The sequence below is a fragment of the Triplophysa dalaica genome, chromosome 3 (assembly GCF_015846415.1).
Source record: "Triplophysa dalaica isolate WHDGS20190420 chromosome 3, ASM1584641v1, whole genome shotgun sequence".
Lineage (NCBI taxonomy): Eukaryota > Metazoa > Chordata > Actinopteri > Cypriniformes > Nemacheilidae > Triplophysa > Triplophysa dalaica.
This window is the reverse complement of record NC_079544.1, coordinates 16,677,384-16,749,206: the sequence shown is the minus strand read 5'-3', so window position 1 is coordinate 16,749,206 and position 71,823 is coordinate 16,677,384. Positions and strand designations below refer to the sequence as shown.

At 38.5% G+C, this 71,823-nt stretch overlaps 5 protein-coding genes across 7 annotated transcripts; 2 read left to right on the top strand and 3 right to left on the bottom strand.

The window, feature by feature from the left end:
* Window positions 1-27,479: 27,479 nt before the first annotated feature.
* snap47 (synaptosome associated protein 47) lies at window positions 27,480-33,596 on the bottom strand. 2 transcript variants are annotated; one of them, XM_056743039.1, is made up of 6 exons: window positions 33,353-33,596; window positions 32,547-33,070; window positions 31,737-32,239; window positions 30,440-30,555; window positions 28,763-28,956; window positions 27,480-27,810 (listed from the first exon to the last, which is right to left on the bottom strand). In XM_056743039.1, exons 2-5 carry the CDS (start codon window positions 33,038-33,040, stop codon window positions 28,810-28,812), a joined length of 1,260 nt encoding a protein of 419 aa, XP_056599017.1. In that variant the 5' UTR covers window positions 33,041-33,070; window positions 33,353-33,596; the 3' UTR covers window positions 27,480-27,810; window positions 28,763-28,809. The 2 variants fall into 2 exon arrangements, with proteins under 2 accessions (XP_056599017.1, XP_056599016.1); XM_056743038.1 differs by having other exon boundaries at window positions 33,335-33,595.
* A 163-nt stretch (window positions 33,597-33,759) lies between these two features.
* Window positions 33,760-36,868, top strand: jmjd4 (jumonji domain containing 4). The gene is made up of 6 exons (XM_056743037.1): window positions 33,760-34,407; window positions 34,502-34,667; window positions 34,798-34,923; window positions 35,273-35,540; window positions 36,004-36,150; window positions 36,480-36,868. The coding sequence occupies exons 1-6, from the start codon at window positions 34,155-34,157 to the stop codon at window positions 36,786-36,788; spliced, it is 1,269 nt and encodes a 422-aa protein (XP_056599015.1). The 5' UTR covers window positions 33,760-34,154; the 3' UTR covers window positions 36,789-36,868.
* Window positions 36,869-37,087: 219 nt separating this feature from the next.
* iba57 (iron-sulfur cluster assembly factor IBA57) lies at window positions 37,088-39,087 on the bottom strand. The gene is made up of 3 exons (XM_056743050.1): window positions 38,655-39,087; window positions 37,855-38,207; window positions 37,088-37,666 (listed from the first exon to the last, which is right to left on the bottom strand). Exons 1-3 carry the CDS (start codon window positions 38,990-38,992, stop codon window positions 37,275-37,277), a joined length of 1,083 nt encoding a protein of 360 aa, XP_056599028.1. The 5' UTR covers window positions 38,993-39,087; the 3' UTR covers window positions 37,088-37,274.
* Window positions 39,088-41,067: 1,980 nt separating this feature from the next.
* Window positions 41,068-44,478, top strand: LOC130417483 (uncharacterized). Its single transcript, XM_056743057.1, has 5 exons — window positions 41,068-41,146; window positions 42,569-42,871; window positions 42,952-43,260; window positions 43,885-43,965; window positions 44,148-44,478. Exons 1-5 carry the CDS (start codon window positions 41,089-41,091, stop codon window positions 44,198-44,200), a joined length of 804 nt encoding a protein of 267 aa, XP_056599035.1. The 5' UTR covers window positions 41,068-41,088; the 3' UTR covers window positions 44,201-44,478.
* Window positions 44,479-45,050: 572 nt separating this feature from the next.
* On the bottom strand, window positions 45,051-70,648 carry gjc2 (gap junction protein gamma 2). 2 transcript variants are annotated; one of them, XM_056743041.1, is made up of 3 exons: window positions 70,425-70,648; window positions 50,963-51,199; window positions 45,051-48,148 (listed from the first exon to the last, which is right to left on the bottom strand). In XM_056743041.1, the coding sequence occupies exon 3, from the start codon at window positions 48,117-48,119 to the stop codon at window positions 46,875-46,877; it is 1,245 nt and encodes a 414-aa protein (XP_056599019.1). In that variant the 5' UTR covers window positions 48,120-48,148; window positions 50,963-51,199; window positions 70,425-70,648; the 3' UTR covers window positions 45,051-46,874. The 2 variants fall into 2 exon arrangements, with proteins under 2 accessions (XP_056599019.1, XP_056599018.1); XM_056743040.1 differs by lacking the exon at window positions 50,963-51,199 and having other exon boundaries at window positions 70,425-70,647.
* Window positions 70,649-71,823: the final 1,175 nt, after the last annotated feature.

Genomic DNA, 71,823 nt, shown 5'->3' with positions numbered 1-71,823 from the left:
ATCACATCATAGGGGTGGGAGACAGAACAGATTCACATATGAATTGTGATTCAGTCTTCCAGCGATTCAAATCGATTTAACATGTTATAAGAAAATGTGATAACGTGTTGTCATCAGAACAAAATAGGCAAAAATCAACCACAGTGATACAGCCGAGCATTCACGAGCAGTAGAGGAAGACAAAAACATTCAGCTCGTTGTACTAAACTAAATAACTAAATAACTAAATAACTAAATAAAGCTAAATAATAATAACTAAATGCATTTCAGGATGGTCTTTCTCTGCATCTACTCTGTGCAGTGAGCAGCAGGGAGAAACAGCACGTTCAATAAACCATACTGCAGCTGAATTGTCATACTGTATATAGCATTTCACAAAACCTGTCAGTGTTTAAGGTCTTTGCACATGCTGTCCGAAATTTTCGTATGCGTTTTTTCGTATTTGGGTCTCGTTTGTACGGTGTCTCTGAATTGTTAAAGAGGCCACTCAAAATGCTTGACGAATGCGAAAAACAGAAAAAATCAAACCCATTCCGGAGGCAGTGTGTAAATGTGACAAGATGTGAGGTCGAATTTATTTTTATCGTGCAAAAAATTCAGACACGAATTTCGGACTCAATGTCTAGAGGGCTTTATACTTAAGAACATGATCATACTTCTGTAAATATGTACAGTTTGTTAGCCAGCTCACACATGCTGCACGACTCAAATACTGTAATATTGTCACTTAACATGTGGCAGTAGTAAATCAATAATAGATTCTGAATTGAATCGCGACCCTAGGAATCTATTTTGAATCTAATCAAATAAAGGACCAAACGATTCCCATCACATAATTTCTCAAAGATCTATAAACGGTTCCTTCCAAGCAGTTAGATGATTCAGTTTCTCTAAACCCCTCCCTTCCATGAGCCCCCTGTGCTCAGATTGGTCAGCCACCCCAGTCTGTTGTGATTGGTCTTTCCTTATAGACAGACACACATCTACATTTCAAGCTAACGGGACCCACTGCTAAACAGTAAATACTTACCAAAAACAATATGGGTTTGCCAAATGCTAACGTGGATGCTTATAAACGAAATCTATCAACATCCTTTATCATGAATCAAAGTAATAAAAACGACAGAAACTCTACATTAATTGACACATTTTAGACATAAGTGGGCTCACATCTGATTATTAGAACTATTTCAGTAGGACAGTAATAGCTGCACTGAATGTAAACACAAAAAGAGTGATTTCCAACAGTCAATAGAACATATACACATTTGCTTTGTGCCCAACATTTGGTTGAACGTGTCTTTTCCTGAAGTGACTGAGTTGGGAATAAACTCTGCAGGAAAGTGGATCTTTCAGGCCAGAGTTGAGAACCACTGTGATATACTTAAGCAATAAGCCCCAAGAAGCAATGGCTTACAGTGCATTTTATAACAGGTAGGCGGAGTGCATTAAACCCCCTTAGCTGTTATAAAATGCACTGTAACACACTGCTTCTTGGGGCTTATTGCTTTTATAAAACAGTTATTCTATATGTAGCAGGATTCATAAAATAAAAATAAAGTAAATAAAGTGATATTTAGGCTATGTAATGGAGTTAGCTGTTATAAATCTAGGTATTTTATAACGGCTTAGAACTCGTCTCAGCCAATCAGAATCAAGGACCAGAATTTACTATTTTATATTGATTTACAACCTCTGGAACACAGGGAAGACAAATTTTAGGACATCCATGTAACGTGCACTTAAACACCAAGAATAATAACTGTAAAAGTACTTAAAATGACATCGCGTTCACATCAAATGATGACATTGTTGTTTATTCTTAGATTGCGGACAGAAATCTTCTGAAACTTAGCCCGTTTTTAATCAAATAAAATACTTTTTTAGCTTGTACTACAAATTTGTACTATACCTTTTATAGTTCACTCTTTTAACACATGTAATGTAATATTCAAATTCGATTTGGACCAATACAGTATGTCCAACCTATGGAGTTAAGTGATTATTATACAGAACATTCTAATGTGGAATTCCACAATTGACTAATCAGAATCAAGCTTTTTAGACAGCATGATTTCATCATGCTCGTCCAGAGTTTAATACATCTAGTTATTAACCCCTGGATTTTTTTCTCTTGCAACATCACTAGAAGTTCTCTTCAGCCCACCCCTGAACGTTTCCGCCCGCTTGCTGCCACATTCTCAGCCAGATGTGTCTCAACAGAGAGATTAGAGACGCCATCTGCTTCATTATCTTTATTAATGATGTTCTTTTGCCTCGTCACATCAGCACTTTTCTTCGGCCGGCCCATCCACGCTGCTGTTTCGGACGGTTCTGAAGAGCGCTGCTCCATCTGGTGAAGATCACAGGGGGAGGATGTCAACCATTGCCTTTCAGAAATCTTCACAGGCAACGGTCTCTTTGTGCCACTGGAGTGCTTATATATACATCTCTGGCCAAAAGACAGCAATGTTTACAGGAAGTTATTAATGACTACAATTTTGTATCTCGGCACCCACATGCTAGATAACAGAGCAGCCTGTACTGATGAATCGTGGGTGGGACTTGAGTCATTTATATGACGGCAACAGGGGGTATACGGCTCCTAAAGTTTTACGGATGTAGAAACGTTTCATCTGTTTCATTGAATACATTCATGAGTCATATTTTGAGAAGAATATTATACTATCGTTGTTCTTCCGAAACATTTGATGTCAAAATTTGCTGTTTTTCAGGAAATGGAATAAACAGTGTACCTTTTAAAGGATTAAATACTATTGGAAAGGAGTCATATGGGAGGCAGACACACTCTGTCAGTTTAAATCTAGACTAAAGACGCGTCTTTTTAATCTTGCATACACTATACCTCCATAATATTAGTCCTCAGAGGATCTAGGCTGCATTATTTAGATCAACTGGAACCAGGAACACATCCAACAACAAAATGATGTACTTGTTGCATCAAAGAGTGCAGAACAGTACTCTACTCTCAGCCAGTCTTGTCTTTTTGTTCCAAGGTTACCGCAGGATGCAGTTCATGCCCAGACCTGATGGCAGAGCTGAGAATGGGAAGTGATGACCTGACAAGAGCTGAGATGATAGAGCTGGATAAAGCACGCGGCAATTTGACACGATTTTTCTACAACACTTCAAATGTTATTAGATTCTTAATGATAATCTTAAATCTATAATCTATTTTATTCGTAAATTTATTTATTTTTTATTTAGCCTTGTTGTGCAAGCACTGTTGAGCTTGTGCAGAGGCAGCAGCTTTTGCCAGAGGGGAACTGGAATCCCCTTGTTGGGCCTGGGTTCTCATGAGGTTTTTTTTCTCGATTGGAGTTTTGGGTTCCTCGCCACCGTTTGCATATTGTTTTGCTCTATTTGCCTGGCCGGGGGGGTCTGCTTTAGAATTTAGAAGTTAGACATAATTAATATTGCATATAAGAATTTATAGTCCGTTTAATATTTGACCTGTGGTTCTCTCTCATATGTGTGCTTTCACTGTGTGTGTGCGAGTGTGTTTGCGTGTGTGCGTCTATGTCAATGTGTGTAAGTATGTTTGCATATTGTTTGTGTGGAGCATTTGTATGTCTGTCTTTTGTTGTTTTCACCTTTTTCTTGTTTTTACAGGTATATGACTTTAGTTGTTTTTCTTGTATTCAATGTGTACAGCTGCTTTGTAACAATGAAAATTGTAAAAAGCGCTATATAAATAATGTTGAGTTGAGTTGAGATATGACACGGCTAAAACAAATATTATCATTTGTTTTAGATGCAATGCAATGTGTATGCATGATTTAAGGTTAAAAAACGCTGTATTTTCCACATACTGTGCATGTGTGTATCTCCTCTTTGCTCCGCTTTTCTGAAACGCGCAGATTTTTAACAAAGCTCATCACTCTGAAAAGGGAGGTGTGCTTTGATTGGCCAGTTAACCAATGCGTAGTGATTGGTCGAATACTGCAAGCGTGTTACTGAAATGTAACTCCTCTTACCATATTTGGAACATCATGATCCCAAGCAATTGTACTTACAGGTACGCACACCTTACTTACGTTTACATTTGGGTGGTCTTAGTCAAATCATTCCATGAACTGACGTAGATTTGTGGGGGTGTGGTTACACGAGGCCTTTTCAGGCAGGTCTGGGTAAGCATTCGCTTTTAGAAAGAATGCATCTTTTGTTCCGATACAGATATTCGCGTATTCACGTCAAATGACCCCTTTAAAATCACAAAATATGGAGGTCTCAGAAGAACAGTGACATTATGAAACGTGCCATTTTTGTACTTTTAAGGTGTTTTTTAACCTGTCGAGAAAGGTGGTCAAGAACCTAATGAGTTCAGCGACAATGTTTTCTGATCCCATTTTCATTAAAACAAGAATTGTCTAATTTAAATTTGACTAAACACTACTACCTCCATGAATGGAGAAGCATTATCAGAAGGGCCGTTTATTTTGCTAACATGTAGCGGAGGACATCACTGAGAGGAAAAGAGAGAAAAAATATACTCTAACAAATATTGTCTGATCATTACTGCCCTCAACTGAGACAACAACTGTTCTGTAAACTTGACCTTTCTTTTAACTTTTCTGTTTTTAGCAGAATCTTCTGACCCACTACAGACCAAACACTTGCTGTGCGTTGTTTGTACAGGTAACACTGCACCTTAAAATGAAGATGAAACAGTGCCTGCGACCTATTTTATTCAGATAAAAGAGTCTTTAAAAGGATAGTTCACCCCAAAAGAAAAATTCTGTCTTCATTTACTCACCCTCATGTCATTTTGAACCTGTATGAAGAATGTTGGTAAACAAAACCCTTTGGTCTCCATTCACTTTTATTGGATTGACACAAAACCAATGCAAGTCAATAGGATCAATGGCTTTCTACTACCAACATTTTTCAAAATATCTTCTATTGGGTTCTGTGGAAGAAAGAAAGTAAAACTGGTTTGAGTTTAAGTAAATTAATTTTCATTTTTGGGTGAACTGTCCCCATGAAAAACATTTCAGACACTAAGCTTTTAAACGGTTGAGTACATATTCTAAAAAAGCAGCAGCTTTACAACTGGATCCCATTTGTAAAGCTGAATCAAATGGACAGGATACGTGATCGTGATATTCAATATTCATATGAATCAAATGCAGGATAAATCATTTTAGCATTTGGTCTGTGTTAGGCGCTAAGATAGAGTTTCGCTACTGGACAGCATTTCGCTCATCCATCTTTAAGCAGCACGTGTGTTGTCCTCATCTTAAATACAAGTAAATGCTTCCAGTCCAGCTCATCCACAAATTCAGCCGTCACAGCCATCCATGCACATTTGTTTCTGATTAGCGTAAACAAAAGCAGGATGGAAACGGTGGTTCTGGGGGTTTGACAGAGATTAAGTGTCGCTGACGTTCCTCTCACAGTCACGCACAGTAATTTTACCACTCGCAGGGAATTACGCCCACCTCCGTACAGTTCAGGAATCTTGTGGACGACTGATAGTTCCAACCACCTGACATCGCAGTATGATAGGGGTTGTTTATATTGCATGTGGCGTGAGGGCCTGCTGGTTCAATATTAATGGATAGACGTATTTATTTTTAGTAATGTATAGTAGGCTTTTTAAGCAGACCTGTGTGGTTAATAGAAGTAGAAGTTACACCTCAAATATTATTGTTTAAGAATTTTAATTCCATAATTCCTGGTGAAAAATACTACGTCCTGTGAGTTATATATATATATAACGTGACATTAAATACATCAATTTTTTTGACCTACCAAAACGTTGACTGAGTTACCTCCTGCCTCTTTGTTACTATTTATGTGTGTATAGGTTGGTTTCTATAGAAGCAAGTGATTTATAAATGTCAACAGAAGCCGGTCCAATTCTCAGGATCATTGAAATACAGCCCTTCCTCTATTTTTGCCATATTGTAGGAACTGGCAGTGCTCATCAAGGAAATATGCACTCTAAAACAACATTTCAATGACATTAAAAACCTTAGTGCTGTTTGGACCAACTTGTGCCTCTTCAGCCAAATGTGTGAGACAGAACAGATGTATTTGAGGGGAAAAGTGCACAGTTAACATCATATTTACATCATTACAGAGATGATTTATAAATCGTTATAAATAAAACCTATACAGAACACGGAACTCACACAGACGTTTTTAACGATTTAATTAGGCGATAGATAAAGTTTAGATATAGCTGCCCCACCAGGAATTATTTGTACAACATTTACATCATTTTTAAAGGTGCTTAGTGGCCAATAAGAATTTTACCTTTTTGAATTTTCATTTTTTCCTGCAATATTGTGTTATAGGATTTAAAAAATATGTGATAAAGATAATACGTGCAGTTTTGTTTTCATGTTGATGACCAACATCCTTGGTTTCTCAGCCCAATGCTAGGCAAGTGAATCCAAGACAAGACCTTTTAACAAAAGAGTGATGAGGTCATCGAAGGGTACGAGGGCTTCCCCAGCCATGTCATTCCAGCTGTCTGGATCCCATCCTAGGCACTGAATCAATGAATGACTCCTCCACCTTCTCTTCCATTGACGCTTGCCGGAATGATGTTCCTTTTTCCCTTTCTGCCTTCTCTTCAACATAGGATGCTCTGCTGCCAGCCCCAGACCAGATGTTGTGTGCTTTCTTTGACCTTGGTCTGTCTGGGCCTCTCGCAGAATTCAGGATCACGTACAAGTATGATTTTCTCATTGGATTTGCTCGAACGATCATGGTGTTATTTAGTACGTCATGTTTCCCCAGCTGTCCTTAGACTTAATGTACAAATATGAGATTATAAAAACGACTAATAGGATTTACTTTATATTTTGTGTTATTTGCGCAAGTTTTTAACTTTTTTAGAAATTTTACTTTAAATAAACTGTGCAAAAACTTGTGCAATTTAACACAATATAGTTAATCCTACTTGTTTCAGTGTGTTTTTTACACTTTCGGAGCGAAGGACAATGCCACACACGGAGTAAGGGAGGTGATGATTTAATGCAGGCGTGAACAGATGAACAAACAACAGGTGATAATCCAACAGGTAACAAAATCCAACAGGGAACATGATTATCCAACAGGTAACGAAACATCCAGAGGTAATCCAAAGGTAAATCCAGATCGAACCGACAGGTACATCCACGGGAGAGTCCTTACAAATAACATCCATGGATAGCAAGGTGTCGGAACTAGCAAAAACATAGAGCACGACTCTCCAATTTACAAGTAGACCTCACAAATAACAAGACAAAATATATGGTTTAAATAGTGAGTATCAGGTGAGTATCAGGTGCGTGTGCAATCATGGCGTACAAAGGATTATGGGAAGTGTAGCCTGTGAGTTCACAAGTCAGGTGAAAGGGAACTGCTGGGAGAAGGTGCTGATGGGGGGGATGCATTGGAGACAGGCGTGGCATTTTTACAGTGCTTGCCTTGTGTTATGCTATTAAAGTTGTAGATATTAGAGTTTTGTTTTCAGTTTTATTGTAGTTCTATTGTTATTTAAAATTTCTTTCAATAATTATATTTTCAACTTCTTGGTCAAGTTTGTTGCAGTTTTATGTTTCTTTGATTTGATTTGTTTATTTTAAAATTGCTCAATAAGGTAATTTCATTTAATTTTTATTTCAGTTAATAATTTTAGTGCTTAATCTTAAACATATTTCAGTTTGTTGCTGAAGCTACATTTCTACATTTTCTTTATTTACTTAAAACATTTTTTGAATAATTTCTAGGTCGATAATTTGATTTTAATTATCAGAAATGTTTAATAGTGTGTTTTAATGAACTATAACTAGCTTGTCCTTAACAAACCTAAATACTTAAAAGGGGGGATCTTCTTTGCTTGCAGACACAAATGGTTTTGAGCTAATTGTGTCATATGCTGACAATTCGGACTGTCAGAAAAAACATGTACACAACAGCTGGTGACATTGAGAGTATGTTTTGGTCTGCAAAGCCCACTCTCACAATGCAGGGCACCTTTCTATAATTACTGTGGTGCTCTTATGTTTGCAAATGTGCTAATTTTAGTAAGATCTTATCTACAATAACTGATCCGGGTCTGAGTGCTTGTGATGAGACGGCCTTCTGCTTACATGAGAATCTAAACAGGGTTTCTATAATTCATTCATTAACCTCCACTCATGAGTCACTCAGTGTGTGTGTGTGTGTGTGTGTGTGTGTGTTTGTGAAGTGATGTGAGGCCACCAACCTTGACACGTACCATAACAAAACCACACTTCAGTTTTATCAAGAGCATGAATGATTGTAAATCGAAGAGAAAATAATGCCTGGAAGTGTTTATTTCATGCCAAAATTGGCATAATTTAACTTTAAATGCACTGGGACTTTCTACAGTGTTGACTTTTTCTGGGCACTAAAGCATGATAAGTATGCAGGGCTGGCGGCCTCGTTCTCTCCCAAAGCCAAAATGCCATTTTCTGACTCTTTTCTGAACCTCAGTCCTGGTTTGCTCTTGTATTATTGATATAAATAAGGAACTCCAGTTCCCAAAATGTTCCACCAGGAAACACCATGTCTCTGTTTAATCGTCACCTTTATTCCATTACTTATTCTGTTCAAAGATATAATTTTATTATGTAACACTGTGAGGTGATCGCACGCCTGGGTCATTTCCTTTAAGCTGAAGGAACGACACATGACCTGCCGTCTCCCAGCGCAAGTGCATTTGGTGAATTGTTTCAACATATCCTGTGGGTTATGTTGAAAATATGGCCTGCCAAATACTCACATTTTTTCATCAACCACTGACACTCAGTAAAGGCCTTGCAACAAGGTGGGGCATTTCAGATTGACCTTGCAGATGCCAATTTTGTGGCTTTCTGACGTAAAGTGGCCCCGTTTAGCACGATTTGAACTTTTGTCTTTTTTCCAATCAATGTTTGCAAGTCATTTGAGCACTTAAGCCATCAAACACCTTTTGCAGATGTCATATAAATTATCATGACCTTTATGTGTATTTCCCTTGAATTGGAAACTTAACTTATATCAATTCATACAATTCTAGAAATTGTAGTGGTTTGTATGATCTTCAAATGGCAAGGTCTATTCTGATTGGCTGGTTTATGCCGTTTTAGGGAGTAAGGCAGCATAATGCTTTGCAATCACCTGAGGATGTATCAAAATTATTTTTCTATCAAAAATGTACTCGATCGCATGTCATTCCAAACCTGTATGACTTTCTTCTGCAAAACACAAAAGAACATATGTAAGCTACTGAGACATTTGTCAAAATATCATATTTTGTGTTCCACAGAATAATAAGTCATGCAGGTTTTTAATGAGGGTGACTTATAGTTATAGACAAATAGTTTTTGTGTACAGGTTACAATTAAATCATATGGGAACATGGAACATTCTGTGAGTCAGAGAAAGATCCATTGAGCAGCCTCCGGATGAGATGTGTCTTCACAGAGAATCCTGATGAGGAAATGCGTTCTCCATCCTGATGGATGAGCAAGTACAGCTCTTCTCTGTTCTGGTTTTTTGAGAACAGGGCCACCTTCTGCTTTTCCACCACCAGTGGCGGGTCATAAATAACATCGGGGAGATCTCTTCAGACGGACCTGCCAAGGTAAAGGAGGTGGAAAGTGTCTACTCACTGTTCTTATCCCTCTTAACCTTTTTCCTTTGGATAATATCTTTCAAGAGGTCAAAAAAACTTCAGTTCTCAATGGTATGATTTCTTTTGACATATTCTATCCTGATTAAGCACATGCTGGGTAACATTCGAATAATGAACATCTGATATTGTAATGTGACAGGATATAATTTTGTTGTAAATCTACCTCTGACAGCTTTGGAAAGATCTGCAGATAATGGTTATTGTGGTTCATAAACATCTGTAAAGTTAAACATTAGACAGTGGAGACCTGGAGCCTACAGCAGAAGCTCAAATGAGAAGAAATTTGGTAAAGTACTTCACCGATGTGCTCAGGGATCTTAGGCAGCTGGGAAAATTTGCGAGGGAATAGACCTGCGTTGCCATTTTTCCCATCTGTATTCTAGCTGAAGCACATTATAATTCACTCCGGTGGGAGAGCTCTTGACAATAACAAATTTAATGGTGTTTTATTGGACTGAGATGGTATATGGTCAATTTAATGTGGGCTGGATATTGTTTTGAAATTATTCTTGAGGACTTCAAAAATACCTCAACTGTGAATAAAACGTTGAGGAAATCACACCATTTCACCAGCACTTGATTTTAGGTTTTGACATCCAGGAAAACATCCAGGAGTAGTGAATTATTTCTGTTTTTTAAAAGAAGATAGGAATAATGTAGATCAAAGTGACAGATTTGGCGAATTAGAGCAATTAAAGTTTATTAGCCCAGTATTCAATTACATCGTAGTTTTATAATCCCTAAAGGAGGTAATATCATACATATTCCCTGAGACACACTTATAGTTTTAGTCAAGGTTCATAACGTCCAAATCAGTCATAACTCTTAGCCCTTAGAATTAATCAGGTGCTTGTCTATTGCTTCTTTGATTGAGTGTTCAAATGTATACATTTTTGTAAGAGTTGTATTGGTGTAAAGTATCCCTTCATTGACCACTCCAAAGTGTTCAAATGATACCCAAGTTCAGAAATTGGATTTGGTTTTGGAGGAATTGATTTGTGCAGGTGTGAAGACCTATAGGGCTATTTTACCAGTTCTTAATGAAATTCTGCTGTGTAAACATGCATCGGCCAGTGCACAGCTCCAGATGTTACAGTACAAGTTTTGCATTCACAGTTTTGATTACAATCCAAAGTTGCTACAGTTTTGGACTCCTCAGTGTGCTGTTGATTATAAATTGCATTGTGTTGCATTGTGGTTTTCCCTTATAATTCTTAACATAATAGTCTCTTGACAATGATGAGCATTCCCATATTGATAACATTTCTTTTCCTTTCCATTGCGCAGTACCCTGAGGGTAATCAGTGAGAATATTTGGTGGTTTTGTGACACATTGCCTGTAACTCGTTCGTGTAATCTATATGTTTGTGGACTCAGAGGATACGATTTGCTCTGGAAAAGTCATTGTTCAGACTTAACTTATTGAATCCAAGTTATTGCATTATGAAACCTAAAACCTCTACAAATCCACCGCTGGGACATGTGTGTCAGTGGGTGTGCACTGTAATTCCAGAAAGACATTGTACTGTAGTTCTTCTGGCATTACACGCAATATTAGTCGTATTAAGTCTTACACCTTATTTCCACTGTGGTATCGAAGCGTATTGTAGTGGACCGGACTGCCAAAACTCTGTTTTCATTCTCGAAGGTAGCAGATCTTTCCCATGAGCAATGGTTCCAGGAACCTCCTCAGTCTCCTGAGGTGATACCAGCTGGACCAGACGAAAGACAAACGAGAGCTGTACCATTTTAGCTTGAACCACACATATGTTTCTGCACGCTTTGCTGCGTATTGAAAATATTACAAGCAACCATGTAAACAGAATTCTGTCATGTTGGATTGTGTAAACTGACAGGTTTGCTCTTTCAATTGCTCCGAAAATATTTGAACATAGATTTACCTGTTTTTCTAATAGAGCATTTAACTGCACTTTTTACCAAAGTCAAAATGACTGCTTTTTCTAAATGATTGTTTGCTTCAGTGTTGTGAATAGTTCTTTGCACATTGTGTTTGTTAATTTGTTGCTAGGTGGCTACATACATTGGTCCATGTCACATTGGCCAACCCCTAAGTCTGCATGATTTTCGTTATTTAGATATGCCTCAGGTTCCTCCTTCACACACTTGCCAGGATACAGTCAGAACACAGATTTGAAGCAGACTACCATTTGTCTGTATCACACATGTTTTACATGGACCCACGCGGTGTCCAATACGAGAGGCCTTCAGTGAATTACCTCATCACAGGGCCTCTGGAAGAATTTAAATTTTCAGATGTAGACTTGTAATTTAAAGTATGTACTCTAATGTATTAAAAGGAAGACTCCTATATGCAAAATTCCCAAGCTGAATTTTGTTCCTACAATTTCAATAAATGTTAACGCTTGCTGTCCATCAAAAGCTCTGCATGAAAAGGTTTGGGAAAATAAGTTACTGACAAATATGTTGGAACAATTGATTTTGTTTCTGCTTCTAATCAGCCTTTTATAACCTCTTAAATCTACATTGTGTCTACACAGTGTGCTGAGAGATGAAGCTGAATCTTCAGGAAAGGAGGAAGTGCATCATTAAAATTTTAGTGGCCCAGGACAACTTCATAATATATACATTTTTTAAGAGACGCGCACATAACAGTTCTTGACTGCATATTGTCATGCCATATCCTCAATTTCAAGAGGATCTGTTTCCCCCAGATACTTGATAGGAGCCTATTGCTTGGCGAGTCTTACTGCAAAAGACTTTTAACACAAACCTCTGTTTCCTTTAGCTGTGCTCAGGCACCGTTTTGGCATGTATTTGCAGTTCAATTTGGGACTAGTTTTTGGTAGGGCTGTTAGATTTTGGAGTCGATTCTGATTCCAATTCCTGGTTTGGGAATCGAAAGAATCGATTCCTAGCTGCTGTTTTCGATTCCTGCTCAATTCACTGTTTTACTAAAGATTTGAAATTGCTATTAAAAAATGTGTACATTTTTTATGCAATACAATTTTCTTAGCTGTCGTTTTTTAGATTTTTTGTTTCTATAACAAAAACCTTCACCAAATATGTCGATCTCATCCTGTTTTTCCAATGTATCATTGATAATATAATTTATAATCTTTCTCAGTTTTTATAAACTAGCTTTTTTCAAAATAAAGCACAGGTCAAATTACTATGAACTATTTTTAAAGTTATTCAGTGTACATAAAAATACTTGGGGAATATAGATAGAAAAATTGATAATCAGTAAATATGAGACTGTGCTTTATATACACGTAATTCTCTTCACGCACACACTGAACGGTAGGGAAGACGGTCCGTTTACAGTCCGTCTGAAAAACCAAATGTACTTATGATTTGTTAAATGTCTGGATACATGTAATTATTTCTGTAGGGTGTGTGTGCAAACAAAGCTTTTGCTTTGTTTGTATAATTCACATAATAGCAAATTAATACACATTAGTCAACTCGTAAAATGTGACCCTGGACCACAAAACCAGTCATAAGGGTAAACTGAGATTTATACATCATCTGGATGCTGCATAAATAAGCTTTATGGTTAGGACATGTTAGGATAGGACAACATTTGGCCAAGAAACAACTGTTTGAAACTAGATACTAAACTTGAGTGGGTAACTCCCAAAGAGCGGGCAGCAGCGAGAGATATTTCTAGACATGTTCCTGAAATTTTTTATATGTGATTTTGCTGCATTCACTCACAAAATATTTTTATATATTGAAGGTTAGTAATTTATAAAATATCTTCATGAAACATGATCTTCACTTAATATTCTAATGATTTTTGTGATAAAAGAAAAATAAATCATTTTGACCCATTTAATGTATCGCTGGTTATTGCTACAAATATACCCCTGCTACTTTTGATTGGTTTTGTGGTCCAGGGCAGTGTTGGGTGTAACTAGTTACTAAGTAATTAGTTACTGTAATTTAATTACTTCTCCCTTGAAAAAGTAAAGTAAGGGATTACTCATATGTTTTCTGTAATTTAATTACAGTTACTTTTGATGTAATGAAACTAAATACTTTGTGAAATATATGCGTGTGCAATAGTGTAATTGACATCAAAATTCAAAATTCTGTGCTTTAATGTATAATTCTCACATTTGTAATACTTTGGTCAGTTAATAATATTATTTATTTGAATGAATTAAATAAGCCATTACATGTATATCCTTGAATCACTTAACTAATTAAGATTGATGTAGGATATAGAAAGTAATTTGTAATGAGTAACTAAATACTTTTTGGACAGAGTAATTTGTACAGTAATCTAATTACACTATTGAATATGTAATGAGTAACTAGTAATTAACAACTTTTTCAGAGTAACTTACCCAACACTGGTCCAGGGTCACAAATAGTTACGAATTCCCGTGAGATCAGGTTGTCCAAAAGTTCAGATTTTCTAGGGCAATTAAAAGATTTTACAGACAACATTTTTTGTTGACACAGGAAATTATGAGAGCGTTATGTTCAGATTTTATTAGAGCCTGGTTTGTGTATATAATGTTGTTTTAACACTACATATATCAATTATTAGGGGATCATGTAGTTTGACCTCCCAATATGGAAGGGGACACTAAATGTAGCTCTTACACATATACTTGCACATTTGTTTTACATTACTCACATATACTGTATATAACAGCGAGCAAAAGTGTTGCAATGGTTTCTTGATGAATAACTATATGAAAATGTGTCAACATGAAATTAAAATCGAGTCTTTTACTTTCTTTATACATGTTCCTGGTCATTGGTGCACATTATTCCACAAAAGTCATTCATTAAAAGTTGTTCCAGGTTTTTCAGCTTTGGCAATGCATCTTGTACTCTCTCTTCTATTAACTCTCTACTTATGCTTGCGATACAGTAAAGAGACCACTTTTCACAGCTGAATCCCAATTAATGCAATCAAGTCCTGCCCTGCATTGTTTTTGTCTTGCTGTCTTGTAAATACGTCCAATTGTGGACTTTGAATGCATTTTTTTTAAAATCACCATTTTGACTTCAGAGATCAATAGACATAAGTTTGGAAACTAGCACATTACACATTTAAAATGCAGAACCTCACAGAGATGCGTATTATTTATGTTCCTTTGCTACCACATGAGTTAAACGAAAGTCCAATAATCACCAGAAACACTCAGAGGGCAAACTGCTGTCATAAAACATAAAAGTGTGCAACTGTGCCAGTCTCATGGCTGAGTCTACCACAGGTTCTCTTTAAGTACAAGCTCCGTGTTTCACAGGAAAAGGTCAAGAGGGCAAATAAACAATGGTGTTCCAGCGTTCCACTCCTAGAGCTGAGTGACTCCCACAAGTCTTTTTCTCTCTTCCTTTCCTCTTCTGACAGTTTTCCATCCTGTTTGCAGATGTGTGGAATATTTGCTCGATTTCCATCTCTAATTTGGAGATTAGATGCCACCACAAACCCTCAAACTGGAATAGAGATTTCCCTGGGTCAAAAACCACAAAGCTAAAGAGGAGGGACCGTCACTGACGCAAATCAAGTTTTTATTTAGATGAAGATATTTGTCCTTGTTACCTTTGGTTGGAAAGAATCAATTTTAACTTTCGAAATGTCCCCCAATAAAAATGTAAATATAAACAGAGAAGGAAACAAAATATAAACAGAAGAAAACAAAAACAACTGTTTTGGCAATTTCAGCATAGAGGAGTTTTACAGTTTATGGGAAAGGGAAGATGAATGAGGTGGGAAGGGTTGGCAAAATTGAGATTTGACATCTTTTGAGTTCATAAGATGGAATTGAATATAAAGTGGCCATGCTGAATTTGAAAAATTGATTGAATTTCGATCAACACGGCAGATACATTTTCTAAAATAGTTTTAAAAAACATTTTGTTTGGATATTTTTTTTGTTATTTAGCTAACTACAGTAGTAGTCTGTCATAATCATTACCACAGCCATCTTAAAGTGATATTTCACCCCAAAATAATTTCATGTTGTTTCAAACCTGTGTGACTTTCTTTCTTCCACAGAACACAAAATAACATATTTAGAAGAATGTTGTTAACTGGCACCTATTCACTTGAATTGGTTTTGTGTCCAAACAATAGAAGTAAATGGGTGCCAGCGCTGTTCGGTTACCAGCTTTCTTTAAAATGTCTTCTTTTGTGTTCTTTGGAAGATAGAAAGTCATTCAGGTTTAAAATGAAAATGTGATGACAGAATTTTCGTTTTTGGGTGAATTATCACTTTAAATTATTTTAATTTAATCTGTTGTTTTTTATTATAAGATCATTATTGGTAAATTATACTGTAATAATTAATTAGTAAAACTACACAAACGTAATGAAAGTCTAACCAAATGTAACCAAATCATTTTGGTTAAAATACGGGCTGAAAGATTAACTCATGAGCTATAGACATTTTATCATTCAACAGAAACATTTACCAAGCCCTAAAAATGTATCCTTCTATATATCTCCGTGACCTTAAATGCTTCATTCTTGCACCAGTGTTGAGATGTTGTCCCACTAACAGCAGCTGAAACGATTTAACAGTCTATTATGTTGCTGAATGCTAATGAGGAAGGAAATTTGAAAAGCAAACAAACCAGCAGCTTTGGATAACAAAGTTTGGCTTTTATGGTTTGTTTGCCTTCATCCTCTTCCATCATTAGGCTTTTGAACTAAGTGAACCATAGACCAAATTAAACTGTAGATTACATACTCAAAGTAATCTCAAAATTATCAAATATAAGCTCCATTCAAATCAAATGTTCTGTGAGCCGAGGTCCCATAAAACGCATAGCAGAACAAAAGGAAAACACCTCACGCGTGACTTTTCTTCAGCACGCCTGAAGGGTTTTATAAAGCTCTCATGGGGCACGTCCAAACTTATCCGAGTTGGAGGGACACACAAATATTCGACTTCTAAGTCTTTCAAAACATCGGTTTACCACGGGTGCAAGTTTTCCATACCAATTAGTGAGGGCTCCACCCACAAATTTCGGTCCAACTAAACAGGGCGCGGAAGAGGAAAAGCGGAAAAAGGCGCATAAAAAAAGGAGTAATTAACTTTGATATTCTATGCTATAATTGAAACCAGTCTGCGGGATTACGGCACGCTGTTTTGACTGCGCCGTGCTTTCCCTTCTGTGCAGGGGATTCCTGGGCGATATCATGAGGAACGCTTACGTTTCTCTCGCCAGGAAAATGGAGCCGCACGGACGTCATTGTTTTCATTAGCCACACCGTCAACAGTCGACTAGTAATCCTTGGGTTTTCACCTGTTATGAGTCGTGGGTCCACGCTCTCTTCCAATCTCTGGCACCTTTGACGTTTAAAACGGAGATCTGTATCTGCATAACACATGCCGGAGCGTGCTACACACCACATCTGGTAGTCTTTGACTGCTCCTTGATGGCTCAGTAGACCTTGGTCTCTGTTCTCAGTGGAGCACTGTCATCTCTAGTTTCAAAACTACAGGCTGCTCCTACGCTGCCTTACGTGGACAAATGATCTGGACGGCAGCAAGATTTTCCACCAAAATAGGTGTTGTCCATGAATTCCATGCAGTTAGATAAATAAACCCACAGAGTATGTCTGTGACTCTCATCCTTTCATTGTGCATGTACCATGTGATGCTACGATTGCTTCTCGGAAAATGGACGTCTGAAATGGAACTCATTATCAAAGCATGACGTGGGAATTTTCCTTTATTATTCATATTTTACAAATGGCTCTGTCTGAACGTTCCTTCTCACAAAGTGATGCCTGGTGTTACCCTTTTTTCTTTGACCTCATTTTGTGTTACCTTAAATCACCTCACAATTGTTAACGTTTGAACATGACACATTTATATTGATGCTAGTTGCCGCAAAATAATATAGCGTCTTTAAGAAAACTTTGAATATTGTGAAAAATGTATTTTGCTACTTATCGCATGTTTTGTGTTAAAAGAAGGCCGTCCGAATTCAGTGAGAACTTTAAATTGAGTAAAAGCTGACAGAAAGTATCCATTGTTTTTAATATTTCTAATATTCCTGATGTTTACCTCCTTTTTGCTCACTTCATATCAGGGGCAGACTGACCGGTAGGACACTGTGTCAAAGTCCAGAACAGCCATCCCACCGACGACCTACGGCCGTGACCAGGGTCGGACTGGCCATCTGGAGTACCGGAACTTTTTCCGGTGGGACGCTAACGTTTGATGCCGGAATGGATGCTAGGGTCGCACAGACGGACATATTATAAACTCGCATGCATCGTGGCTTTAGCAAGTCGAACACTTTTGAATGTAAAGCAATGACACGTTACATACAACACCCCCCCGAGAACCACATCTGCCCCGTTGACAGAAACGGTGGAGGGCTGATGCCATCAATCAGTCCCTCCTCCCCCGTCGACAGAAATGGTCGAGGGTCGATGTGGGCAGAATAATCAAGGGCCAATTTTGCTTCCCAGTCCGACCCAGCTTCACATGAGTTCAGTGTGGTATATATTTTTTAGAAAAACGTCTTTATATCTTTAATTGAAGAAATCCTCTTGAATTCTCATTAAATAATAAAGCCTCACTGACACTCATCTAGATTTTGGCACAGCAAACTTCATTCATCACTGCGCTGTGGAAGCACCACAGATGACCTCTCGCTCATGTTGAGGAGATCTCCTTCCAAGCCGCAGTCTTTTGCCTCTCTGGCTCGTCTAGCTGTGTTCTGTCCTGTGCTGATGGTGTGTGAACCCTGTACCCTTGCTGCCAGGACTGGAGTTCACCCGCTCGTCTGCTCCACATTAACTTCATTATAGTCCCAGGTGGGTGTGCTGTTCTGGATCCAGTCTCTTTGGAGCGTCTAATCGTGCATCTGGACAATGACTTCACATCTTTGCCCAGTGAAAGCTCTGCTTACCATGCTGGCGCCGTGCCAGGGGCCTCGGTCGGTCGGAGAGGATTTTCCCAAGTCCCACCCAATCGCTGCATGCGCTGTCATCTTGCTGATATGTAAACTCTGATGGTGTTTGCAGCTTGTGAACATTTAAGAGAGCACCTCTGCACTCTGTAGCACAAAATGTTAGAGACAACACTGTTGAGACATGTAGCCAAGAATGTGTTAAGTAAATACAGATCTGCAGATGATACACTTTTGCTAATTTTGGGGAATTTAGAAAGTTAAACAAGTAACACAATCTAATTGCAATTCATTACTATTTTATTAGGTGGCTAATTTAAATTAATTTGTAATTTTGTAGAATTTAAATGATATGAATTTATATGAATTAACCACCTTGTAACGAATTTGTATATTGCGTATGCACTGATTTGATCGTAAAGCATGCATACACAAAAACCCACAGCAAAGTTCATATTCATAAAAACGGTCATTGAAATGGAAAAGTGTTAGCGCCACGTCAGGAGACGACGCAATTTTGCTCGTCGGAGTGTTGCAGGTTTTTGGAAATATAAGTCATTCCTGCTGCTTTTATAGGATTTGGACGTTGTCAGGCACTTTTTCGTACATCAATAACATAAATAAGACATCATCTGAGATCTGAAACTGTTCAGCTGTGAGCGATTTCACAATCATTTGCCATGTATAGATTTAACTTCTGATGGAAAGGGGTACACATACATGTTTTCTGTGCGTACGTTCGTTCTATGAATCACACATATGCACTTTGAGAAATGATCGTAAAATCAAATTTAGGACTGTTTCTACACAACATTTTATAAAGGAGGCCCCGGCTTGATTGAGCCATGAAAAAATAAAAATTTCAACGTAAAACTATGAAATTACAGGTAAAAACTTTGGTTTACTGACATGAGATTGAAGACAATTTTACAAAAGTTTTTCATCATTTTTTGTAGTTGTTTATCGAAAGAAGTGCAGTTCAAATGCATATTTCTGCTACAATTATATTATCAACTAGATGTAGGTCAAAAGTATATGGGCATACTATATAAACATATTTTTTACATTTTTTTTAAATAACTCAGCTTTTAACTTCCGTTTTAAGTTAAATCAAATTATCTTTATGAGTCAATTAAATTATATTTAACTGACTTTAAAATCTAGTTGTAAAAAAGTCACTTCAACATATTTAAGTTCAATTGAGCTAAATTCATTTAACTTAAATATTTAAGGTAGAATTTTTGTATTAAAGGCAGGAAATTGGTGACATGTTTGTACAGTGAAGTAATTTGAAAAGATCCATGAGGGTTTGTTTGGTTCATCATTCTCAGACTTTTTCTTTGATAATGGAGATTTTTGGAACTCTTTTGAAGAATACATTCTCCACCCTCGGAGATGAAGATCTGGCGTGAAACCTTATCTCCACCCTGCTGCTGATAACTGTGCAGCCCCCTCCCAGGCTGAATGCTCCTTAATGACTCACCCTGTGGCCCGGCAGAGGTGGTGGGGCCCGTGTGCAGTATGGCATCACTAAGGCTGAGTAATTTATTGTGGGAGCTAAGTGTTTCCATTTGCAGCCAGGGCCACTAAAAACAAGCAGGACCTGGGTTTCTGGGGGGCCCTCTCGTAAAAATACTGATGCGGTGGGGACTGGCTGCTTGCCTAACAACCTGTTTGGGGAGCCATATAGATTGGATTTTAATGAATACATAATCCAGTGATCATACCTACGGACAGAGAAGAAAATATGACCTCTTGCAAACTCATTTGAGCATTATGAATCTAAAATGTGATTTCAGAATAGCGACTGTCTATGCAAAACTCAAAGGCTAGAGCATTGTGGATGGTAGTCAAGCGGTTGCTAAGGTTTTTTTAGTGTGGTCCCATCTTCAGTGGTAGGGTCTAGTGGTGTATGAACAATAGTAATAAACATTCTTGCCAAGGTGGCCGCAAATCTTTGTATAATTTTGTTGTTGATTGTTTGCTTTGATGCAAATTTATAAAGTGAGAGGAGCTCTTACAGCTATAAAGAAATATCTTATCGAATTTCAAGTAATTTTCTTATTGAGTGAAGAGTGTATTTTAGGCAACTGGGACTTCCACTGTTAAAAATACAGCAGACAGCAATGATCATATATCACCGCAAAAAAGGACTGTATAATGAGTTTAGGATATTTTTGTTAAAGGAGTAATCAGAAGAAAATCAAAAAATGTCTTTGTTTAAGTGCTATAATCTGGTCCCCGGTGCACGTGAAAAACAAGATCCCAGTACGTTTGTTTTGATGAGCCTTTCCCTGCAAGCATGTGAGAAATCGAGCCGATTTCTCTTTGTAAAAGCAGGATCTTATTATATTATTACAGCCCCTTAATCTACACAATTCCACCCACGGTGCTGCCACCATTGTTGTATTCACAAGCGACAGCGGTGTACGTGACGCCCAAGTTCGTGGACAACATTGATCATGAAATGTAGTTGTTGTACAGAGTCATAACCTCGAAAGAGACAGGAGTTTATTTATTTTATATGGAAATCCCTCAGAAACCATGATTAAAAACCTGCTTTATCAACCTGGGACAGTACAAGCAGGATTAGCTTTAAAGTTGTTCTTCAAGAGGGATTGAGACCAACTGAACGAGATAAAGCTGCCGATGTAAGTCATATTTATCAACAGTCGAAATTTACATATATGTACCGTATATATAGGAGGATAACGTTAGCATATGATAGCGAAGGGAGCGAAGTCAGTCACTTGCTAAATAGGACATTCAAAGTCAGTGTTAAACTTACTCTATATTTATATGCTATTTGGCAAATGGCCACTTGGAGATTATCTGTATGTATGTTAATATGTGCGTTAATATGTTCAGCTGCGGCAAGCTGTGTTTTTTACTAATGAACATGTGGTTACACTGCGGTTAATTTCGTTTTAAACCTCTCAAATCATTCGTCCTTAGGCTGAAAAATTTGTCACAGCATACTAGTTATGCTCTCATGTTGTGTGTGTAACGTTATAACTCATCAACAACAAACACAGAAATCCACCTTATTCCACTGAGATCTGCAGGTGCGCATCATGTGGATCTTAGGCAAGCATACACGCACAACGTGAGTGCAATAGGATGCACTGTTTGGTGTGACGGATTTATTTTTCTCCGGACGAATGATTTGAGACGCTTAAATCGAAACTAACCGCAGAGGAGTTCAGGAAACATAATTTAGCTAAACCATTGCCATTGCAGTACTACACGTGTGTTGTGTTGACACGCCGGACGGAAGGGGATTGGGGTGCGCTGTAACTCATTATCATTTAAAGAGAAATGCACCAAAATGGTTTGCTGTGAGCAGAGCTGTTTTTTGACGAGGCAAAAAGGCTTTTGTTTACACAACCATTGAGAGTTTTCAAGCAAAGTATGTTCCAGACATTTCATGAAGATCCAAATAAATCATAACATGTTGAAAGTGCTCATTCGATGAGTCCTTTAAGATAGCAGCCTATATGTACTTTATTATAGAGCAGTGAATGGGTATGAGAAGAAACACTGCTGAAAGCTCATGCAGAATCACAACTCTTGTATGTGTGAAGTATTTGCTCTTAAAGTAATTGAACTGAATATGGACTGTGCTGCCACCTTCAGAAGGGTGGAAGACTGCTTAAGGATCAGGTAAGCTTCATTATTGTCTGAAGCGGGTGTGATCATCTGATTTCATTTATTGTACAGGTTTGTTTGTCCTTGATTTAATGACGTATGCAAATATAATAAAGACAGAATAACTGTATTATTTATAACTAATTATGTCACTATTAACTGTGTGTAAATCACTTGGCAATCTTGTGTATTTGAAATTGTTTACTGTATTGAACTTTTTGTGATGAGCAACTGCTTTAAAGCTGTTTGCTTAAAGATGAACACTGTTTGTTAGTTTTGGCTTGCACATCCATCACCTAAGCAAATGTGAAACAAGTACATATGAAAAAATGAGTCAAGACCCATTCTGAACCAAAGAAAGGATAACAATAATATTTGTAGACGGCTGATGATATCAAGTTCATCTCTGCATGGACCTTCAGTGTTTAGGAATGTACATTACAGTCGTATTGAGGACATTCATGCTGAGACACAGATCTTCGTAAGCTATTATTTCACACCATGATATACATTTAGCCTGATCGCTGCTCTCAGATTCAACTGATCAGATTTTGATTGATAGGATCTGATGTATCATATGATGTATTTTTGCAATGGCACATGATGAACTATTCAGATTTATAAAACACAAGTCGCTGTAAGCTGCTTTAGAAACACACCTGTGACATTACATCACTGTTCCCGCATCATAGCGACTTCATTGCTGTGACTGTGGAACAATTCTACTGTTCTAGAAGACTGCATTGCTTGGTTCAGATTGTTTTTTCTATAAATATTATAATATTGTTGTTGTTGTGTGTATATTTTGTAAAGTCACAAGAAACTGTGATAAAATTGAGGTTATCACATTTATAAATATATACTTTTCCTAAAAACATGTACATATAACTGTTTTCCTGCTTAAAAGTAAATATGAAATTGTGAGTTTTTTTGTTACAATATTTGAGGACTGAAAAAATAGAGCATATTGTCTTTTCTTTTTACCTGTTTTTTGAGTTTTCATTTTCTTCAAATTAAAATATGCAAATAGAAGCTATATTTTTATTTGAAATTTGAAATATTTTTTTATTTATATCTTTTCAAATAAAATATTTGTATACTTTCAATTTACATCTTTGTACATTATAGAAGACATGGTGGGCCAGTTTAGTCCCAAGTAATATTAAAATGATGAACTTTCAAATATACTAATGGCACATTGATATAAGTAGCCTATACTTACCCCTCATTATTCAGAGATAAACCTAATGTTTTGCCAAAGGGGAAAGAGTGACTCCAAATTGATTCTACATAAAAAAGTTTTTTTCATAAAAAGGATTAAAAATGGCAATCAGCATAATAGTTTGAAAAATATATTGCACTACAAAGATCCTAATATAATTTTACAATCATTTTCAAAAGAGGTTCTTCTCCACATAATTCAACCGCCTGTATCAACAAGTACTTTCTAACTTATTGAAGTGCTCATTCATTTACAATATTTTTGGTAGATGTTTACCAGAGCAGCACATATGTTTAAGGCCTTTGAAGATATGTAATCCAATTTAGCAGACAGTTTTCTGTCAAATGCAAATACAGGCACAGTCCGCCTGCATATACTGTACGTAGGGATAGGTTTACATCCGTAAAGCTGTTATAGGGCTAAATGGAGTGTTGAAAAAGAAAAAAATACCAAAGGATCTATGGTGACTTTCAAATTTGAGGTTGAATCAGGTGAAACTTAATATTAGTAATTGACTGGTACAGTTTACATCATACTCATATTATTGCTTATTTGCCGTTTGATTCGAACCATATTCTCCAATGTGGAAATATCCAAAATTACACCAAAAGTCTCATCATGAGGAGTTGCCATGCTATTGACATGGAGTTGCCATGACCTGTTTATAAGCAAACACATGTCTCAGAGTAGCCTTATCTCTTTCCCGGAATGCACTACTTCACAAATAGCAACTTCCACATGTTTTATTCCCTTTTTTGCTCTCTTCACTGAGGTCTAACATTAAGCAACAAGACTTATTTCCTGTAACTCAAACCTCCCATAGCAAACCAGAGAGAGAGGAAGCAACACCTGCAGCAAGCCTGGAGCAGCCAACACATGAGTCAGGCTCCACATTCAGACATGTTCTAATTGGGCTGCTCTCATGTGCAAGCTGTATATTACTTTTGCCCGAATTAGCACCACAGACAAAAATAAAAGTCTCAGACGGTGCAGATCAGTTTTCTGATGTGATTGCTTGCATGTGCAACCCACTGCCACAATGCTCAGATTTTTAAGCATTTTTAAAACGTGATGCAATATAGTCATTGGGTGGTTTCTTATCGGCCCACAAACCAACCTCTAAGAGTCATGATATTCTGTTCTTCCTCCTTAAGAGCAAGTTTATGGAGTTTTTCCACCCAATTTATTGTCCACCAAACAAAGCTTGTAAGTCTGATCACTCAGAAAAGTAATAGCAGACCTCTCCTCAATAAGCCAGATGATTTATTACAAACCCCCAAAGCCTGGGGCACGCTTTGTTTTGCGGACTGTGCGTGTGAACTCACATTCTTGAAACTGTGTGAACGCGTGCCTGTCGTCTGCGGATGCAATTACAGTTGACTTACACAAAGCAGTTGTACTGCACATGCATCAAACATGCAGTATGGACTTATGGTCAAAGGGGTATACTTTAAAGTCTTAAGAACTTGAAAGTGAGACATAGTGTACATAGCAGAAGAAAAAAACTAGGGTTGTCAAATGATTAATCGCGATTAATCACATCCAGAATAAAGGTTTGGTTTACATAATATGAAAAATTAAGAGACTTTTTCTATAATATGAGAAATTAAGAGAAAAATTTTCAGAGACAATTTTTGTTATTTTAAAATTGACTATTTATAGCTATGTGTTCATTGAAATTATCATTTTTGATTCATTCTGTGATCTATTAACAGCATTTCTCCCAAATTTAAAATAAAAATATTGTTTCTTTTTGCATTAATTTGATTAATTATCTAAGAAAAATATAAAAATGTATAAATATATATGTTTTAAATTATTTGTAAATATTAATAAATACATGTAAATATTCCCCAAATATGTATACATGTATGTGTTTATAAATACAAAATGAAAGCAACACTTTTTAGTTTTAATGACCTTACAATAATGTCTCTAAAATTATTTCAGTGGTAGAACAACTCTGAACTGGACGAATTCTACTCATGCTGCTACCTGAGCAGCCTCATAGCGGCTACAACTACACTCTGTAAGTTCTGTGTTTGGGCCAGTACAAGCAACCCTGCCCATCCACTGCCTCGGAAGAGTGCGATATGGTTACCAAACGACATTTCTGCATTCGCCGGGTCCTTCATCTTAGTCAACAAATTCATGTGTTTAAGCTTATAAAACAACATTATTTACGACACTGTTAACAGACAATTGTGCTTATCAATCACATGGGGGAGCCGTCTGCAAAAGTTCTATAGTGTTGCTTTAATATGCACAGTTTGGAGACATATATTGAGTAAACACAAACTTATATTCATGGTGTGATAAATCACGATTAATCGTTTGACAGCCATAGAGGATCTCAAGGATCTGCCGGGTCTAGCTGCTTGTAATTTCAACAAATAATTGCGTGTTTTTCTTCCCGTTACTTTCATTCTCCTGTAGAGGGTGTGGACGTGTCGTCACTTTACCACGCGAACCCCACGTGAGCATCCCGTGGGTGGGAAAACAGTCAGCAAAATGACTGCTTAAAATATCAGGATACTCAATTCTGTGGAACATTTCATTGTCCAGGAACACCTGATTCCTTTGTAAGTCATAGGGAAGTCATAATGAACACTGTCCAGTCCAGTGGCTTGTAATTTCAGCAAATAAAAGAAACACCTGTTTAAGTCCCTGTTTCTTTGATTGTCCTATTCTCCTCAGCCATTTTGCTGGGTGTTTTGCCACCGAGGGGAGCATCATCAACATCAATGCATACCCTCAATAATAATGTCATTGAATGTCATATATGGGTGTTCCAACAAACACGATTGACATGGATGATATTAGAAAAAACAAGCATCTTAGGATATTTAAATGTAGAATCATGCAATTACTAGAAAGAACTCAAAAGCACCCAATTTCATAGTCCTCCAGTCAACTAAAGCAAATATCCAGTGCCAAAGCTCATGCACTCACAAACCTTTTCCCATGACAGAGTCTAAAGTTGATTGATATACCATCAATACAGACACCCTTCCTCCCACCACAAGTCCATCATGTAAACAGACCAGTAAGTCAAGGCCAGTAAAAATCACTAGTGTCTCCGCACCATCCGCTGCAAGGCAGAGCCGGATCTCATGTACAGCGACTGTGGTTGGGCCAGACCGCCGCCACTTCCTCACATTGCATGGCTGCTTCTAACCACATCACTATGCGTTCATTCCCTCCACGTCTTTAGGCATCCCCATCCAAATAGCTGAAAGGTCTGTGTTGAGAGTTTACTCTGAAAATCCCAACAGAGCATTCTGTTTATCACGCAACGGAGAAGAACGCAGTGAACCAGCAAATCTTGCGTATTGCAGAATAAACAGAAGCTGAACGCTTTAGATAAGTCAGTGAGCCCTGCATTGTCCGCAACAGAGAAATGAGCAATCAAATGTTTGTGTTAAACTACTGTTGTGATACTTGGAGAATGTGCGGTTGTGTCTTGAGGAACCAAATCCTGACCAGGGATTACATGGGTACTAGCATTCAAACCGCAGGAGAAACTCCCTGGTCAAACATTGTCTGGCTGGGCTGAGGAAAATCCCTCCAAAGCAATAGAGCTAATAACTATTTAGCGATGCCTCATTGATTGTTTCCAGCAACAAGTACACACTATTCAACGACTAGATTAGAACGCAACACTTCACTCATCACCGATTCAAGCAGGTCTTCCTCCAGCAGTCCAGACTCCAAGGGGCCCACTGCCCTTGCCAAATGAAACCGATCTGCGCCTTTAGCACACGGTGGTCTTTCTGGTTCTCGTGAAAACTGCACGACAGGGTGGTGAGCAGATGCTTGACTTCTTTTGCCAACAGGATGCTGTAATAACAGGGTCCCCCCCAAGTGTGTCAAACTGTTTACAAAGCCTTCACTTTGCGCTATCAAGCGCTGTTATTGTAAAAAGCTTCCGACTACAGCTGGGAAATGTTTTGACGTGAGAAATCAAGACTGGGTGGGGCTTGGGTTTGCCCTGCTTTGTGGTTTTGTTTAAGCTGGACTCAAAGTTTGTTATCAAAAAATCAATACCACCGGTCTCACAGAAGAGTGACAACAAAAAAATGAACGTTTAGGTTTATTTTAAAGTTGACTTGATCACGAAGAATACGCTAAATAAATACAGTGTAATGGTTTTACATTTATCAACGGTGTCATTGAAACTCATCACACATGTAATCGTCATGTCAATGAAATAGAGTCACGCTGGGGATAAAGTGCATTCCTATTAGGGATTGACAGTGCACAGAATCATGAAACATTGAGATGTTACTTTATAACAACATATCACTCAATGTTGGGGTGGATGCAAAGCCATGCAACATGTGATGCTGAAAACAAGTGTCGTTTGTAGCAGTGTGGTCAGATTTAGGTTGCAGGGGTCAAAGTAGACCTGAGGAAAGAAAAAACATTGTTATCCTCAACAGAGAAGTAACAAGGCCAAAGAAAAGCTACTCAAATTGATTTCAAGGCTAAGCAATAATCTATAAAGAAGATCATGAGGCTTTTAGTTGATGTCCATCTGAAACCTTGTATCTTCGTCTTTTCGTCTTTTTGTGTGTGCCATAAATCATTATTATTAGTACCTTTTTATGTTTGTCACCGGGTTTTGCAAATATCTAACCAATAAAAAGTATTTAAAAGTGCTTGTCAACTTTGACAGCACAGTATTTAATCATTAAAAGAGTGCAGTGTTTTTCCATTTCCTAAAAACCAGTTAGACATCCGAGTTTTCGCAGGACAGTGACAATATGCTTCTTAAACAAAAATCTGGTTATCACCTGCTATTATAAAGTGTGCATATTACATCGATATAAACAAATATAGCAAGAATGGAATGCAACAGTACCATGTTTTGAACACATTAAAAGATTGCATCTGAAAAGGGGCTGTTGAAAGGTATGCTAACAAAAATTTGTAATACGTTAAGGTTTAGCCTAAGGGCCTACTTAAATTAGGACATTTACAATAAGTAGTTTTTACAAACAAAGGTAACTGGTGTCCATCTTGAGACAAAACAATGGCACCAATATTTTGAAGATACTGTATGCCAGTGCAAGATGTTTTCAGTTAACACAGCTTTAACGGTTACTTTAGTCTGTCCAGGAAACCGCCCCTTAGAGTACACATCACTCTTGAGATGAATGTGGTTATCTTGCATCTAAAACGCATCACTGCTTTCCAGCATACAGTATACTGTTTATTATTGCTATCAGCGACTGTGCACTTACGATCTGAAGTATTCTCAATAGCCACACCTTACTCATAAAGATGAAACGAATACAATTAATTTTCTCAAGTGGAACCTTTGCTCTTGTGAAACATTTGCCTTCTTATGTGTGTACCTGTGCATATATCTTAGGGTTCATCGTGTGACCGAAAGTTCAGTCGATCACATCAGTTTCCTCATACGACGAGTGTGTCTATTGATGTTCATGGTGGTGTGGTCAGTAGAAGAGCCGAGTACATCGAGAGCCTCGTCCTGTCGCTCCAGCTCCGTCTCAGCCTCAAGGGCAAGACTCTTCAGCTGTTGCAGCATCTGCACACAAACAGCACAGAAATTTAACAGGTGGGAATCATTTTGAGTAATGGCAGAAATATTATTTGTATTTAAACCAGACCCATTTAATCTGAACGATTTTGCACTGTTGGAAACAATAGTTAATTTTTTTTCTAACAGCACAATCTACATATTTTCTTTATATTCTTGTTAGATACAACAGATGCTATCATTTGCATTTGCAAACCATCGTGTGAAAATACATCACAATTTCGTCCCGATTGGCATGGGTTGAACAAACTGTAGGAAATGACTGATATCAGAAGCAAACAATGATATGTGCGGTACCTGCTTTTTATCTACAAAGTGTTTGATATACTATAAGTGAGTGCACTTACAGGAAATAAGGGATCCCAAAAAAATTACAAAAGGCTTTTCATGTTTCTTTCAATAAGGTCCAGTAGATTTAAAGGTTTAGGGTGTGGAGCATAAAAATAACTCTACAACCAAGTACTAGTTATGATTGATTTTATGATAATTCACATAATATTTTATATAATTAAATGACCAAATATATATTTTATTTTTTTAAGTTGTAACTTAGATAAAACTACTGGACATGTAGATAATGAGATGCTAAAAGAACATTCGAACCCTCAAATGATAAAACCTGGTGCAACATTTACTGAACTGAATAAATTCTAGAATGTTTCTGATTCTGTTGAAAGTGCAAGGTTACATCACTTTTCACGTTGATATAAACAATCTGCGCATTACAAGGACTCTATAAGGCAAGCTGGCCTGCCAAAGACAAGACCTCATCCCTCTAAAAAATGTCTTTCCCATCTCCTCATGGCATTTAACATGTTTGTTTTTAGTGTTTCTCAACCCCAAAACCATCTTGAAAAGTGATATCTGTGATGGTTTGACCAACCGTTAATTATCTTCGGTCAAAGCAATAATATTGTGTTTTGAAATGGTTCAACACGAAGAGAGTTGTTCCGCACAACCCCATAATAATGTACTCAATGAAAAATAGCTCAGGGATTTTGCGTCAGTGTTTATGTCTGGTTGCTGCGTACCATGCATCACCTCAGCTGAGTGCTCGCAGGATTTTACTACAGCTGGCACCGCAGTCATCTCGAGATGAGACAACTGTATCTATGTGCGGTGGGGGAATGCCTAGAGCTTACGGTCCACGCCTGTGCCTTTAAACATTAACCTACGGGCCAGAGGATGTGCAATGTGTTCATGCTATTTGGAAGTACGAGAGCGGGGAAAGATTTGCCGTTTTTGCACTCTACACAGTGATTTTTTAAGTATGTAAACCAAAATGGTCTTAAATTTAAGGATGTCTGCTATCAAGGTCATCTCAAGGGGTACACTGAATCTTATGGAATAAATAAATAATGTATATTTCAAATGAACAAATGCTAAGAATTTAGGAAAATAATTTCACACTCTCATGCTCCCCAGGTCTTTTTCTGCACATTATCTTCAGAAAATTAAGTTTACAGTAGACCTGTTTGAGCTCCTGTGCTTCTGCTTCAGTCACTGTGGGCTGCAGCACCTGTAGCTGCAGTTGAGTCAGTTCACCAGCAGGCACCTCCACTGGCACATCTGTGTCCTGCCCATGACCTGCAGACAGACGACATGATAACAAAGACATCTTAATAAAAAACAACTATAACTGTTCAAATAATACAATTTAGAATTTTGCAATGGAAGATGCCTCTCACTGGAAATACATGACTTAGGATCATGTGTCCAAAAATGATTTGATGTATGATGTTATAAAGTTACTTATATATGTGCATACACATTTTGTGTTCCTTTTAACTTGTTGTCATGTTCATTTATGAAACAAAAACACAACATTAAAGTTTTGAAAAACTACACATTTTGTGTTTCTTTTAACTCAACTTGTATTGTCTCATTTATTTAATACAAAATATGCACCTGGCAGAAGCTTTTATCCAAAGCGACTTACATTGCATTATCCTATACATGTATACACAGGTATGTGCAATCCCCAGGGATCGAACCCACAACCATGCTCTTACCACTGAGCTACAGGAAATGTTAAACATTTATGTTGATAGAAATGTAGAAACGTTCAAAAATGCCTTTTTTTCAGGGGTTTTCAAACCCTGTCAGATGTTAGAGCATGACTGCCACCCAGTGGTAAGTAAATGTTCTTTTGTAAATGTTAGGGAATTTTTTTTAACAGTTTAAAGTAATGTGTAACATATTATGTTTAGTACTTGTAACGTGATAATAAAAGTCCAGTCGTCATTTACCCACCCTCTACTCATTTCAAACCTTTATAATTTACGTCCTTACGCAGAACAGAAAAGAAGATATTGTGAACAAAGTTGGGAACCGAACAGCTCCGGTTCCCATTCACTTTTAGTGTATGGACACAAAACCAATGCAAGTGAATGGGTGCCAGTTAACAACACTCCTCCAATTCACTTTTTAGTCTTCTGCTGCTGCAGAAGAAAGAAAGTCACACAGGTTTCAAAGGACTAGACTAGAAAGTGAGTAAATGATGACAGAATAAAAAAATTGGGTGAACTATAACTTTAAGGCTACCACCCCAGCGAAGGTAAATGGTACAATTTTGTGCTTTTTCTGACGGTGTATATGTCATATAGGGACATATGCTGTTATAGGGATGCACTTCACATTTGTGAGATAGAAACTCATCTGATTGGTTTATAATTAACCTGATGCAGCATTGTGACTGAAAGAAAAGACTGAAAGACGTTAAGACGTTAAAAATTTTGTATTTATGCATATCCCAACTCCAGCTGTACCTGCGCTCCAGATGTTCAATGCACCTTCTGGGCTACCCGGTGTCGTTGTTGGGGTCATCTGAAATACAGCGTAGTCACGAGTAAACTCGATTTTCTTCTTGTACTGCATCTCCAGTACGGACAAAGCTTCCACCATTTTGGCAGACAGAACTCGAAAACAGATGTCTGGCCTGCCGATGAAACGCTGTCGAACGCTAATCTCGTAGGGGTTGTGCACACGGATATCGTCCACTTCTTCCCTCTCATAGAGATGAAGAAGCTGTCCGTTTGCATCTCGAATCTCCAGGGAGGAAACCAACACCGTCAAACTGCCCGGTTTCATGTCCCCTGTGCTTCCAACCTGGGAGATAATGGCAGGAATGCTGGTTATGACTTTCTGGCCCTTGCCTGCTCCTCTGGTGTAGGATGATTTGGCAGCTGCCTCAGATTTGGCCTCCTGATGGCTCTTCCATGGTAGTTTGCCAAAAGGCCACCAAGACGGGCACTCAAGTTCAGAGAGCAGTCTGCGTAGAAAAGAAAACCAGGGAATCGGTAATTGTATTCACGGCGTGATAAATACCTTACTTTAAGTGAAAAATAAAAACAAGTTACACATAACCCCAGAATGACGTGCTGTTGAATTATATGCATAATAGATATATTACCGATAGTTATGCCACTAATCTCTTGTGTACTTTGAACTCTTTACAGTCCAAAGAGTGCTTGTCACACAAGCAATTGTACAACTAAAAGGGTTGTCACAATAAGACTGTATCACTGCACGACACAAAAAGACAAAAGAGACAGAACCTGAACCAGAAAGAAACTTACTTATCAGCCACATTTAGATCCGATTCGATCTTTTCCAGGCCTTGAGCCATGTTGTCAAACTGCTCTCCCTGGTGTTGCAGAACTTTCCCAGTGTCCTCAAGCCTCCGCTGAGCTCCGGATATCAGGCTGATCAGCTCCTGGCCTTTACTGAGAGGAGCTTCGGCACCATGGGGTTCTGTGGGCGACAGCAGCCGTTCCCTCCAGAAGTGCTCCAGCACATGGTAAACAGCTGCCCGGCAGGGTTTAAGGGAGCCGAACCAGTGCTTGATGTTTCCCTGCTCCAACACAGTGAGAGTGCTGAAGATGAAGCTCGAGGACTCCATCTTGATCTCCATGATGCGTGAAAGCCGCAGGCTGGCCAGACTCTCCTGGTTCTGCTCGGAGGTGAAGAGCAGGGTAGTGCGGGTTAAAGAAAGGGTCCCGCTGACCCAGCGTTTCTCACTTTTGATGTAATAAGAGCCAGACCAGCTATGGATTGACACATGCTGGCTCATCTTGATGGGGTGATGTGGCTCACCTGCCACCTGTAAATAATGTAGTACATAACAGAATATGAACTTTAGTCAGTAGTTTATAATTACTGATTTCCGAGTTGTATCATGTTTAAAACGAGACGCAATATTTAAAAAGATGTTTTACTGAAATATTATCCGTTTAGCATAACAAACATTATATAAAGACAGACAGAGTTATTATTATTTGGAGAAAACAGCTGAATAGGAGATTTTGTATTATTTCCTGTATGATGTTGTTTAATTAAAGCCATAAAAACAACATTTGCGTAATACCTTTCTGATGAAATTCACCTTTAGATGACAGCTACAACAGGGTGTGAATTATATATGACGCACTAACGTAAACAACCTCCATTTATATCGTAAAATGCCGTCATATGTTTCACGATGAGAGCCATCTCAGGCGTACGCGAGACATTTATTGTTTGACTTCGGTTTCTCGCAATAGTTTATTTTAAAGATTTAATGAAGAATTGGTGCTCCAATCCCCGTTGTGTGTATGCGATGTAAACACAGCTGAACGCTGCAGTGGTTGTTTGGTTCGCTCATGTTTACTGTCCGATGTAGGAAAATAACTTAATTAAAGGTTCCGCGAAGCATACATTTTTTCTTAGATAAAGACCACGGATTGTATTTTTTCTCATTCATTGTTTTGATATTTAAAAGGACTTATGTATTATATTACTCGCTTTCATAGTGAAAAACATGATTAAATCTAAGTACAAAGACTGGTACGCACACGAATTTCTTCCGGCGAGCACCTGGCTAGCCGTGACACAAGGCTGTGGCGCAGAAAATCATTTATTGTGGAATTATTTGAAATATGACATAGAATAATCGATTCGTGTTGATATTTTAATGCCAATTTGTTGTGCAGTTTAATCGTCGGGCTATTTGTTGCTTTTCTTTAGGTCAAACTTTACACCGCAAACCTGTCAAATGGCAAACATGAGGCTTCGGAAATCTGTGCAAGTGGTTTCCTACATATTGTCCATCGCATCGGCATGATTTTTAAACGTTTTTAGTATGTATTATTTATTGTTCTTATGTTACTATAGTCAGTAAGCGGTGCTGAGTTACGTCTTGGCATGTCATGGATAGGGAAACCTTTCACAACTGCTGTAGTTTGGTAAAAATGCCCAGACAGATCAAGCAGCAACACTGCTCATCTCATTTCATTGAGTACATAGAGAAAGAAATACCCTACACCAAATTCTTCAAGAACTATTTGATCCCAAATCATCCCTGCATGTTCTCCAAAAGATTCACTGAAGATTGGAACTGCAGGAAAAATTGGGTTACAGATGAGGGAAAACCCAATTTTCAGAGACTTCTGCATGAATTTGGTGAGCAACCCATCTTTATGCAATTTTCTAAATGATCTTTGCACATATATGCCATGCATTATAAGCTGCACATTTAAAAAAGATCTCTTTCCAGATGATACTCCTGTTCCAGTTGCAAATTGCAATGCAAAAGAATACAACTCAAATCCTAAGCAAATCATGCCTTTTAAGGAGTTTATCCAGTACTGGAGAGAGTATATACAGAATGGACATTCTTCACCCAAAGGCTGTTTATACCTGAAGGACTGGCATATGCACAGGTACTGCTTATATTATTTAAATGTATGTCTTTTATGTTTCTTTAAAATCATATAGTTATTTTACATGTCATGTAAACAATTAATGTAAATGTGAAGACACTCATTTAATGTGTCTCATTGTTCATTCTAGGAACTTTACTGACCACAATAATTACAAGACCCCAATTTATTTCTCATCTGATTGGCTGAATGAATATTGGGACACGATTGAAGTGGATGATTATCGTTTTGTCTACATGGGACCTAAGGGGTCATGGTATGGATCAGCAGCCTTAATGTAGTTGTATGTGAGAGTCTGCAGTAAAATGTTGAGTACACTGTCACAGTTTTTTTTGTTGGTTTTCTAGATTTTCCTTATATTATATATGAATACAATATGAGACATCAAAGATAGTGACCACTAACAATATTGAATCAATTGGCAGCGTGCCCCAAATTTAGCACGTGTTGACTTTACAAATCCCTTTGGGAATTAAGAAACTTGACTTGTTGTCTTGATCAGACAAATTTTATTTTACTGTTTTCTTCTCATTTTTAACTGTAGATGTCAAGACTTTTTTTACCCATTAAAATCATGGTAAATTATTTTCTGTGTTTGTTTTAAGGACACCTTTCCATGCGGACGTGTTTCGCTCGTACAGTTGGTCCGCCAACATCTGTGGACGTAAGAAATGGCTCCTGTACCCTCCAGGTCAAGAGGAGTTCTTCCGGGATTGTCATGGAAACTTAGCATATGATGTAACGGCACCTGTCCTTCAGGACAAAGGTCTATATGCACAGTTTGAAGAGGCCTGTCAGCCCTTAGAGATTATTCAAGAAGCTGGGGAGATCATCTTTGTTCCAAGTGGTTGGCATCACCAAGTTTACAATTTGGTAAATTATAGTGATTTTATTAAGTTAGAATTTACTCGCCTTCATGCCATATGACTTTCTTCTGCTGATTAAGTTTTTTGAACAATGTCTATGCAGTTATTTTCTCACACAATAACGTTAGGTGAAAAACAGACCTAATTCCTGGAGCGAAGTCGATATTTACTAAAAATCACTACCTGCCCTAAACGCTCTGAATAAGTATTCAGGAATGTTTTTAAGAGAGGATCTTTCAAACAGTATTTCCTTGTGCTTGAACCAGATGTGTTTGTATATATTTGTTTTCCAAGTATGAGCAAGTGTAAATAGGCTTCTTTTTTATGTAGAATGAATGAAGATTTTTTTAGGAAATAAGTACATCAGTTTGATCTGTCATACCTTGTTAACCAACCAAATTAAACTTTATTTGAGTCTGAAAGGAAGTTTTTATAAAATTATTTTCCTATTAATTGTCTCTTAATTATAGGAGGACACCATCTCCATTAATCACAACTGGCTGAATGGCTGTAATTTGGACATCATGTGGGAGTTTCTGCAAAACGAACTTTCTTCTGTTCAGAGAGAGATTGAAGAATGGCGTGATACTATGGACACATGGCATCAGCATTGTCAGGTAACAGTGTTCATGTCTGGTACTGTATGATGTTAAGGCTTAAAGTGTTGATTTCATGTTTTTTGTATCTGTTGCTGTATTCAAATACAATTATTTTGGAGTCACTGTAGTTGATATTTGGTATTTGACAAATATTCTCTATATATTTCCTACGGTACGACAGCAAAAGTTGAGAAAACCTAACTAACAATGAGGATAAATCTTGCTTTTGCAATTTTATATTATGAATTTAGTATTAATAACATAAAATGGTTTATAATTAACAGTTTGTATTCTAAATTTGTTGTTTTCTGGTTTTGACTAATGCATAGTGATTCTCTGTGTTTTAGGTGATAATGAAGTCATGTACAGGAATTGATTATGGGGAGTTTGCATCGTTTCTTAAGACCATTGCAAATAATCGAATATCCTACCTAAATTCATGCCCCAGAAATGCAGATCATTATCAAGGTCACCTTGCTGAAAGCCTGTTAGCATTGGGTCCTCACCATGCAGCTTTTGATCTGCAGAGAGTATTGTATATATTTGAAAGCATGCTGAATAATGAAGACTTTAAGAGATTGGACCTTACAGACCTGAGCTTTAAACCTGAGGAGTTACTTCAGGTGATCAGAGATGCTATTCGTATTATTGTATAAGACATGGTATTGTGTGTGCCATCATAGTGTTAGTTGAGTAAAGGGAAAATATGTTAATAAATCCTTTAAACAATGGTTCATTTTTGGTCATCTTTTCATGACTTAAAGGCAGCATAATATCAAACTTTACAAACATGTCAAGTTACCTGTATGTCATATGTTGCATATATTTACATTGAAATGAAATACGTTGTTAAAAATTTAACAAGTAATCGTTTTCTAATCATCGGCACAATTCATATGCATTAAATCTAAACAGATTGAGTTACAGTCTGACTTCAGAAAAAAATACAACAGAATAGATTAAATAATTTTATTTGCATATCTATAAATAAGGATTGAACTTTATTTTGATTTAGATTAAACTAGCTTTTACATCAAGTATAAATAAATATGTTTAGCAGTGCAATGACAGTACTCTGGCAGGCATTTAAAAACAATATATGTAACAGAAGTGCTAATAAAACTGGGCCTTCCATCACCAAATCATTTATCTTTAGCGTTTTTTGGCCACCAGTAAGGCACCGTAGCCTGTGATGTCACAGTCGTATTATCAGAAGATTTAAGTATCAGTTGCTCTTTGGCATGAGCCATGCGTACAAGGCTCAAGCCCAGCAGGCCAATTCCTGCTCTGTGCTTTCCAGCTGGTTTGCCTCCTTCAGTCTCTAGAACAGCCCCCTGGTCCACGTTTTCCACCGGTGCAGACATGGTAACAGGCATTAGACGTTTCCGTATTACACCAGTGTGGTGAGTTCTGGCAGTTAATTCCTGTCCAATGTAGCAGCCCTTTATGAAGCTGATTCCCTGCATATAGACCAGATTAGACTCCAGAGGGAGGGCCTCGCCTGGTGGAAGGTCTTTGACACCTTCAGGTAGTCCTGATTTAAGAAATCAAACAAGAATTTGTCAATGAGCATAAATCACTTTTGTTTTGCGACTCTTGAATTATATTATTTTCTTCCAGTACAATGTTGTTTAAATACTGGATGAAGTATATCATGTCAGACTGCAGGAGAGAATCAATCAATTACCCAGAACTGAAATTGTAATGAAAAATAATTAATACCAATTTCATATCGATGCTGGTGGTATTCTTCTGTGTTACCCTGGTGACAGGCAGAAATGATCTCCGCTGGATTGACCTCATGACTGGTGATCAGTCTCCATCCCATAAACTCAGTTCTTGGGTCTATCTCCAAAACAAACCCTTTTTCTGGAGCTGTCACATTTGGATTGGTTTTCTTCAGCACATCATCTTTGTTTTGAGGTAACAAAGCCCACAGTGAGAGATTGGTACACACGCTGATGTTTACCTTGCGACGTATCCTGTACATTTTCAGATGTTTAATAATGGACTCCTGCACAGAGCAGTCACACTCCAGAAGAACACCTTTAAATCCACTCAGATTTTCCTTTAAACTAAACAACACAGATAAACATAGATTTAATGAACAACAGGTATACAGATATACACAATGACAAAAATTCGTAAATTAAGCATATATTTTTTGTTTGTTACTTTAGTTTAATGCCAGTGTATACTATAACGTTACACCCTATTTTTAACAACACAAACAATATATTAATATTCTGTAAAAACTAACAATATATTTGTTTAAGATATTGTTATATTATTCCTATTGAGCCTAAGTTCATGCAGTTTCTATGAACTCTCAAAATCACAATATGGGAGGAAGTTACATTTTGTTGTTTTTCAATGTTTAACAGTTTGCACACAGCCCAACGTGTGACTGTAAGATAAATGTTGACGTCACGCCCACATTTTATGATGCATTTCCGGCTTCAACCTCGCATTTAACTTACAATTCAAACTATTTAAATAGAAAAAAATATGCTATATATTACCTGTAAATGATTATGTCATACAATGTCCTGCCTTGTACATTCAACATGTGCGCATACATAGCTTTGGTCCCATCCTCTTCCAGAAGACCCGTATCGTTAGTGATTATTCCTTGAAGAAAAGAATTCGTGTCGTGTCCAGAAACATTGATGAGAGTCCTGTGCTCTAGTCTGTAACAGTTAAAGTGTCCTGTGCTGTTCTTGACTTGATCTTGAGTGTATGTTCTCCTCTGAGTCTGATGTCTCATGAGGCAAAAACCAAGTAAATTGTGCGCATGAAGTCCGCTCGATCCAACACATACCGCTCGAGCAGCACTGCCAAACAAAGCCAGCTTGTGCATTGTGTTGTTTGCCACTATACGAAACCTAAAAGTTTAAAGTACCTCTAAACGAGGTGAGTTGACGTTAAGTTGTCCTTTCTGCCTCCATTTTCCTTCCCGTGTTGCATTGCGTTTTCGGAGACCGTTCCATCCAATCGTACTATGGCGAAGGATGAGGTCATGAATATTAGTTAGATAATTGCGTAATTCTTTTTTTGACATTGAGTTTAACCTTTTTGACTAATTATTACGATGATTTATTTACAGATAGGACTTACATTTATTTTAGTGATATATATATTATTATATATATTATATTATAAAGAATTATATTCATTATTCTTATTATTATGTTGTATTATATTGACAGTTTTATATTTTATGTATGTAAACCTCGGTTAATATATGATTTTATAGTAATCATGTTATTATTTACAATTTGTAAAGTTATGAAGATGTTTTCCCTGATAGTATTCGGAATGCATGAAAATATGTTCTGCATTAAAAAAAGAAAGAAAAAAAAAACAGAAGTGGAGGATAAATATAAAATATTTTTCTATTAAAAAAAGGTTTCTCCTATGGTCAAGTACTTATTTATTTGATTGTCCAAGATGTCACATTCAATTCTTTAAATAATAAAATTTGGGGAAAAAATTCAACAACCTATTGGACCCTGTCCTGATTTGTCGAGGTTAAAAGTGGCTATCAAGCAACTTTTTTTATTTTCAATGAAAGTAAACCGATCTTGTCTGGTTTGGGGGACCTGCTCTGCACGAGATGCCTAATTTAGGTTCTGTAGACCAGAAGTCTGAAATTTAGGGGTACTGGTGGAAAAATGACTCACAGTTTGGAAAAACAAATAAATTCAGTTGTGAGGTCAGCATTTTTTCATCTGAGATTAATGGCTAAAGTAAATAATTTCTATCTCCATCAGATGTGGAGAAGTTGATCCATGCTTTTGTGTTCTCCCGACTTGACTACTGTAATGAACAGGTTGCAGTTAGTTCAAAATGCTGCAGCTAGACTTTTAGCAGGGACCCGCAAATAGATGATTTAAATGTGACATAGCTCTTTGAGTACAACACATATAATTTTTGTTACAAAGCCTATTTCAGTTAAAAATAGATCTATAACACAACTCTCATAGTGCAACTGTAATGTTGAGAGCAGGGAGGAAACTATGGGTAACGCATGAAAGTCATTAATTCACTTTAATACCAACATTTTTTCCTAACACATCCAGACTACAAAATAATGATTTCCAGAGTTCATGGAATGTACAACATAATGTGATACAAAGTTATGATGTTGTGAATGGTATTTTCTTCATGATGCACGTGAACTATCATGCATCTTCTCCCTCGGTTGTCACTGCAATGATCAATGTCGCCGCTTGCATGCTCTGAAAGAAGCCCACCTTCAGATACAATAACATCATACAAAAGGTAAATTATTCTAATATGAGCACTGCTCAGCTGCAATTCATATTTACCATACTGTAGCAGACAATCTGAAGCAACAGTTTTCTTCTCTTGATAAAGTTAGTCAGTTACAATTGTATGGTATTCTATAAAGCAGAGGTAGGCTGTGTCTTCTAAAAGTGTAAGTTGAAATGAGGTGGAAATTGTAGTTCAAATTATTTGCCTGTTTTGCTTCCTAATGCTGCTTTTTGTGCACATGACATTTTTTTATTACATTTTCAATTGTTATCTCCAATTTTCTTTTCTCAAAAGCATTCAGATTTATCATACATAACATCTGAATTCATTGACATGCAGAAGTGAAAATTGATGGCAAGGAAGTCAGAATTTTAATGCAATGGTCTAAACTTGGAGGAGCTGTCTGATGTTCTAGCATACAAACTGCATTATACATTAAAATACACAGTTAGCTCTTTGGATGAAATGCAGCGGCCATCTGAAAGAAAGATCCATTATCTAGTATTGTTGTGGCCACCGCCCGTTGAAATTCCTATTGTTGTACAATTTGTCAGTGTCACTAAGCAGCAACAGTTTCAGAAATAAACACTGGTCAGATCACAGGAAGTAAATGACCAAAAAAGCGCATGTTAAGAGCTGCAGCCATACTAAGAAGAACCAAAGAAGAACACACAAAAAATGACTGACACGTCTAAAATGCTTCTGCTGCGGCTGATATTTCTATTCCTTCTGAGTGGTAAGATTTATATTTCCTACGTAACATAACTGTAAATGAAGAGTTTGTTTCCAAAAAGAGATAACTTTAAAAAAAAATCCAAAATCATGTTTTTCTTATGTTTTCATGTTTTTATTGTATTAGTTAGCTGTTTTGAGTTATTATGGTTTAAATCAAGACAAAACAAATGTGGTTTGATTGATATTAATTGGAATGCACATACAAAAACCTGATTTTAGATATTATTTTTAAACGGAGTTTCTCTTTTTGGTAACAAAAATGCAATTCGAATGCAATTCTTCTAAATAGGCTTTATTTAATGGATCCCACTACAATTCACAGCTTTAAGATCATTTAGTGAATCTTGTTTTTTGCCATGTTTTAAAATAATAGTAAAGTCCTGCTCACCATTATTGGCACCCTTGGAAAATATAGTAGCAAAGAAGGCTGTAAAAATAAATCTGCATTGTTTCTCCTTTTATCTTTTATTTAAAAATTATATAATATTCCACCATTTCATTGAAGGAAAACAATTTGAAGTGGGGGGGATTATCACATTGAGAAAAATATATTTCATATATAATTATCATTTTTATTTTTATATTTCATATAAAAATAATTATTCCATATATGTTGGCCACAATTATTGGCCCCCTTGTATTTAGTTATTTATAAGAAAATCAGCTCTGAGTGTTTTCTTTTCAGTCTGATGAGGTTTGAGATTACATGAGAGTCATTTAATTCATTTCTCCATAAAGAATTTCTCCAGATCCTTCAAATGTTGGTGCTCCCTCTTCTTCAGTTCATATCACCCATTTTCTATAAGGTCCGGTTCAGGGAACTGGTATTTGATATAAAACATGATGACATATATCTGAACAAAATGTCCAGAACCTCTGGTATCAAAATAGGTTCACAACAATGAAGATCTGGTGACATATTTAACTGTGGACATGGGACATTCTTTTATCCCTGTGTGCACCAAACCTATCTTGTGTTATTTCTGCCCAAAAAAACTATTTTTCATTCCATATGGCCATAGACCCTAGCCCTGGTTGAAGTTCCAGTATGGCAGATTAATATGGTGCTGTTTATTTTTGCATAAAAGCGCCCGGAAAGCAGTTGGGCGGAACGGTGCCTTCCTCAAGGGTCTCACCTCAGCCGTGGTATTGAAGGGGGAGGAGAGCGCTGATCATTCACTCCCCCACCTACAATCGATGTTGGTACTGAGGCTCGAACCGGCCACGTTTGGATTACAAATTCAGAGTCTCTAACCATTATCCCACGACTGCCCAGAAAGCATATGCATGTTTATATTGCAGACATTGCAAGCCTAATCAGTGTAAACATTAACAAATTACTCAAAATGAAATGAAGAAACTACCTGTTGTGATCTTCGGTTAATACATTGTACTAAATGTTTTACAACATCTGTCGTGTCAGGTACTAGTGGAATGAAAGATACGCATGTGTTTGGAGTATGTGGAGAAGATGTCATTCTACCATATAATGGAACTCTTTCTGACTGCAACGCAACTGAATGGTATTATAACAGACATGGAGGTCAATCGTCATTTACACAGTTACGTAAAGGAAACATGGATAACGGTGTAGGGAGAGGGAGTCTGACATCTGACTGCTCTTTGAACATCAATAAGATCACAGAAGAAGATTATGGAATTTACACCAGCTTAATCAGAAACAAAAACAAAGCTTATGCTTATGTTTTCCTGCACGTTCTTTGTGGTCAGTATTTTTATTCCTTCATTACGTATATGATCAACTTAAATCCTACATTTACGTTTCATTTCTGTTTTCTGTTTCAGTTTCACCATTATCCACACATACTGAGATCAGACCATCGAGCTCGCTGACTCTCATCTGTCATTTATATACATATGATAACTTTTGTTGCGACAAATTTGTTGAAATGGAAAAAATAGAACTGATTTGGGTAAATCGAGCTGGTATTCTTCTTAAAACAGACTCTAGATATCAGATCAAATCTTTAGGTCAATTTAGCAGCATTTTGACTACAACACTTCTGAATGAAGATAATAACACAGAATGGACATGTCACGTTATTAAAGGAAATGCAGTTAAGGCATCAGCCAGCTTTACTATCAAGTACATAGGTGAGAAACCTAAATATATGTATTTTTAATAGGATTAGAAATTTTCTGTTATTTTATTTGAAGTTCTGTACATGCATATCAATGTTGCCAGTATCTGGTCAATTTTGAAAACAATTGACTTATGAACAATGACTTAATGTTTTTTTCATATTCCACAATGAAGATGATTATTTAAGGATTTATCACTACATTGTAGAAATCCCCATGTTGTCAGTACAGATGAGTCACACATTTTGTAGATCATTTCCTATGTCCACATACACCCACAGTTATGTAACTTGAAATGTGTATGTTTTTCTTTTGCGGAACAAAATTTTTGTTTCTTACAAAATCTTTAAGGTATCCACATGTGGATTAAAAGAGGATAAATATATAGTTCCAGTGTGGGACATGGTACGTTTAACTGTATGGTGCTCCAGAACTAACATAAATATTTTACAGCTCCAGACAGATCATCTATTTCTATCTCAAACTCTGAAATATGCTCATCTCCTGAAATATCATTAACTTTAACAAGAGGTAGCTTAAATACAAGAGCACTACTTATTCCTTATCTGCTTACATTTAACCCCCAAGTGATAAGGCGATGAAATTTAATTCTGAGAATCTGTTTTATTCCTGTAGTGATTATAATTCTGGGTGAGATTGCAGCATTCACCGCTCCTACTGTAATACTTCTACAGATCTTCTGTGAAAGAAGAGCTGGTGAGTTTTAAAATGAGAAGAACCAGGAACAGCATCACATTAAAGAGTTACAACAAAACATCCCATTCATATAGAAAAATATGTTCTATCTGAACATTTGAAAAGCTTTCATAAATATATATTTATATTTTAAATAATCTTTTACCTTACATGATATTTAGTGTTTGTATTTTTAATTTCAGATAACAGAAGAAAGGCTAAAACACCCAGAAAATACAATGATACCAATACTTAACACCTATGGTACTAGTTTGTTTTAACAAATTGGCTTTAGTTCAACCTTTTTTTTACTATTTGACAGCTAACCATATTTGACAGCTCAACTTAATTACCGAACTTTTTTAGATTAGTATTTAGCATGCAAGTTGTTACAGTATTTGCAAAAAAAACTCTAAACGCTGCATAACTGTAAATGCCATGCGTGTTTAGATTAAATGGAAAATTGTGGCACACCAGAGTGATATTTTTAACTTTTTAGAGAACTTTGTAAAGATTCTTATAGAGGATGTGAAACTGTTAACGAACTAACGCAGAAATAAAATTAAGGTAAAGTAAAATATTTCAGGAATTATCTCAGGAAGCCAAGGCTTCTCAACTTCTGAAGGGACTTTTCACTGAAATTAGACTTGGTCTAGACTTATTTTTTTATAAGCATTATATTTACAGAACATATAAAAGTACCTATTATTAAACAACCATATTTTTGTTATCATACAACAAGTTCCAGCATTCTCTTCATTTTAGAATTGGTTCAGTTATTGAGACTCTAGCTTGCATGGGGCCTTCTCAACCTTGTCTTATATTATTTTGTAAATTGAGGACTAACTGCCCATGACGCCTGTCTGAATAAGACAGGTCTTTGCCCGAGAATATGCTTTATATTTGTTTAACTGCAGTCTCCAAACCCCTCATCCCTTCAAAAAATATGTTGCAACCACTGCCAACTTTACAATAATGTTAAAATAAAGTTCACCCAAAAGTTCAGGTCACCCTCAAGCCAAATGACAAGTGCATGAGGACAAATGAAAATTGGTGAAAGAAATGAGCTTTAATGTAAACTGTGTCACTACATATAATCCTACACTGACTGCCACTGCGATCTGAGGTCAACTTGCATTGCACTCTTTTAAATAAAATTGTTATGCTGTATCTTTAAACAAATATAGATGGACACAAAAAGAGAACTCAACAGATGCAACGTGAGTCATCTCTGCAAAGACTGGTTAGCATATGACATCAAAATACAGTTAAAGTGATTTGAGAGCATTATATCATCATACACATTTTTTGCCAATTAGTCTGCACAGCTCTTCATGACGTTGGAGACACTTGTGCATTGTGCGAATGTGCATTTTTGTCATATGTGTAACACATACCATCTCCCCCTCTTCATAAATGCTTCAAATAAATATTGCAGAGCTTTAAGTATCTTGAGAAGTTCAACTGTGGTCAAAATTAAACATGATTTTGATTAGTATTGACATTGCACTAAACATTAATGTCCCGCAGCTGCAACAGCATGATATCATGTATCCTTATATAACCAGTAACAATATAAACACAACAGCTCAAAGAAATATGGTTTGCATAATAGTTTTAGAAATCAGTACAAAATAAAAAAAATTAACAGACATTAAAAGGTAATGTTTATAGTTATTTAAAAGTAAAAATTATTTTTCATTTTTGATGATTGATATGGAGGGACAAAAAAGGTTGATTTCACTAAACATTTTGGCACTATCAAAACACCAACCATCCCAACATGGCAACATTGGCTCAACCAATGGCATGATTTTGGGGCAGGACCAGGGTCTGATTTGGGGATGGTGGATTCTCTGTCAATAGGTGTCTCTGCTTTCTAAAAGCATGAACACTTTCACTTATGGGCTGTGTTACAAAACTTTGTGCATTTTTTATTTGCAACTGACTGGAACAGCGAGCAAATGTAAAAATGTGCCCATGTTAAATATTCTAAATGGGTGCACAGCAAACTAGAGTTTGCAACAGAGTATTATTATGGAATTATGGGCGACTTTAGCAATCATCTTTTAACACAGCCCGAGCCAAGTTTAATTTTAAATCACCTAGGAAAACCTTACACAAGATGTACTGAGAGCCACTAAGAGCAGCTGTCACTTTTGAAACAATGCAGGAACAGTAAATAGACCAGTTGTCAAGAGTAACAGCATGTCAGTTGTTTAATACGTTGAGATTTGGTTTAAGTCTGGAAAGCTTCTTTCATTTCCATTCAAAGGAGTTGAATTAAATCTGCTGGTAGTTAAGTTGTTTACAGAGCTAAGCTAGTCGTGCCACAGCTGAGAAACAGAAATGAACATATCATAAAGACATATTCATAAACACAGAATGAGGTTGATAAAGACCACTGCAACAAACACAAGAAATGTACGGTCATGAATTGCCCCTCGACACTAAATATAATCACTAACAAGAGCTGAATGTCAAACAGTGGTTATTAGGATTTGAATGATGGTTAGAAGAAAGGCAGGGATAATGTCATTTGTCAATAGATTTTATTTTCTCTAGAAAAAGAGTCAAGGTAGCGTCTCACTTTCACCTTGAGTGGAGAATATGAATGAAGTGAATTAAAATTGATGATCCATTAAAGTGAAAATTGGTGTTGTTTTCCAATACGGTCAATAGAAATACATGCATTGTACAGTAATTTAAAGGAACATAACACTTAATATAAGTAGAAGCACAATAAGAATTGCTCAGAGGATGGGAGAGCACAGCTAAAGCAATAAATACAAAGAAATTAACCCCATCCCTCTACTTGAGAACATAGGAGAAATGGAGCCTAACTATAGTAGTTTAGCAAGAAATAATGCTTCATGTGTTCCAAATAGGATGGTCCACAAATGAGTAGTCAAGAGTTTCCAATTGTGGATTTAAATCCACACGGATGTCTTTCCATTTTTTCCTATAGTCCCAACCCTTTCAGTGCTGGCTTTAGGTCGTGGCCCTTGTTTCTCTTGGGCTGTATTGACCCGGTTCTGCTCTGTCATTGTGCCACCCGACACAGGGCTGCTGGTTCTGGAAGTATGAGCATTTTTTGTGTTGTATGTCTGAAAAGCCATGTCTAGTTGCTCCTGGGCTACTCGTAAATGGTGATGTAAGCTAGCCAGGTCAGATGGAATATTCTCATCAGGGCTTGTGCAATGTTGCTCTGGAACCACACTGTTCTGGTCGTGTGCAAGGATGCTGTTGGGAATCCGACCTGGCTTGTCGGATTTGATTACTAGGTTGTAACCTGGCGGAGATGCGGGAATGTTTCTGGAGTATGAGAAGCCGTATGAAGTTCGCCGGCCCTGGTTTCGACGGTTACGGAGTGTATCACGGAAGGCACCGATCCCCAAATGGAACATCTCACAGACATTGAGTAGGAGACAAAGACAGCTCACGACGTACATGATGAGCAAAAAGATGGTCTTCTCTGTGGGTCGTGAAACGAAGCAGTCTACCCGATGTGGACACGGGATCTTGTTGCAGACGTACGAGGGGTTCACGCGGAAGCCGTAGAGGAGATACTGACCCGTGAGGAATCCCACCTCAAAGATGGCACGGGATAACAGCTGAAGCACGTACATCCTCATCAGGCCTTCCTGCATGATCCGGCGGCGACCATCGTGCTTCACAGGGTCTTGACTTTGGGTTTTATCCATCTCTGGTTTGACATCTTGTGCATCCAAATTGTCTTCTTCATAAATCATCGGCTCTGCGTCATCATCCTCCTCTTCTAAAACCTCCTCTAGGTGGTGTCCGTCTCTCCAACGGCTGTGGCGGCTCCTCCTCTGGTGTCTCTGATATTTGCGTCCCTCCTCCTCCGTGGAACGGGCGATCTTGTGAATGGCGTAACCGAGGTACATGACCGAGGGGGTGGATATCATGATGATCTGAAAAACCCAGAACCGTACGTGCGAGAGCGGGGCGAAGGAATCGTAGCATACGTTGTCGCAGCCGGGCTGTTTAGTGTTGCAGGTGAACTTTGTCTGTTCGTCTGAGTAGATCGACTCACCGCCAACGGCCGTCAGAACGATGCGGAAGATAATTAGCACGGTCAGCCACACTTTCCCCACAAACGTGGAGTGGTTGTGGATTTCCTCCAGAAGACGAGTGAGAAAGCTCCAACTCATGTTGGTGATATAAACTTTTCACCTATGATCTGTAGGCACAAGAAAAGAGGAAATGTTAACAGTGTACACACTACACAGATACAATAACAGTTGACATATCACAGGTTTCCTTCTGAAACCTTGTATCTCCATAGTTTGTGATTTTTTTGTTGTTGCCATAAATCATTATTTTTTGTCATCATTTATGTTTGTCTCTCAATTAGCAGATATCTAACCAATACAAAGTATTAAAAAGTGCTTGTCCACTTTCAAAACACATTTTATATATTTTTTAAAGTACAGTCTTTTTCCATTTCCCCAAAAACAGAAAATTTGGACATCCAGGAGTTTCGTACAGGCTAGTGACAATACCTTTTAGTGAAGTGTTCCAAATGGCCGCAGTATGTTTTTTCAATATTAAAATGTGGCAATTTGTACATTTTTCATCATCAAAGACTTTTGTTGACCTCTTGATAAGGATAAAATGTCTTTACACGACCACGACAGGATAACGCACTTGGGGTACAACTGGGTGTACCTCTCCCTCACACACATTGCCCACATTTCATTTCATTCCTGAATTGAGGTTTATTTCAGGTCGCAGTTGAATTTGTTCTTCCAAATATGACCCTGAGGACAGAACTAGGCCACAAAGTCACTCAACAGTCGAGTTTGATGCAACATTCAGATCTGGAAATTGTAACTGTACATGTTCAACTGAAACCCAATGAAAAAGTGATGTGACATATCATACATTTACAAAATAGGATATAAAGATAATTTTTTGAGATGAAATAACAATCGTTCTTTCTGTTTCACATAAACCCAAATCCGGCTCTTACCTTGTTATGTTGGACAGTATATCAGATAACTCTTTTCATTAGAAAATATTTAAAGGTACAGTTCACCCAAAAATCGAAATTCTGACCTCATGTGCTCACATTCGAGTTATTTTTGATCTATATCAATTTCTTCGTTTTGATGAACACAGAGAAAGATATTTGATTTGGCCACCATAGACTACCAAAGCAGGAAAAATTACAATGGTATAGTGAAAAGTGCCCCAGAACTGTTTGCTTTCCTACATTCTTCAAAACAACTTATTTTTTGTTTAACAGAATAAATACATTTATAAAGCCATTCTTCCAATTGAATTCAGACAGAATTTCCATTTTTGGGTGAACTGTTCCTTTAACTCATCCTTATTTGAATAGTTTTAAATCAAATGTATTGCTGTTTTTAAATCTGATTTAATGTGGTTACTGTGACACTTACAATAGTGTCACAGGTCCCGAAGAGGATACAGGCAGTATTTCTCCTTTTCCAAATATTTACATTAAAAGTTGAGAAGTGCATGTAGTGTCATTTTTCATTCCTCAATGAATATGTGTTACATTATTTGATAAAAAAAGTTTTTGCAATTGTAGACTATGTTAATTTACTATATTAAGCTGACCATGGGGTCAACTTAAACAAAGTTTTATGTTTTTAATAACCTGTAAAGGTTTGCAAAACCACTGCTCTTCTCTATAGTATACAATTGGCTTGTGTTCCCGTTTCCAGCATTACATCTCCAGATGTGGGACTAGCCATCTCTTGTGCCATCTTAACAGACAAGAGCGGCTGCCACAGGCTGTCTGTGTGTATCATGGAGGAAAGCAAAGGCAACTAGAAACAGATGGCACGCACTATTCGAGGAACCTCATAGCCTGAGAGACCTCAGGGACAATAGATGTTTGCCTGAGTGGATCCTTTTCAAGGAAAGTGTAAAAACGTGGGTAACCTTTTGATAAATAGGCTAAAATAAATAGTTCATGATGGAATAGTCTGAAATGAAGAATAAAGCCACAGTATCTTAAACTAATCTTAAACCAGGGTGAAGTGTTTTATCGGGTTATGCCAGTTCATTTTATCCAGTTCACTGAATGTCATAAAGGTATTGCCAGATTTTGTTCTTTTTTACTTTAAAAAACTGTGCTTTGGATTTCTCCACAATATTGAACATTGTTCAATGTGTTGTTTTTTATTTTATTTGAGCAATCAATGATTTATAATGAGTAAAAATGATGCACAGCATTTCAAAATGTAGATATTAACACAAGCAATGTATATTGAGTTCCAAGAAATCAATCTCACAAATGGGATGTGGAAAATTTGGTTTGGTAGTTTTATTGTAAATATTTACATATTTCTTTGCTGATGTGCACATCAAAGTTCATCTCAGGCAGCTATATTTCTTGAAGCATGTGTTTGCATGTTATCTGTTCAAGAAATATTAGAAAACCTTTTTATATATAGATATGAAAAATTCAGCTGGGTGTAACAACATGCACTTGCTTTTGACCAACTCAACGGAAAGCCATGGCATGCATGTTTATTGCCATTTTTTGTGATTTATTGTTTTTTACATATACAAAAAATATCATGTTAAACAATATGTGAATAAAACCTTCATACCTTTAATACTGACTGAGTAAGGCCATGTGAAAGAATTATAGTTAATTAAACTATGACTCATCATTAAATGATCAGACTTTAGAATAGTTCAATTTGACTGATTCTGCTTAATTTAACTTTGCATGTGCTATATTTATCAAAAGCTTAGAAAAAAATGTAGTTACTACAATAACTTGAATTAATATTAATTGAAGTATATTTACGTGAATAATAAAAAAAATGATTGCATTTACAGAGATTTAAACTTATAAAAAATTATCAAACTTAAGACAAAACATCACCATTTATACAACAGAACAGGAAAAAAATATTTATATTGAGAAAAACCTGTCCAGACACCTCACTAACATTCGTTTCTTCATGACAGTTATGACATCGCAAACTGCGAGGTAAGCGCGCACACAGACCTTAAGAAGTTGCAGCTGGGAAACTCCTCCAAAAGACGCGCGCTCCATCCGGCCATAACTTCCCCGCGAAACTGCGGCGGCCTCTTCACAGTCAAATGAAATGATGAGGCATGATCCTCTAAGAGCTGTAACAGCGGCAGACTGAGCTGCACACAAAGAGCTTCACATCCCACATTCTCCCCAGCGCAAGAGCGGGCGTCTGTCTCACGCATTGAGTCTGGACTGTTTTACACCTCCCTACAGCCAGCAGAGGAAATAAAAAGAGAAAAAAAATGTGGGAGAAAGTTCTTCTGGCGAATGACCCCCATGACAAGGGTTCAAACTGGGAGGTTGACCGCTGCTGTGCACCAGCACTCAAATGGTTATTGAAAGGTCACACTATTACATACAGTGCTCAATACTGGACATGTGTCAATAATATTCTAAATATGTTTGACAAAATCTGTCATAATAATAAATGGAATTCCTTTTTAAATTCACTATTAAAAGAAATATTTTAACATTCCACTTTTTCATTGGCTAATTGTTTCCTTATGTATTTTACTTATTATTTTAAGTTATTCATTGAAAATATGATCTGTCTGCTGTTGCTGTTGTTCTTGTTTTCTTTTCTTTACAGAAGAAGTTGCTATGAAGCCATCCAAGCAAGATGCGGCACAATACAGAAATAGAGCGCATTGCCACAGTGTAGAATGTCTCCGCCAGGTATGCTCGGTCATTTCTTGTGTCATAATATTTAGATGTTCTGCCCAGGCAAAGAGCCAGAGATGGGACGAAGACACAGGACAAGTGTAGCACTGCGGCGTGTCTTCTCCAGCATAGTACTTGGACGTTTACACTGGGGATTCTCTCCCCAGGGATTCTGTAGGGTGCAGGCCCAGGTTCTCACACTGCCTTTGGTTGGTGTTAAATTGGGCTTGTTTGTGGAGATTCTGTTTATATAGTTTTTTATACATTTAAAATAGATCTCACATTTTTCCATCAGTAATTACCACAAAATGTGTTTAGTTCTGTGTCATGATGAGGTTTATGTATAGTCATCTTCATTTGCTGTATGTTGAGACATGGCAGTTACACTTAACAGCAGTGGACGGCATGTTTGGGTCATATTAGGGGACGCCAGTCTTATATAATTTAATATGACAGCACCAGAATGTATTAACAGATTAAGTGGCTTGTATAGTTTAGTTTTTCTATTTTTTATGTGAACGTTTTCTTTTTGGCACTATTCCTTTAAAAAAGAAAAAATATTATTAAACTAATAGAAAAACGATTTTCAACATTCAAAGCTGTCTTAAAAAGAAATAAGTAAATGTAACCTTAGAGCATGATGTTGCCAGTGCCACCAAGCCTGAGGTAGGGTGTTTTTTTAGGTCAACATTGTCGGGCTACTATGCTTTCTTCCCAAATTTTTTAGGAAATGTCACGTGGGTCCTAGTAAACTCAAGGCGTGACCTAACCTTTCTCAAAAGTTACATCCTTCCAGCCACTTTCCCAAAGACACGGAGTGCTTAGAAAGTTGTTGATGTCTGGACAGTTTCTTCCATTTAAGCTGAAGCTCTGGAGCTCTGTCAGTGATGTATCTGGTTTTGTGCTCTCTTTAACAACTTCCCTTCTTGGTGGGTAGGAAGGCCGGATTATTTCTTTAATGTTGATCACATTTTCTTTCTTTACTCTTTGGTGTTATTTTAAAGCACAATGTCTTATGTAATTTGTTCCTCTCTGCACTGATCTGCAGAAAATAGGCAGTTGTCTAGAGGGATTGCCATAAGAGGGCATTGTATGTTCACTGGGCAGAAAACTAGAAGTGTACTTCTGCAGATGTGCTCAATCTTTTTCTGCTGTCCACCCACTCAGCTGGGCTGCTGGTGTCCATCTTCCAGAGGCCATGTCAGTGTGGCCACTTATATGACAGAAGCTGTTTTGTGATTCTCGCAATGATCCTCTCTGCTAGACTTTCATTTGGTATCCAGCTACCCTTCCAAGTGTCCTCTTTCAGGGATGCAGCAGAATCATTAGAGCGCATATGCCATTTCTGCAATGTTTTAACGTGAGATTAACTTCTTTACAGAGTCTCAATGACGTCATGCTAAGAGGATGTGTTTGGTAGATGCATGATAATGATTCCGTTATAAACCCTGGTGCAGTGAGCATTTTTCTTTCCTTCTAATGTTATCTCTCAAGTTTCTCCCAAAATCTTAAGTTAATAGAATTGGTCTGGGGTCACAGATGTCCGGGTTTATGTAATAGATCAAAACCAGCTATGTGACTGAGCAGTACCCGCAGAGAAGCAGAGACTGCACCGATCTAAACAACACATAAAGAACTCCAAAGACATTCTGAAGAATCACTTCTATACGGTCTCTCTTTCAGTCATAGACAAATACACACATACTCAGACACTGTGGCTCGACCCGTCAGCTAGCGCAGCAGCCAACCTATAGGCAGTTTGTGGAGCGTCAGTCTCATTTGTTTACATCTGCTCTTTGAGCCGGGCTCAGCCTGCCTTTGGGTCAATGCCCCTTGCACGGAGTTTGATGAAAACATGAGTCTACGGAGGTGACTTGGAACAAGTGCCCAGAGGTTCATGCCAACATTGCCAGAGAAACTTCTCTCAGCGAGGCTGAAGTCCCTTGTTCGGCTTGCACTTTAATCAAGAACGGAAGGACATCACTGGACCATCATAAAACTCTCAGCAATACACATCAAGCTCTAAAGCATCATGCTACCAAGTGACTGTGAAGTGTTGCGTGGTCACTGACTTCATTTCAAAGATCTGTGGCCTTAATGTTTAAATGGTTGCAAAAAATTCCTACTGTATTTAATATGTATTGAATTCGAACACAAGAGCTGTTAAATTCATGGCAAAAAGTCAACATGTATTGTTATTCCATACTGCTATGTATTTCAGAGTAAATATTTAATGAAGGCAGATTTTCCCCATGTGGAATTGACTGAATCATGTGCACTTTCCCTTCTGCAATGTCTGTTTTTGAGTGCCATTTTAGTCATGGAGCAATGTTTGATCAGAGGTCATTTTTATAAGAATAATATGCCGTGCTTGAAGATTTATTAGACCACCTGTCATAAAGAGAAAAAAATTGGGGGAATTTATAAAAAGCCTACTAAAACATAACAAGTTTTTGACACAGTATACCCAAATGTGTGCCGGCACATTTGACTTCTATCTGAACTCAGATATGAATCAAGTATAACATTCAACCCCTAAAGGACCATTGTGTAATTTTTAGTGGCATCTAGCGGCTGTGGATGCAAATTGCAACCAACCGCTCACTCCACCCCTCCCTTTCGAAGCACTACGGAGGCTGAGAGAGGATTAAGATGTCATCACGTTTTCAATTTGTGTGAATTCATTTATATAGTGAATTTCACAATGTGCATTGTTCCAAAGCAGCTTTACAAGAGCAAATCAGAAAAACACAGAAAGGTAAAACACCAGTTTGTTGTTGGATGCGAGACATAAATCTTCCTTTACTCCCGACATCTGAGCCTCTGTGGATTAGTTTTATTTCTCAAGGGAATGTGCAGAAGACATCAGGTGAAGTCACTTTATACCGGGATACTTCACAAATTAAATTAATTAGCAAAATGCTGAATTTATAATGGGCCATGTTTTAGTTTTTTATAGATATTATATATATTTGTCCCGTATTGTCACTTAAAAAAAAACTAAGACATGTTTCTGCATTAACTCATAGAGAGCATGTATTAGTTTTTATAGATATGATGCATTTGACCCATGTATTTTCCTATGTAAATACAATGAGCACATTGTAATGTTACCCCCATCTTTCACTTTCATCAGCGCTCTGCTCAACTAATGTCCATCTGTGCACTGTGCTGTCAGGTCTCTGGTCTAGCGTCTGTGAGATTGTTACACTTATTCCTGGTTGGGGTTGTCGAGCACGTGGGATTTTGTTATTCCTAGTCTTTCAGTTTATTTAGTGTCTGCATTTCATCCACTCACCTCGTTACCTTGTTTACTTCCTCATTATTAGTTAAGACTCTGCACCTGGGTTTCCTGATTTTTCCCAGCTGTTCCTTGTTTCCTTCTAGCCCAATTGTCCTTATATTCCCCTTGTCTTCTCTTGTCCGTTGTCAGTCCGTTTTTGGGCATTACCGAAGGTTGTCCTGTCCTGTCCTGTCCTGTCCTGTCCTGTCCTGTCCTGTCCTGTCCTGTCCTGTCCTGTCCTGTCCTGTCCTGTCCTGTCCTGTCCTGTCCTGTCCTGTCCTGTCCTGTCCTGTCCTGTCTTGTCCTGTTGTGCCCTGGCTGATTTTCAAATCAATAACCGTTTGTCTTGTCTAGGCTCCTGAGCTGAGTTACTGCACCAAGTTCCTACCTCTGTCTTGCTCACTGTCAACACTCCTAAACACCAGGATCTCATCTCTAGCTGCAAGGGAACTTACTTCATCCTCCTAGGGAATCGATCTGTGCTCCCGGGACTTCGGCAGAGTCACTGTGGGTGACTTTCTCTCCTCTCAAGGAACACCATTACAGTGGAGGATTCTGGCCACGTCGACGGACTTACGTTTGCTATTTTTCCTGCCTTCAGCGGGTGGATTTTCCCTTGGCCCTCGTGGGCGGAATTAAGTCCCTTTACCTGCCATCAGCAGGAGGATTTTTGTTGGCCCTCGTTGGGTGGATTTATCTTCATTTTTACGGATTACCTTGACTGAACTCCCTTGCTGTTCCTCACTTCAAGGAGTAATTCCCTGTTTTGTTTTCGACCGAGCGCTCGAACCTTTTTGTGACTTTGCCAAGTTCCCATTGTTGTCAGATTCCTTGTCAGATCTACTGTTGTTCCCTGCCGGGAAAATTATTAAATATTCAGCTACCTGCACTTGACCCGTGAGTCGTTCTTAACACTGTGCAACTTACTGCTGATGGTAACAAGGTTTTTTTGGTACTCGGCCCGACTTTGTCCAAACAAGCGTAATTCGGAAATCGGACACCCAGCCTTTAGGAGTACTGCTTATAAATTCTGTATATTAGATTCTTAAAGCAATTCATGTAAACACCTTAATTGTGATATTAGCATACTCTAATAAGGCAAATAATTTGATTACTGATGTCCATGTAAACATGGTCAATGTGTTTGTGTTTTAAAGACAGTGGTTCTTATTTGCTTGATGACCATTCTCCTCATTTTCGTTGTACAATCAATTGGCAGTGAAAAAATGCAAGCCACGCCCACTCAAATGTCTTTTCACTTGGAAATGTGTCAGAATACGGAAGTTAAAATGATATCAACTTCCGGTTCACAGGGACTTTAAAGAGAGACACAGTAAAACGTCTTGGTTACATATGTATTCTCAGTTCCCTGATGGAGGGAACGAGACGATGTGTCGAGAACGACAGATGGGGTTAGTCCTTGAGAACCAATCAACTCTGACTACTATAGAACAGGCCTGGGAACCTCCGAAAGACCCAGGTTAGGGTCCAAGAGGGTCTGGAGCGGAGATGAGGCGGATTCCGCCCTCTCGTGCTCCTTAGGAACCTGGTGACCAGGTCGTGTTGCCCTAGAAACTTTCCATCAACTGAGTTGTGATGAGTGGCGATAGCGACTACATACACTTTCAATGTGGAGGGGACATGTTAGTCTCCAGTCTCGTAAGAAGGACAACACAATCCTGATCGAGCACCTCAGTGGGTCTTTCTCACTGAGAGAGACACCAGGACGAGAAGAGGCACCGTCTAGAGGCGTGTAACCGCCTAGTAGATGGGGCCCTAGCCTGGGTGATGGTCTCTGCCGTAGAGGGAGAGTAGCCATCTCAGGATATTCTCGTCCCGTCTAGAGACCAGACATGGGTGTTCCAGAGGTCTGATCTGGGATGCCAGAACGTGTCCTTCCCCTGAGAGAGCAGGTCCTCTGTCAGGGGAATGGTTCAGGGGGAGTCGCTGTCCAGAGCATCAACTCTGAAGCCAAGTGTGGTTAAACCAGTGAGGTGTAACCAATAACACTGTACCAAAGCAGACAATGGGTGGTGTCGCTGGAGGCAAAGAGGTCTATGTGTGTCTGTCCGAACAGCACCCAAATAAGCTGGACCGGGGATGGAGTCGCCACTCTCCGCAAGGCGTATACTGACGAGAGAGCGCATCGGCTGTCTGGTTCAGTTTGCCTGGGATGTGTGTGGCCCGCAGGGAGCGGATCACCTGCTAACTCCACAGGAGGAGGCGTCGGGCAAGTTGTGTTAGCTGCCGTGAGCGTACGCCACCCTGGCGATGTACGGTACGGCTGTCATGCAGTCCCGGAGGACCAACACGTGCTGGCCCTGCACTAGAGGCCGGAGCCTTCTCAGCGCAAGCCGCACAGCCCACAACTCTAGGCAATTGCATCCCAGTGCAGACGGGGGCCTGTCTACTGCGTGCCCGTTGCACACTGCACCCCACCCCTGCAGCGAGGCGTCCGTCGTTACCACGACGTGCCTCGTAACCTGCCCGAGGGGAACCCCGCCCGGAGGAAGGTCATGGAAGACCAAGGGGTTAGGGTGCGTCGGCAGCAGGGCGACATCACCATGCGTCTGCTGACAGTGTGCTACGCTATCCTCGGAACTCGACTCTGTAGCCAGTGTTGAAACGGTGTCATGTGCATCCACCTGAGGAGTATTATCCCCGCGGAGAATGCCATGTATCCCAGGAGCCTCCAGTTCAACACTGACTAAGCACGTGCTGCGGACAGCTGCGCCGTCATGGTGCAGAGTTTAGTTCCATACCGAGAAAGAGGATGCTCTGCAATGGGGAGAGTTTGCTCTTTTCTCGGTTGACCTGAAATCCCAATCGATCTAGATGCCGGAGCACCAGGTCCCTGTGTATACACAACAGATCTCGCGAGTGTGCCAAGATAAGCCAGTCGTCGAGATAGTTTAGTACCCGCAGGGACAGACCGAAAGGGAGGACACTGTCCTGATATGCCCGCCCCTCGAACGCGAACCGTAGGAATGGCCGGTGTCGAGGGGGATCGAGACATAAAAGTAAGCGTCCTTCAGGTTGATTGCCTAGAACCAATCCTGACACCTGATAGATGTCAGGATGCGCCTCTGCGTGAGCACCCTGAACGGCAGCTTGTGAAGGTGCTTTGTTCAGGGTACGCAGACCTCTGGGGCGCAACCCGCCGTCTTTCTTGAGAACGATGAAGTGTGGGTCGTGACCCACAGAACATCTTGGTTTTGAGGGACAAACTTGATACCTATTTTGCCAGAAGGGTGGTGACATCTACCCGAAGTACGGAGGCGTCCTTGCCTCTGACAGAGGGAGAGATGATGCCCCGAAACTGGATTGAGTAACCAAGACGGACCGCCCGAATTGGTCAGTTAGACAGTGTGGGCAGCTCTCGAGCTCACAGGGACTATGACAGGGTGACAGAGAACGGAAAAAACTCTGCGAGTAAGTGGGCGCCAGGCCCTGAAAAGGGCCCGGCTTTGGTGACGAGTCAGGAGTCGTCCCGTACCGACCGATCAGAGCCGTGGCTGTGGAGGTTCGGGTCCGATGTTGTTCTCCCTGGGGTCGTCCCGTCAGTGTCCCTTCTTGCTAGAAGGTTGCTGACGGGGTGGAGGTTCTCCCCCTCGACCTCTGCTACCGGGTGCCGCCTGTGGGGGCACAGGAACCGGAGCCGATGTCGAAGGGGTCCTGAATTGCAGGGAACCAGACGTCACGCGGGATCTCGGAGGCCTCTAGGCGGCCGAGTCGCGGCGTGAAAAAATGTGGCTAATTGCCACTGTCTGCTTCACCGTCCAAAAACTGCTGATCGCAGTCCTCGACGGTGTTACCAACAACCCACCCTGCGAGATGGGTGCATCAAGAAAGTGGACTTCCTTGGTGTCACTCTTCTTTACAAGGTATAGCCGGGGGTGTCTCTCCTGGACCACTACCGTGGACATCGTCCGACCAAGGGCCCGTGCCGCCGCCTTGGTCGCCCATAGAGCATGCCAGCGGCGGCACAAAGATCCTGCATTATACCCGGGTCGGCCTTATCCTCGTGGAGCTCTCTCACCACCTTGGCCTGGCGGACCTGCAGGATGGCCATGGCGTAGAGAGAGGAGGCAGCCTGGCCCGCGGCATCACAAGCCTTCGACACCAGTGATGCCGAAGTCTTAGGCGCTTTGGGCGGTAGGCGTGGCCGATTCCCCCCAGGTGGTAGCCGTCCGCAGCACAGGTGCACCGCGGGCAGACGTTCCAACTGGGGGATCTCTACGTAGTCCTTGGCTGCCCCACCATCGAGGGAAGTAAGGGAGCAGGAGCTGGTTTCACTGGAACGGTCCGTGAGTGGAGCGTTCCAAGTTTTACACAGCTCCTCATGCACCTCAGGGAAAAACATGGCAACCGGGGTGGGCGCAGTTTGCACCGGGCTCCGACCTCAGGAACCACGCATCCCCGGGTTAGCATGGATGACATCACTTCTGCTTCCTCCTGAGCTCGACCGCTGTGGGTGGAGCTCGGATTCGTCAGAGTCGGATGCCAGTCTCCCTCCGATGCTGCGAGCGACATCTCATCTACGTCACACATCGTTTCCGAGTGTGTATTCGAGAATCCGGACGGTATGCCACCGCCGGTTGGGGAACGTTCAGAAGAGCGAATCGGGGTGCGAACGGCCCGTGAGCACGTGGCTGGCGGGTTTGCGTTCGCAGAGTTCCCCATATCACTAACGCTGCTAACGTGGGTGGTCATCGGGGCCGTAGCCACAGATGTCACAGCCCAGGTAGCAGACGAAACGGTGGCTGGTTCCCGTAGGAAGACAGCCACCCGTGACCGCAACTTCTGAATGACAATCTGCCCGCATCCCAGTGCTGGACGCCCAGACGCCTAACGCAGCAATCGTGTCCATCCCCCTCCTCGATGAGGGTGCCGCACCCAAGAGAACAGCGGGACATGCCGCGCTGGAGAATGCTCAGTCAGTCCTGAAAAGGACTTTTTTAGAAAAAAATCTCTAACACCTCTGGAACCGCCGAGACGCCCAGGGGAAGGTCGCTGCAGGTAGGGATGATCCGCTGCAACACGTCGTAGATCCGGCAATGTAGAAGAAGAAGAATTCATTGAATTCGTTCTGTTCGTAGTCATGAGCGAAGGCTCTGAAGAACAAAAGGTAAATGAATGCTGCACGCCGGCTTCATTTTATACCGGATATCCGGGGGCGGAGCCCGGCATGCAAATTTTCATTCGCCCAATTTCATTGGCATTTTCTATAGTAGTCAGAGTTGATTGGTTCTCAAGGGTGAACCCCATCTGTCGTTCTCGACACAACGTCGAGAGACCGACAGAAAGGGCACAGCTAGTTTTTTCCACACATGCAAAAATGGACATGTAGGGCACAGTATAATAAAATATCTGTGGTGTATATTGAGCTGAACCTTCACAGACACATTCAATAGACTTCTTAGATTTATATTACATTTTGTATAAGGGCTTGATTAGTGCTTTGACTGGTTTACTAGGCAGAAAAAAGTAATTTGATTGATGAACAATACAATTCATGGATAGCAACAATAATTATATTTAATCAGTAGAAATGTTGTGACTAAAAAGCGTACACATATATAGCCTACTGTTGGAGTAACCATAACAGAAACATAAAAAGTTGATTTTGAGAGGTTGTGTTATAATGTGAATGTAGTCACACCTGAGGAAAGTGTGTTGCACAATGCAAAGCTTCTGGAATTCATTATGCTCAGATAAAAATGATAAAGGTATGCAACTATGCCCCATAAAGGCGTGTTACGTGGGTATCTCTCACCAAAGGACAAGGCAAAATGTCCCCGGTTCTTCCAGTAAGTTTAAGTTAATTCCCCATTCAAAACAAAATAGCTTAAGTCCTCAAAAAGCTATCCTTACAAAGATGACAATATGATTTGCTAGGGAAAATAATTTTCACAGTTTTTCATGATTTATAAATGTGATGAAATTGTGTTCATTGAAAAAAGCAAAATGTTATTTTGGCTAGAGTTTAATGATTAGAGAGATTTGTTACTGTTTTAGTCGCATTTCAGACGTGAACTTTTAAAAACCATAACCAAATACATTCACAATAGATACTGTAATATATCTCTCTAAATATTCTGGTAATTGGGAACATTTTGTCGTAACTCAACATGCATACGTCAGATGAGAGAGAAAAAAATACATGAGAGGTTTTCCAGATAAGAGTCTATTTTCCATTTCCTTTGGGGCAGTTCAAGTAAGAACACTATTTTATAAACAGAAGTTTAACAGACACAGACCGTCTCATTCACTCTAGTTGGATTTAATAATCACAAGAATATGTCACCTGTGGCATTTATAGAGACGACAGTAAATAACAGCATTACATTTTGAAAGTACTTTTTCTTAAGAATACTGGAGTGGTGCTTTAGCGTATGTGGCACATTCTATTAAGCTCACAGTTTGCCTCTACAAGAACTATGTTTTTTTAAACATATCCCCAAAATGCTTTTCATGCAAAATGTTTGTATATGTTTTCAACCAAATCAGTCATTTATTAGTAATACCCTTATAATTTACAAAACGGCAAAAGAGCATCCAACATGCCGTGTTCAGCTGCAGTATGCACACAGATACACAACTTCAGTCACACACACACTCATCAAGTTGTTTAACACTCAACTTTAGGATGCTTGAGGCTCTTAATCTTTCACATGATCTTGTCAAAACTGGCCATGTCATCTGGGGGTCAAAACAAGCCTCAAAGAGTCTCAGAGCTCTCACTGTAATGAGGGTTGCCATAGCAACAGAGGACTACATCTCCAACTCAAAGCCCCCAGTCCCTTACCAGCAGAGTCGCAGTGTCCTGGGCCAACTCATGCCCTGGGCATCCCCACTTTAGCTCTGACAGTAATAATTGTCATCATTAACCATCATCACGCACAGGCGATCATATATGTAGATGAGGTCATAGTCTCAGAATAAGGGTTTACTAAAAGGCTGGGCCAGTATTCTTAAAGCTTCTAAGAATCCTCTAAGAAAGCTCTTAATTTAGCTAAGAAACAATAAACGTAGTCTTGGCTTAAAAGTGATTCAGGATCAATCTGAGAGCAACTCTGAGAAAGGAAAAGACAAAAACTGTTATCTTATTGAGGCGGGGCTGACCCCGTTGCTATGTCTTTTGAAGACTGTGATTGGTTGGTTGGCCAAGAAGGTATTAATTCACTGTCATTCAATTCAATTTAATAATGCGTTTATAATTTGCATTGCATCAAAGCAGCTATAAAAGAAAACCAAGATAAACCAAAGTTGAATACACACAAAAACAATAAAAAAAATTGGATAAACCTTTAAAGTAAAATGGAAATTGTCATGGATTGCAACACTTTTCATGTTTCGTCCATTTTCTTTGCTGCTAAAGAAACTTAAGTCTCTTAAAAGTCCTCCTCACTACTTCTTAAATTTTGGACCTTAACAGCTCCAAATGACCTTAAATTACCTTTTTTTTCTAGGATCTTTTCTGTAATTTTAAGGGGACACAACATTTCAAATAATTTTCTTAGAATTCTGTCACTAGGTGAAACTCTTTCCACTAAGATTTTTCATGAATACGGCCCTGATGTTTTGATGCTTATAAAGTTCATTATTTTAGTTTATGGTAGAATTAAGTGTAGCATAGTATTGTAAATATGCGGTGATGTATTTCATGTACTTTTTATCTCCACTTGACCCTTCGGGAATATATTATAGTGATGGACACTTGTAATAATAAGTACTGTAATTTTTTTTCATTTGGCAGATGCAATTATCCCAAGACACAGCGTGTTCCGGCTGTTTTTTGCAGTATTTGTTTCCTGATAAAAAATGTGTGACCTTTGAGCTGTGTGCTGTAATGCAATACTAAATTAAATAAAGCAAAACGTGCTATGAATGGCACATTTCTTTAAAAGTACAACGATTTATCCAAACTCCACCCAACAAAACAGGGACATATAAAACTGACAACCACTAGATGGCAGGCTTGTATAACTTAGAAGGGATCCATATATGAGACTTTCCTACACTTTCCTTTTGGCTAAATTTTCTTTTCTTCCATGTGAATCAGGTTAGTTCACTATGCATTTAAGATAAAACCTAATTATTTGCCATTAATAGCCAAGATTACTTTTTTGCACAATAAATCACTAGATACAGTATTCATTTATTAAACCAACATGTTAGCATAAATCCACTCTTGAACTCACAGTCATTAAGTTGAATTATTTGTAATATGACATTGTTTGGTTCAAAGGTTAACGTCAGCAAAAAATCTCGACAGCACATATTGGTTAAACATTAGCTTTTGGGGGGTCAGTAGGATAGGATATTAATCCTTATTTAACATATTGGCTTGGTTTTTGTGTATACGAGATTTTAAGGTTAGGGTTACATAAAAGTTATATAAAGTTAAGGTTATAAGGTTGAAAGAAGTTGCTGTTAATTTGGCATTTTGTTGTACAATTTAAACCCTGTAACCAAGGTCAAACAGTCTTGTTAAAGTTTCAGTCTTGTATGAGAACTCCGTTATCTCACCTAAAGAACACAGGGTCATAAGAAGTCAGGATAATAGAACACTAAACAGATTTGCTAAATGCTTGTATGCTAAATGTTGTCATTTTTGCATTTCTGTCAGGACCTCTCTCATCAAATATTTAAACAATAGCAATATTTAAGGTTGGTGGAATGAAACTGTTCTGGGAAAACTCTCCACCTGTCCATGCAGCCTTGGAGTTACATGAGCAAGTTGCCGAATGGGTTAAACGAGCAGTAAAGCTGTCAGGGAAAGCGTGCACCCTGCAACAAAAAGCACCGCAGTTGAATGAGCAAGTTTTTAGCAAGCAGAATAAACTAATGGCAAAGTCCGTTTAGGGAAGTCCTGTCACTCGGTGGTCCTCTTTGCAACATGTCTTCAAGGAGTAAGGACAGCTATATAGCTTGCAGCTAATTCAAACAAGAGTGAATGGGGAATACTAATGCTTAAAAACATAATTTTAATTTTTTTTAGATAATATGCATGTGCAAAGTTTTGCTAGTGCAGCCATATTGAGTGTTGCGTTCCTCCCCATTCATTTCAATGGCATAGATGCAAATTGTTAATATTAAAGGAGTCATATGACACAGCTTAAATGAATATTATCGTTTGTTTTAGATGTAATGCAATGTGTTTACACGATTTAAGGTTCATATGACCGCTTTAATATCTCAACTAGTAGTAAGCAGGTGGGTTAAGCATACACTCTGTGTGTAAAACTTCCTGAAAATATAGTCAGAGCACTCTTCCCTAAGATTAGTCTTAACTGAAAAGATCTTCCTTTAGTTTCAGGTAGCCTGAAGCTTCTGGTTGCAAAGCAGATAGACATTGTGACTGCATTAATAATAAGCAAAAATTTGGATATAAACCCCTGCATCAGCTCTCACTATCATGATCACATTCAATCGAAGGCGTTATCTACTATAACAGAAAGATCACATGACTTACACACATTTGACCTTTTATTGAGTATATATTTCACATAGATGTTCCCATATAAATGTGATTGTATAGTATACATTTATGGACACATTGACAGAATGAGTTAAACAAGATTTCTGGTTCCCAGCATGCTTGCTTCTGCCTTTCTGCCTTTCTACCGTTTAAGGAGGGTAAATTGTTTAAATGTGGGTGCTATTTCATGTCTTTTTGCTGAATATGAATCAAGGAGGAGATCTGTTAGTGTTTAATGTTGTATTACCTTGAAATTTAAGAGGGTTTCTAATCTATGTAAATTTGTGGGGTAACCTTGTTGTTGAAGAGTAGAGCCTGTGGTTAGGATAACAATTTGCCAAACATCATGAAGATTATGTATTACCTATTTAAAAAGTATTAGCTGTGCGATTTCAGTGAAGTGATTGTCTGTTCACGTAGTGCTTTTGTTTGAGCAGGTGTGCTTAAGCAATTGTAAACTAGCTATGTTTTAAACTCTGAAACATGTATATTGTAAATGATTGTTAAACATAAGAAATATATATTTCCATATGCGTGTATAAATGGCATGAGTAAATATATGTTCAATATATTTTTACACATCCAGTACCATATCTTATCACATGTACATCAATATATTATAAAGCATATTACTGATTATAAAATTACATATATTGTGACATAGTTTATTTAATAAATGAAAAGAAGGAAATCCCTTATATATTATTTAATATATTCTACACGTTTACACAATATATTATTCTATTATTCTATTGCGCAAACAGCAAGCACTTGAAGAGAAACACTGAGCATCAGAGCGTCATCCAAGCGTTCACTAGAGTTATACAGTAAAACACTGTTGTGACATATTGCTGCAAGCGTCTATGTGCCTAATACAATAACATCCAGGGTGTAATACCTTACTACTGGCATGCAATGTCTGAGACACGGTGTTCTAGTTTTGCAGACAAGAAAAGTAGTGTCGCTAGATTGGCGGGTTACAGCCCAATTGGGCTAATTTTTGTACAGGTAAGACCGGAGAAAAATGCATTGGGAGGTTGGACAAAATTTGGGCTGCTTATGAAATTAAAAACCTGCCCAAGCATCTTGCCTTTTCTTTTCAACCTACAGTTGAGATCATGTGATGGCTCGTGATTGACGGGGTTTTGGAGCGATAAAGGACCAGATTTTCTATATTGAAAGGATTGCAATGACAAAGTGGCCCAAATAACTGTTGCAATGGTAGGGAGATTAACTCAAATCTCACAACATGGATTACACATGTGGTGACCGACACCTCGAAGACTTTGTAAATATAACTATAGCTGAATTAACAGCAGTTGAGTAATTTAATCAAAATCAAACTTAATATGGGATTCTACCAACATTAATTCTGTTAATCATTCTCGTCCTTAACAGCGGCTGATATATATATAATCAAAATTATTCAACCCCCACTGAAATTGATTGTTTTGGTCGGTTTGACATTGATTATGATCATTCAGTCATCCTGCTTACAATTAAATCAAAGAGGCACGTGTAGGTCAGACAAATATAACATAACATTTATAATGTAATAACCACAAATGTCTTTTCTGAGCTCACATCATTATCAGTTTTATTCAACCCCCAAGTGACATTCAATCTTAGTACTTAGTACAACATCCTTTTACAGTTATAACAGCTTTTAAACGTGAAGCATAGCTTGACACAAGTGTCTTGCAGCGATCTACGGGTATCTTCGCCCATTCATCATGGGCAAAAGCCTCCAGTTCAGTCACATTCTTAGGCTAGCACTGCAACTGCTTTCTTTAAGTCCCACCAGAGGTTCTCAATCGGATTTAAGTCTGGTGACTGCGATTGCCACTTCAAAATGTTCCAGCCTTTAATCTGCAACCATGCTCTAGTGGACTTGGAGGTATGCTTGGGATCATTGTCCTGTTGAAAGGTCCAATGTCTTTCAAAGCCTCAGGTTTGTGACGGACTGCATTACATTGTCATCCAATATCTCCTGGTACTGAAGAGAATTCATGGTACCTTGCACACGCTGAAGCTTCCCAGTACCTGCAGAAGCAAAACAGCCCCAAAGCATGATTGACCCCCCGCCATGCTTCACAGTAGGCAAGGTGTTCTTTTCTTCATAGGCCTTGTTCTTCCAAACATAGCGTTGATCCATGGGCCCAAACAGTTCTAATTTTGTTTCATCAGTCCACAGAACACTATCCCAAAACTTCTGTGGTTTGTCCACATGACTTTTGGCATACTGCAGTCGACTCTTCTTATTCTTTGGGGACAGCAAGGGGGTGCGCCTGGGAGTTCTGGCATGGAGGCCTTCATTACGCAGGGTGCGCCATATTTTCTGAGCAGAAACTTCAGTACCCACATCTGACAAATCTTTTTTCAGTTCCTCAGCAGTCACACGGGGACTTTTCTCCACTCTACGATTCAGGTAGTGCACAGCAGTCGAAGTCAGCATCTTCTTTCTGCCACGACCAGGTAGCGTTTCAACAGTGCCCTTTGCCTTGAATTTGCGAATGATGCTTCCTATGGTGTCTCTTGGTATGTTTAACATCTTTGCAATCTTCTTATAGCCATTGCCCTTCCTGTGAAGAGTAATCACCTGTTCTCTTGTCTTCCTGGACCATTCTCTTGACCTCACTATGTTTGTAACCACACCAGTAAATGTCTAGAAGGAGCTGAGTATCACAGTCATTTTAAAGCTGACTAATTGGTGCTTATTAGGCTTTATTGCTGCTCCCTGATATCCACAGGTGTTTTCAATACCTGATTGAAAACACTTCATTGAACCTCTGTTCTTCAGAGTGGTAGTCTTTAAGGGGTTGAATAATTATGTCAATGAAGAATTCACAAAAGAAACATTTACTACTGTATTACAAAACTAATTGATGTCATTTTAGTTGCATATGGTTCTTTAAGAAGTCCTTGTAGGATTTCATTCTGAATACAATTACAAATGTACACTAAATTCCCTAAAACCATTTACAGCATTGGGGGTTGAATAATTTTGAACACAACTGTATATGTTCTGCAATATACTGTATGCTTCACGAAAGACGTACTGTAGTTGTCAGATGTCAGTCTGTCAGATGTTAAGGCAACTCTCAAAGATATGCAAATCGTTGCGGCTGTTCTTTTTTTGTTCTGTTGCATGTATCAATCAATTGCACATTTTTGTTGTGTAAATGAAGTTCATGAACGAGTGGATAATGCCTACTTAGCTTTCCGAATCCCATACATTTTTATATATTTTTTGGGGATAAAGTCATTGGTAAATGTCTTGATTGTCACTTTGAAATGTTTTCTGTACATATTAGTCATATTCTCTCACTCCCTTTAATGCTATTTGATCCGTTTGACCCGTTTTCCTGGTCTAATTATATTTTTTAATCTTAGCATTGTTGATTGACATTGCAACACGTTTCTATCACATTATTTTGGCAGTTAAAATTTGGGCTGGTTTTTGTTGGAGTGGGCGGGTTTAGTTGAGCCTTTGTGCTGGAAATTGTCCTACCAATCTGGGAACACTAGTAGATCTTGTACTTAAAGCACTGATCAGGGTCTTTAATGACTGCCAGAGTTATTTATGAGCATGAAGTAAGCGGGAACAACATGAAATGTAGCTAAATACATAAAACCAACAATTCACTCTCGGATATGTTGTTATAATATGCATTCTCCGATGAAGCTTAGTACAGTCAGCTCAAGGCCGCTAGCTTAGCGGAACAGACGCAGAGAGAAAACCACCCATGCTGGCAAGCGGGATCAAACACTCGTGTACAGTAGCGATAGTGAAGGTAAAGCAAAAGATTCACTAGTTCGCCCTTGGAGATAATAACTAAGGTGGGAGGATAGTAGGCTATGCATATTTGGTGTGCTGTTCTCCCCAGCTCGATATTTGGTGTGCTGTTCTCCCCAGCTCGAAAGACCTGAGCCTTGACCGGGGAGAGGGCCCAGGGCTCGGTGTGTGCCCGAACCTGGAGCATAGGTGAAACTGAGGTGCTGAGGTGAGACATTCGGGAAAATGGAGGCAAGGCAGCTTGACTATTTATTGGGCTGATTTCTGTGATTACTAATCGAAAGCCAAGCGGGGTAAATTGATTCCGATGTTTGCTAATCGAAAGCCAGCTGGGTTAGTTATCTCCACATGCTCCTCTCAAACCTTGTTAATAAAACAATTCATCCAACAACTATCCATATGATTTGCATATCCGAGCATCAGCAAACACTACCTGGTGTCAATGTGGATGGGGTCTATCTGCTGTCAGGAGGCTGGTTTGGACCATATATTGCGTGGCCATTTATGCATCTCGATGGTGCTTACATTTACGTTCATTGTTCTATGCAGCTCACAAGTTGTTTGGAATGTGTATGTATATATATATATATATATATATATATATATATATAGCTGCTCATCCAGGTGTATTTGTAAGCAGTATGTGTTTGAAAGCGGAAATGTTCCTGCATTTAGTTTGCATTTACTCAAAGGAATGCGACAACCAGCAGTACACATCACGACATCATGGGTGGAATCACTTTGCACACATCATTCAGTTCTTCTCTGCTACTTATAACCCAATACCCACAGCATTAGCCTGCCCTCCACATATCACATATCCCTTTTCCAACAAGTTTACATAATAATTACAATTACAAATAGCTTCACAATTACCGTTTTTTTTTTTTATATCAATGACTTTCTCAGAATGTTGAGAGAAATTGCCAGATACTTCAGAGGGATTACTTTAAACGTCCACCGTCCCTGTACTCTCAGTCTCTTGAGAAACTACAGGTGTCAAATTCTCAGGAATATCAAAATAAGGGAATTTAAAGCCCGTTTCCACTTCTGAAGTGTTGACAAATAATTTCTGTCGGGCATGAATTTGATCCACTTGCTGTCGAACCACTCGCACATCACCCAACATTACTTCCTAAGAACGTGGTTCAGTCACAGTCACTATATACCCCAGAATCCATTTCGGTCCATAAGTAAAGTTCAGAGTAAGTAGGATCTCCAACAGAAAAATTCTGTTCCCGGGCCTTTTATCAGGATAGACTTTTTGCTTTTGTTGTTGTTCATGAATCCTCCTTGTCAAATCAGAATGTATAAAGTCCATAGAACAGCGTAATTTGCGTCCATACAACATTTCTGCTGGAGAGAGCCCTGTGGTGGTCTGGGGAGTGATCGTGTAACTGAATAAGACTTGAGGCAACTGCGTTGCAATTCAAATTTCAGCATGGTTTTAACAATTTGCACAACCCGTTCCACTTAACCATTACTATAAGCATGGTAAGGTGCAGAAGTAACATGGGACGTTCTAATGTTCCCACTCTGACATCTTTAAGAGAAAGCATTGCCACCTCCAACACGTTCACCTCGTGGCATAGTATAGCGATAACTTTTAGTGTGGCAAGATTAAACAGCTGATAAGGAGCAGAGAAAAGCATCTTAAATAGGACACAGTCTAGAATGTGTTGTATGTCTATTGGTTACGTTGATTAGCTGCACCTGGCTGATGCAAGTCACCTGCCAGAACTGATGCTTTGCTTAAATTTCATTTAGAGAACGAGTTTCTTAAACCTCACCTTGAATAAACCGTAAGTTGCTTTGCATAAACGAGATTGCCAAATGCTTAGATCTAATGTCAATTGTGTGAGAAAGAGAGAGAGACATTGAGTGATAGGCACTCAGACAAGTTTAAACTTGACTTTACTGAATCAAATTAGATCAAAATCCATTCTACAAAGTTGCATGATCCTTGCCAGAACTGACTGAATGTTTGCCTTTGACAGTCAGTTACCATAATAAATAAATTTTAATTCACGCAAAGTACATGTTATCTAATTTTGTGCATCAACTAAAGAGGCATTGCCAAGATTATTTGACATTGATTCACATACATCATGTAAAATGTTATATATTATATAGGCTACTATTTAAAGACATGTGTACACAAAGATGTAACCATTTCAACACTGACAAGTAAACTGAAAAGTAAACCTACCTGTCCATAGTGAAGGCAGATCAGTTAGAACTGCCAGGGATATCGGATCATGAACCCGTAACCTTTGCCTTGATCCCCGCAGCAAGACGAAGGGATGGACAATGGATCATTTTTCCTCAAAACCCCTCACTACCAAGCACATGCAGTGACACTCAGGAGCAATGGATGCATTGTTCTCCAGCCAGGGCGGCCACATCTCAGCATGAAGACCTATATTCGTGTTGCTTTTATTGAGGGTTTTCCGGTCAGATTTAGTCACTGCAAGCTACTTCCAACCTGTTATAGATTACAGATTACTTGTTACGTTTTTTTAAAAGTAATCCCTTATCTTGCAATATTACTGTCTCAGAATTGTAATACGTTACATGACTCCTCTTTTACTTTTGAGTTACTTTCACCAAAAAAACTACAGAAGTAAAACTTCTTTGTATTTTGTTTTTTCAAAATACAACTACTTTTTACCAATCAACCTCTTTATTTGACTGCCGATTTCTTGAATTAACTAGGCTATACAAAAAAATACTAAGATTAAATGCATTTAAATACTAAATACTATTATAAAATAGTAGTATTTTGTATTTCAAATGGATGTATTTAAAACACTGCCCATCCATGCAGTCTAATAAAGGAGGTTGACTGGCAAAAAGTATCTTGGTTTGAAAATTCAAAAATAGTGTTAGAGTTAAATGTATTGGAATATTTACTTATCGGAATGGTTTCCTTGGTATTGTAAATATGTTTTGTTCTGTTGAACTCAAAAGTTGTTTTGGGAGATTTAGAAAAGCATTCAATTCTGGGTCACCTTTGACTACCATTATAATCTTTTCTGCTATGACAGTCAATGATGCCAAAGAATTTTCAGTAACTAACATGCTACCAAATATCTGTGTTCAACCGAACAAATAAATGTATACAGGTTTGGAACAACTAGAGGGTGAGTAATACATAACAGAATTTTTGGGTGGAGTGTCCCTTTAAAAAAGAGCCCGTTTGTTCTCGAGGCCAGGGCTGGCCCAACGTCTGTTGGTGCCCTAGGCAAGATCTAAGATGGTTCCCTCCTATAATTTTTTTTCAAAATTCATATTTATTTTAAAATTTAAATTAATTGTGGTTAACATAAATAGGAAGTAAATAACAACTACAAATATTTGTAATAAAAATGGTTCGAAGTACCGTCTCACTGTTTAAAAATTTAGCAAATAAAACAAAAAATGTATTGTTTGCTCAATAATAGGCTACTGTATTTGAATATTAAAGCTCATATATTTGATTGTTATTACTAGTTAGATAAGGGTTAATGAGAAATGTTTTTTATACATTTTGTCAACCTCTGCTTAACCTCTTTGGATTTTCTTTAAATAAATGGCACATTCCGATCACTTAGTTGAAAGCAGTAAAT

Coding starts and splice junctions, on each gene's coding strand:
- iba57 (XM_056743050.1), bottom strand. CDS start 38,992: ATGCACAAGCTGGCTTTGTTTGGCAGTGCTGCTCGAGCGGTATGTGTT. Junction 38,208..38,654: donor TATGACATAATCATTTACAG/GTAATATATAGC, acceptor TGTGTTGTTTAG/TTTAAAGGAAAATCTGAGTG. Junction 37,667..37,854: donor CCAGCATCGATATGAAATTG/GTATTAATTATT, acceptor TTCTTAAATCAG/GACTACCTGAAGGTGTCAAA.
- LOC130417483 (XM_056743057.1), top strand. CDS start 41,089: ATGACTGACACGTCTAAAATGCTTCTGCTGCGGCTGATATTTCTATTC. Junction 42,872..42,951: donor TTTCCTGCACGTTCTTTGTG/GTCAGTATTTTT, acceptor TTTCTGTTTCAG/TTTCACCATTATCCACACAT. Junction 43,966..44,147: donor CTTCTGTGAAAGAAGAGCTG/GTGAGTTTTAAA, acceptor TTTTAATTTCAG/ATAACAGAAGAAAGGCTAAA.
- jmjd4 (XM_056743037.1), top strand. CDS start 34,155: ATGGATAGGGAAACCTTTCACAACTGCTGTAGTTTGGTAAAAATGCCC. Junction 34,408..34,501: donor GAGACTTCTGCATGAATTTG/GTGAGCAACCCA, acceptor ATCTCTTTCCAG/ATGATACTCCTGTTCCAGTT. Junction 35,541..36,003: donor ATCACCAAGTTTACAATTTG/GTAAATTATAGT, acceptor TCTTAATTATAG/GAGGACACCATCTCCATTAA.
- snap47 (XM_056743039.1), bottom strand. CDS start 33,040: ATGAGCCAGCATGTGTCAATCCATAGCTGGTCTGGCTCTTATTACATC. Junction 30,556..31,736: donor ATTGAACATCTGGAGCGCAG/GTACAGCTGGAG, acceptor GTCTGTCTGCAG/GTCATGGGCAGGACACAGAT. Junction 28,957..30,439: donor AAGCACAGGAGCTCAAACAG/GTCTACTGTAAA, acceptor GTTTGTGTGCAG/ATGCTGCAACAGCTGAAGAG.
- gjc2 (XM_056743041.1), bottom strand. CDS start 48,119: ATGAGTTGGAGCTTTCTCACTCGTCTTCTGGAGGAAATCCACAACCAC.